General features: G+C 34.8%; 5 protein-coding genes and 1 long non-coding RNA gene across 14 annotated transcripts; 3 read left to right on the top strand and 3 right to left on the bottom strand.

Annotated features, from left to right (window-relative positions):
- Nucleotides 1-759: 759 nt before the first annotated feature.
- LOC101206080 (BRO1 domain-containing protein BROX homolog) lies at nucleotides 760-5,066 on the bottom strand. Of its 3 annotated transcripts, none has more exons than XM_031881899.1 (12): nucleotides 5,049-5,066; nucleotides 4,349-4,588; nucleotides 3,727-3,801; nucleotides 3,600-3,658; nucleotides 3,363-3,498; nucleotides 3,177-3,273; nucleotides 3,021-3,087; nucleotides 2,778-2,876; nucleotides 2,102-2,191; nucleotides 1,836-1,990; nucleotides 1,650-1,751; nucleotides 760-1,242 (listed from the first exon to the last, which is right to left on the bottom strand). In XM_031881899.1, exons 2-12 carry the CDS (start codon nucleotides 4,545-4,547, stop codon nucleotides 1,068-1,070), a joined length of 1,254 nt encoding a protein of 417 aa, XP_031737759.1. In that variant the 5' UTR covers nucleotides 4,548-4,588; nucleotides 5,049-5,066; the 3' UTR covers nucleotides 760-1,067. The 3 variants fall into 3 exon arrangements, with proteins under 3 accessions (XP_031737759.1, XP_011651514.1, XP_011651515.1); XM_011653212.2 differs by having other exon boundaries at nucleotides 4,936-5,062; XM_011653213.2 differs by lacking the exon at nucleotides 5,049-5,066 and having other exon boundaries at nucleotides 3,600-3,649; nucleotides 4,349-4,929.
- Nucleotides 5,067-13,951: 8,885 nt separating this feature from the next.
- LOC105434911 lies at nucleotides 13,952-15,593 on the bottom strand. The gene is made up of 3 exons (XR_969024.2): nucleotides 15,228-15,593; nucleotides 14,844-14,924; nucleotides 13,952-14,360 (listed from the first exon to the last, which is right to left on the bottom strand). It is a non-coding gene; the product is annotated as an uncharacterized LOC105434911 (long non-coding RNA).
- A 146-nt stretch (nucleotides 15,594-15,739) lies between these two features.
- On the top strand, nucleotides 15,740-32,801 carry LOC101206322. 6 transcript variants are annotated; one of them, XM_011653214.2, is made up of 7 exons: nucleotides 15,769-16,016; nucleotides 19,886-19,950; nucleotides 27,128-27,256; nucleotides 31,132-31,205; nucleotides 31,341-31,420; nucleotides 31,770-31,921; nucleotides 32,322-32,801. In XM_011653214.2, exons 3-7 carry the CDS (start codon nucleotides 27,151-27,153, stop codon nucleotides 32,384-32,386), a joined length of 477 nt encoding a protein of 158 aa, XP_011651516.1. In that variant the 5' UTR covers nucleotides 15,769-16,016; nucleotides 19,886-19,950; nucleotides 27,128-27,150; the 3' UTR covers nucleotides 32,387-32,801. The 6 variants fall into 6 exon arrangements, with proteins under 6 accessions (XP_004149842.1, XP_011651516.1, XP_031738372.1 ...); XM_031882512.1 differs by lacking the exon at nucleotides 15,769-16,016 and adding an exon at nucleotides 18,568-18,704; XM_004149794.3 differs by lacking the exon at nucleotides 19,886-19,950 and having other exon boundaries at nucleotides 15,740-16,016.
- Nucleotides 20,993-21,448, top strand: LOC116402447 (transcription factor Pur-alpha 1-like). Its single transcript, XM_031881694.1, has one exon. The coding sequence runs from the start codon at nucleotides 20,993-20,995 to the stop codon at nucleotides 21,446-21,448; it is 456 nt and encodes a 151-aa protein (XP_031737554.1).
- Nucleotides 32,802-43,979: 11,178 nt separating the features above from the next.
- Nucleotides 43,980-49,241, bottom strand: LOC101206558 (EID1-like F-box protein 2). 2 transcript variants are annotated; one of them, XM_011653217.2, is made up of 5 exons: nucleotides 48,733-49,241; nucleotides 48,312-48,379; nucleotides 46,815-46,947; nucleotides 45,884-46,699; nucleotides 43,980-44,227 (listed from the first exon to the last, which is right to left on the bottom strand). In XM_011653217.2, the coding sequence occupies exon 4, from the start codon at nucleotides 46,663-46,665 to the stop codon at nucleotides 45,919-45,921; it is 747 nt and encodes a 248-aa protein (XP_011651519.1). In that variant the 5' UTR covers nucleotides 46,666-46,699; nucleotides 46,815-46,947; nucleotides 48,312-48,379; nucleotides 48,733-49,241; the 3' UTR covers nucleotides 43,980-44,227; nucleotides 45,884-45,918. The 2 variants fall into 2 exon arrangements, with proteins under 2 accessions (XP_011651519.1, XP_004149843.1); XM_004149795.3 differs by having other exon boundaries at nucleotides 44,045-44,643.
- A 14,605-nt stretch (nucleotides 49,242-63,846) lies between these two features.
- LOC101206803 (probable galacturonosyltransferase 14) lies at nucleotides 63,847-70,369 on the top strand. The gene is made up of 6 exons (XM_004149796.3): nucleotides 63,847-64,567; nucleotides 65,257-65,312; nucleotides 65,442-65,597; nucleotides 68,085-68,675; nucleotides 69,055-69,357; nucleotides 69,461-70,369. Exons 1-6 carry the CDS (start codon nucleotides 64,354-64,356, stop codon nucleotides 69,743-69,745), a joined length of 1,605 nt encoding a protein of 534 aa, XP_004149844.2. The 5' UTR covers nucleotides 63,847-64,353; the 3' UTR covers nucleotides 69,746-70,369.
- The last annotated feature ends 634 nt before the right edge of the window (nucleotides 70,370-71,003 follow it).

Below are 71,003 nucleotides of genomic sequence, written 5' to 3'. Positions count from 1 at the left end.
TCATTTAATTCCTCCTAGCCTTTGCCTCGTCAACAAAACGTACTTCAAAATGTCAAATGCCTCGTTGATTACTTCCAATCTGTATTGCTTTATTATTTAGATTCTAATTGGTAACCATTTGGTTTCTCAATTTTTTAAAAATAAATTTTATAGATATTCCTTCTGGCTTCAAATTTCTTTATTTGCTGTCTTCTTTTTATAAATAGTTTAAAAAGCTTAAGCAAAATTTTATAAAAAAAATTAACTTTTAAAAACTAATTTTTATTTTTTAGAATTTGATTAAGAATTTAAAGATGCAAGTTATTGTAAAAAAAATAGTGAAGAAATAGACTTATTTTTATAAATCAATAAAATAAAATAAAATAGTTACTAAGTTGAACCTTAGTTATTTGTTTATATATATTGTGACCCAACTTATGAAAATTAGTGTCTAGAAATTGTAGTACTTGTTTATTTCTTAAGTTAAATATAATGAAATTGAAAGTTTAGAGTAAAACTGATATATCTTAACACTTGGCCTTTTTAATTTACGCTGTATAGTGTTTGGCTGAGTATTTTACACTTCGAAATTATATTTGACTTTTAAAATATATATATTTATTATGTAAACTAGAAATGAGAAGTCACATTTACTATCTCTCAAACGTTGCTACTATTGTATTTCAAATAGATACCCACCCTCAAAAAGTCACAACCACCTCAACAAAGTGCAATATGAGAATTTATGAAAAATGGAAGGATAAAAATAGACACTAAAAATTCTTCCCACATAGTCTCTTCTAATATAGCAAAGATAATTAAATGTATACAAACATTTGTAGAAAATTGCAAATATTAAAAAATTCATCATTAATAGATTTCTATTAATGACATGTTCTATCACTAATAGAATTTGAGAGTTGGATTTAAATTGTCATATTGACAATTTTTTTTGCATTATAATATATTTGTTAATACATTAGACATAATTGCTACATTTCCAACTATCTCTTTCCTTTTTTTTGGTAATTAATTTTATTTTACTCATAAACAGTGGTATTGAAATAAATTAAGAAGATTAAAAGAAGTCATTCAGATAAAGTCTCATAATCACTGTCATTAAGGTGTTCCTTTAACTTCAAGGTGTGAGTGTAGGCTTCACAATTTTGAGAGCTCCAAGCTGAATCAATTTCAGGAAGTTGATATTCCTCTGGCCTTAATGACAGTTGAAATTCTGGTAATTCAGGTAACGCCTGAAGTGCCCTGTTTGTCACATTCCATCAAACTTTCATTACTTTCACATTCAAACTTCTTTTAACCTTGGCTTAAAAGATCAAATACTATTTGTCTTATAGTATTCTTTATTTATATTCTTCCATCCCTATGCTTTCTTTAAAAAAAAATATATCAAACTTTCATTACTTCTTTTGATATACAAGGCCATTTGATAACCATTTTCGTTTTTCGGATTTCTGTTTTTGGAATTTATATGTTGGTTTCCTTCAGGTTTCTAAATTTCCTAAGCTTTGGTTTTCAGTAATTTGTGTTTAAAAAAATTGAAGCCTTGGAAATATGAATCAAACATCCCTACATCCATCCCTAAAGGCTAGAAGTGAAAAGAAAGATGAAACTAAGAAAAGGGAGAAGGAAGGTAGTTAAAGATGTCTTACTTCTCCTGTTCCAAGAGGTATCCGTACATCTGAGACTTCCGAGAAGCAACTTCTGGAATTTTTTGATGTAAATGCTTCATAGCACCCCAAAGTGGAGGAGGCCTTGCAAAAATTATAACATAATAGCTGATAGAATTAGAGCAGCAAGATCAGAAAGGCTCAGAAAGAGTATGAAAACCAACCAACCTGGTGACAGGAGATGCAAGACAAAAGCTCAAGCAGGCCTTCTTGCTTTCACCCAGAAGCTCTTCTGCAGCAAGAAAACAGCACACAGCACTGACATGGCACGATGGTTCTGAACCTTTGTCGAGGATCAGACCATGGTAGTAGTAAGCCGCAGCCTGATATAACCAATGCTCAAACTAAGATAAGGATATACAGATTCTTGAGAAATGCAGAAACACCACAGTTTCATTTTCAATAGCACGTTATGATAACAACTACTCAAAAACCTTGGATTCAAGAAATTTCCATTTAATAAATGACATGTGCTTCTTTCCATATCCTCGATCCATGTCGCATTCCGACAAACATTGGTAAGCCTGAAGAACAAAAGCCAAAGAAAGTTAGAACCAGGGAGATTAATACTGCAACAAAAGTAGCATTAGTCTTTTTAATTATTTTTTTAGTGCAACAATGGGAATTGACATTGAACCTCCAACCTCATAGAAATAGTACACACAAGTACCGTTGAACCATGCTTACTTTGACAATAAAAATATTCCCTAATTTCACTATACTTTTTTAAACATTTATTTAGTAGATATTCGTGTGTTTTGGCTAATTTGCATACACCACATCTATTTTCAATTTTTTACGAGATTTAATTTTTCCTTACTACATTGGATTTGCTAAGATAACTCATAAGATAATATTCTAAGGAGGTCCACCATGGCTTAAACTCATTCTCTTTCCTAATTCCTTTATTATTTACATAACCCTGTTGATCATAGGGTCAACCCGTAGTGATTTTGACTTTTTTGTTCAGACAAATATGTTATAATTGAGAAATAATTTTAATGATAAAATGCAGAACATGCTTAATCATAGCCAAACAGAGTCAGTCTCTCCCCACCGAAATTTGAATGGGGGAAAAGGTTGAGCAATTAAAGATAAAGCAACTCAAACCTGGCTGAAATAGATCAACTGCTCACATGCCAGTCTCCTTTTGACAGATAAGGTCGCATTTTGAGTTTCAACAGCTAAACCAAGTTGGATTTCAGTTCCCTGATTATAAACAGAGACCTCCATTCAAGTTAGATATAGATACTAAAAAGCCATAAAGCCTAGAAAGAAGTAAAATAGAGCTCATAACTTGCAGATTGAAAAACTTGAGATAGACTATATTGATAAGACGAAACAACAATGTACCTGACCCAGAGTTTGAATTGAAATGGCTTCAAGCACACCAGGTTTAAAATCATTAGGCAACCGTCTCCTAGGATACATGTATAGAGCATGTTAGACAATGATAGTTTAACACAAGAACGACTAGGAAATATTTTAAAAGGGTTGAAGCTTGCATACTTAATATCAAATGGAATGTAGACCAGAATATCCCGGATGCAGCAATCGAGATATCCCGATGCTTTAAGAAGCAAATCAATGGCATCCCTCTTGGAATCTGAAAGTTAAGCAACATTTACTTAACAGGCGAAGTGTTAAAATCGGTTTCAAGAAGAAGGTATTTAGAAGTAGGCTTGTAAATATGACCTGAAGACACTACCCTCGAACCAGAACCAGAGTGATCCTTGGGGATCATCAAGGAATCAGCTTCTGATAGAGTCAACATAGCCATTAAGTGAACAACAGACAACAATTCAAACCACAAGTTTGCTATACATGTTTCCTGCCCACCATGTTTGTTATACGTTACTCAATTAATTACATGACTGCATTTTTTGGATAAGTAAACAATATATAATGTATGAAAGTAGGCGCCAGTCTTACTTGTCGTCCATTTTCTAAATTTCTCCATTTGAACTCTATCAATCCATCATCTATGGTTTCTGCATAAAATTGGAACCATCATCCAAAGAGCAATATAGTATATAACTGTAGGATGAGATGAAGCCACCTTTCTTTGTTAGACCAATTAAAACAGAGAGATACTCTTCCAGCGCTCCCCGCAATTCCGTTATAGCAGATCCACCTGCAAGAACACGTTTCACTTCATTCCAAAACAAATATTTTGTTCCTAGTATCTGGAAGTGTCCAGACTAGCTTAAACTCCGTTCAGCTTGGAGTCAATTAATCTCACATCACATCCATCTAACTCTATAGCATTGCGTTGTAAAGTAAACTTATAGGATGTTAATAACAAAAACTACTTGAATGCCTTAAATTTCATATCTAGAACTTCGAACACCAAGTACATATCTCACTGTAGCTGAAACTATTGAAGTGCATTGTATAATTTGTCTACCCACAAAGGCACCTCTGATCTACAATTTGAATTATAATTTTTAATAATAAATTATTCTCCCTTTGCCAGAGACATAGCTAGCTCACAATTGACTGAATTTCTGTGTCGGTTCTTGTGGTTTCGCTGTATCTTTATTTGTCCATTTCATAATAAAAACAATTATCTAGGAGGTCTAAACTGACCAACAATCAAACAAGAAGAAACATCTCAACTTAGTTTTACCCAGTGACCAAACACGAATTTCGTAATAGACATAAAAGAGGGAAAATCAGACCTGTATCCTCGGCTACCAACACAATCTGATTACGAAGTGAAGACAGTCTATCGGCAACATCTTTGAGAATAAGTCCCCTGAGAGGTCTCTGAAGATCAGATTGCATTGGAATTCGCATGGAAGGAACAAACACAACCATCTCCGGTATGCTCAGTTTCTTCTTCCTCCCAACTGCGTAAACAGAAGAAGTGCAACCCATTGTTGTTCTTCTTGATGGGAAATGTCCCCAAACTTAACATCCTACACAAAAAAAAAAGAAACCCCACATCGATTTACAGCCCCATTTAAATATATTACAAGAGTTGAGCATAGTAGAAGGCATTAAACATCGAAATCAAGAGGTGGGTTTGTTGAGGAATGTAAAGTTGTGAAAGTAAACAGAAAAGGAAGGGCGTTGAATAAATAACAAAAGAGAAGAAAAAAATCGTTGGAAATAGAAGGAATGATTAACTAGACAGATTCAAAGAGAAGAAAAAATCGTTGGAAATGGAAGGAATGATTAAGGAGACAGATTCAAAAACAAGTTGGATGGAAAACAAAATTAAAAATGAAAGTGTCAGAGAAACAGAGATGAGTTAAGTGGTTACAGAGAGGAGAGAGAGCAGGAGAGAAGAGAAGGGATTAGAAAGGAGGATCTGATAAGAAAGAGAGAAAGAGAATCATGGGAATAGAAAGGTTCAGAAGCCGAGACATATCTCACATGGCGAAGACGTAGAACTCGCCCCGTTGCCCAAGGAGCTGATTTGGAAAATTTCTCTACTCTCAAAGGGCGCCAAAATTATTTATGATTCTATTATTGACTTCCAAGTTGATCATAACAAGTTAAGAGAAGATTTTTTACATTGTTTAATTTCATGACTCCCACATAACTCTTTCCATCATATGCTTCATGATCGAACACTCGTTCACTAAATACAAACTAAACGTATTTTGCCACTTGAGTGACAATTTCAAAAAGAGGTCAACAACAAAAGCATTTTACAAATTTTTTTTTTTAATTCATGAAATGGCTTTTGCAAGTGGATCATCATGAATCCTACTCATAAATTGAGTAAATACGAATTTATCACTTTAACAAAAAAAAAAAGTTCACGATATTTTTATCTTCAAAATTGATTCATACGGCTAGAATGTCCCTAAATACCATTGATATATCTTAAAAATGTGAATTGAGTAAGTTGGAAAAAAAGAAAATCACCCAGAAGAAAAAATTCCATAATATTTTGTACTCAAAATGGCTTCATACAAGTCAAACATTCCTAAATTCCAATAGAAAATTGAGAAACAAGAAACCTATTGTATTTCGTACCCTGATTTACTGAAATTGAAAAAAAGGTGATACAACGTACTTGTTGAATTAATAAAACCACAATCAAGCATACCATCGTGCTCAAAGTTTGGTAATGGTAAATCTTTTTAACTGTCCTTACTATATCACTAATTTTATTCAAGCAATCGATAGTTGGTCTGATTTCTAAATTAACAAAACAATATATAAAAAAGAAACAAGTAATTGGATGGACTTAGTATGATATTTAAGAGTTGTTGGTACAAACATGAATTTCCAAATTAATCTATGATCGAGTTGACTAGGTCGACAATTGAGTGAATTATAATGAAATGAAACAATCTATTAAGTTAGCTGGAAAGAGCTCTTACATTTCACCATTTGAGTTCTTGCAATAACTTATTATTGATAATTAAGGATTAATATGAATTAATTCAGTAGCTACTTATAATTATTAATTAATGACAATCGTGTAAATAAGTGTAATAAGGAATTGTTAAAAAATGCTCAAAATCTTATTCTAATATCTTTACTTTTTGATATTGTATAGATTATATAATTTGATTTTAATGTGAATGTTTTAGACTATTTTACCATATTTCATAATATCCAGTTACAATAAATATTAAGATTGTTTTTTCGGAATAAATATCTTATGAATAAAATCAAGAATATAATATTAAGTAAAAGTAAAATAGAGTTGTTCCAACTTGTAAAAAAACAACAATGAGCTTAACTTAGCTATTATTGACATGATCGAGGTTCAACCTTCCTTCGCTACAGTTGTTTGAACTTAAAAAAAATCCTAATTTATGTAATTATTTGTGTAAAAGTTGTTATAAAATCCATTCATTTCAAGTATTTTATATGGGATTGTTTGATTCTATGACAACCCTAGTAATGGTGGAAGATGTTAGGATTTATGTTCTAAAGTCTTGTAATCCGTTAGGTGCTTAATTTTATTGCCAAGGTTATTACTTAACATATGGGTGAATCAAGTTCAAGTAATAACTCAAAATGTCTATAGTATATAGACAAAGTTTGGTGTTTTATCTTGCTGGCACTATGAATGTGATCCACTTTGTAATAGTTACAAATCATTTTGATTCAAACTGTTTATTATGTGGAAGCATGTGAGTGGGGTATCCTACGGAAAGAGTTTGTATAAGACCAAATTACAAAATATTTAATATTTCTTTGTAAATCTTTTAATTTATTATATCAATATTTCATAAGATGATCATGTGCGACTTGATTTCAATCCTAAGTGAGTTGTGAACTTTTGTCTATGAGGCTCCTTTTATTTGCACGAGTAGGAGTGGTCTAGGTTGTAGACTTAGTAAGTCTACTATCTTGGGGATTTGAACAAATGGGAAGCTGGAAACATAACTTCACAGTACAAAATCTACTTATTCACATATAGGGTAAGTAATGAAAAGCTGATGACTTATATTTCTACAAGTTATTTTCTCTTAAAATTAGAATGTCGAAGAGTATTAGAAGGAAACAGGTGAAACTGCAAAAAGATAAAACGAACAATATTTACTATCGTTGGTGGATCAAGAAATTTTGTTGACAAAAACTTTATAGTTGAGTAAAAATAATCTGAAAAAAAAAATGTAAAAAGTGGGACAAGTGGCTCCAAAGGGGATAGAATTTAGTTTTACTAGTAGGTTAGCTTTTGTAGTTAACATTATTTTAGTTTATTTATTTACATATTATATATGGAGCATCAAGTTGATAGCTCTCAAGTCTTTCTAAATCTATACTAAATTTGTCAGTGTCTTTATTTACTATACGTTGTATATGTTGCTATGTTTAAAGATGGTTTATGAAAGTTGAATGCAAGAAAAACATGGACCATATGTAGAGGACAACGTGCGTTGAAGTATCATAAAAAGCAAACATTGTGAATTGATGTGGTACAAAATACGGGTAAGAAAAAAATACAAACAACATGTGTAACAATCCAAAAGATATTAAAAGAAAATTTATGCAATTGAGTAGGTTAAGGAACCACAATTTCAAACCATCAAAATTTTATTTTTACCCAATTTCACTACTCAAGATAATAACAAGAAAAATGTAGTGTAGAGCAAAAAAAAAAAAATCGTTTCCGAAGGACTCAAGTTCAATTCAAAGAAATCATTTTCATTCTTAACGTACATTAAGTTTATGGGCTTTAATGTTGTGACTATCAAGAACAAGGATTACATCTTTCTCAAGAAAAGATTGATTAGTTGAAATTCTAATTGGGAATTTAAGAAAGATCAATAGGAAGTGAGATGGTAAAGAACAATTAAAAAATTCTCAATCATTCTTGTTTTAAAGAATATGCTTTATGTAAACCCTAATCATCTTTCGATTAATCAAGCGAGTTATGACTAAGTAAATTTTTGTTTTTAAAGAGAAAAGATAAAGAAGAAATTTGTTTAAGTGTTGAAAGACTAGAAATCAAAAGTAGGTGGCTAAAGGAGAAATGGAAGAAGAAAAGAAAGTTCAAATTTTGGCTAAGTGTTGGATATTGGAAGGCTAGCAATTTTGGTTGATGCTAGTCGCATGTAAGGGTTTTGTGTGATACGACCAAAGATGTGTCGAAAGAACTTCTAAAAAGACAAGGTTGGGGCAGCCAACTTGTGTGATATGCGGTATGAGGCTTGTGGCGAAAGGGCTATGCGACCAAGAGACTTAGGCAAGGACTTCGTGAAATAAGTGGGCAGAATGGCATGATATGTATGTCAAGGGCTTGCGACATGATTTAGTTTAAGGGCATGCATTTTGATGTTGAATGTCATGTGACTAAGAGAAGCTTAGGCGTTTTGGTAGCACTCGATGGAGTGGATTTTAGATGTCTGGGCATGCAAAGAGTTACAAAACGGCAAGCTAGAGGTCTCTGAAGGCTATGCACAGACCAATATAAGACTATGCACTGACCAATATATAAGGCAATTTTGAGGAGAAGTTCTCCAATTCCACTCATGTATTTTGGGTGATTCTAGTTACAAAAGCTTTCAAAATGAGTCTAGTTTAAAGGATTAGACTACCGGACAAAGAGGACACAAGAAGACATTCAAACATTAAAGGAAAGCCTTAAAAGTCATTTTTCAAGTGTTGATTGTCCAAAGGTTACAGAGCTCATTACTTTGAATTTATGGTTGAGTTTTTTAAATAATATAGTTAAGAGGATACAAAACAAGTTTGTAGAAGGAAATTTCTTGATTTGAGTTCTAGAGTTTTGGTTATGAATTTCTAAAGTCAAGTATGGAATTTTCTAAGGTAAATTTGAAAAACTTTAGACCATGAGTATCAAGGTCAAACATTGAGGATAGGCAACAAGGTTAGGTGAGCTAGGCTTGTTTCACGATCATCTATGAGGTTAGTGTTGCGCTGTTTTGTGTGTTTGTGCAAAGTTAGTGGCAAGGTAGGCTCTTGGGGCACGCAAGTGTGAGGTTAGCCAGAACTGCCCAGAGCCATGCCTAGCTGCCTGTGTGTGCATGTAGCATGCCGAAGACAATGTCATGGCATGCATTGTGGCATGATGCAAAAGTTGAGTATTTGAATGTTTGGTGAATTTTAAGAGTTTTGTTGATATTTTAAGTATGAGAAAGTTTATATAGAATACTACTCATGGTAATTGCATTTTGACTACTTATAGTAATTTGATTTGGAAATTGTATTTTCCATTTTTTATCATGTGAAGATGGGTGATTCTAGGATTTGTTTTTATTGTATTTCATAGTGTTGTCTTTAAAAAAATAGATAATTAATAACTTATGGTCATTAGTATAAAAAAGATTATTAGCAATATGTAAAAAATCACACACATACTTCCAACAAACTTTTTTTTTTCCATTTAAAAATTTATTGTTCTAATCATTTACTTTACTTTGTATTTGTACTATGTCGAAAATATTTTATGAAAAAGTATATACTTTAATCAGAACGTAATGAAAAATATAATATACATATTTGAAAATATCATTAAAAATGTTTGATTTACTGTGTATATATTACAATACCTAATACGTTTATTAAACAATCAATTTACTAGCACAATTTCTATAATATTTTTAACTATAAACAACTTTATAAAAATAGAAGTAGGTTATAAATATAAAACGAAATAAGTATTATAATTTTTTTTGAAAAAAACGTATTTTAAAGATTTAATAAAACCTTGACATTTGACGTGCATAGCGTCACAATCGCAACCTTTCAAACTCGGAGCGAGCGATTGTGCAGCACTTGTTCGACCCAGTCAACAAGTCAGATAATCAAAATCTGAAAACTGTGGACAAACTCACGGTACGATGTAGGCTCCCAATACGTTCTCGAGAAAATGTATTAGAAAACATGAGAGAGAAAGAAATTCATTGAAATCATCATTACAATATGCAATGAAGATTGTCAATTTTAAGGGAAAATGTTTGCTTACAAAGAGTGCGGCAATGCTTGGACGATAATTCAACTACTATGTCTCCCCTATAGTACATTTTAAACATTTTTCAACTCTGGTAAGCTTGCATTTAAAAATGTCAAAACGTCACATAAAAAATTTAAGACTTAAAATGAAAGCGACAAGCTAAACTAAATACAAGATATAAAGATAAGATAAATTATAAGTATTTGGGCGTACGGCCATAAACAAACAATGCTCTCGACAAGTATGCCCGTGACATTCTCCCCAACTTGAATAGTTGACGTCCATGTTGACTGGCAAAGCTGGAATTCTTTGATCTTCTGCTTCCACCTTCAAGGTCTTCAACACATCTCCAACTTGTTTCTTCCACAGGAGGTTCTTCCACTTCGTTAGGAATTCATGTATCCTCCTCGTGGGTCTTTACCTTTCCTCACTCTCTCAGCAAGGACTTTTTCCACTTTCGCTAGTCCCTCGTATCTTCTCATGAGGTGGTGGTCTCTATCTTTAAAATTGAATTTGGTGAAGTTGTCTGATTTTCGAGCGATGTCTGATTTTCGCTTCCACTTTTTGGTGAAGTTGCGAGCCCGAGGACTCTTCTCTACATAGGGAGGATCAACAAGATGCATTAGTACAGGTTGCCCGCCACAAATAATCTCGAATGGGTGTCTTCAAGTTAACGAACTCATCTGAGTGTTAAAACAAAATTGGGCTACATTTAGCAACTTAACCTAATTCTTTTGTTTTATCTTACCGACATAAGTATATCCGCGTGAATACAGTCTCCAAGCCTTTAAACAGTATACCATGACAAGTGTTTCTTCTTCAAACACCATATAACTCTTTTTTGTGGTACTCAACTTTCAACTCTCAGATGCGATGGGGTGTCCACTCTGCACAAGAACACTATCCAACACATAATCAGACGCATCAGTCTAAACTTCAACATGTTGGGTCACATCAACGAACCAAAAAATTGCCCCTTCTATCAGGGCTTGCTTCAATACACGGTTGTTGACACACAATCGTAAATTTTCGTTCACTTCTCCTCGTAAAAAGACTTGGGTTTCGTACGAAGCTTTTGCACGTCTAGTGAATCATGTACTCAACAATTCATTCGACTATCTCTGAAGTTCAGCTAACTTCGATGGCGCCATACGACAAACATTTTTCATAGGCGATTTTGACTTGGACAAACTATCAAGCATCCCATCGCAATCTTCTCTACGACACACCTTGTGTCTTTGCGAATTATCTCCCCCAGGCTATATGATGGCTCAAGCGGGATGACCCTGAACGTTTTTTCATCTCGAGCGAGTCCCTCTTTCAGTTGCATGGTCGAAATTATTTTTCATCCATTAAGTTGGCGAAGGTCTATCTAAACAATGGTGGAGATAAACCCAATGATCACTAGACATTTGGCTGAAGGCTTTAGGATCACCTGATGTTTAAGGAGGAATTTCATTCCAGTACTATATCAAAGTAATCCATACCTACAACCACAAAGTCATCTTTGTTCGACACCTGATGGCCATACTAGCATGGTTAACTTAGAGGCATGACTCAACCACTTGTCACAATCGTAGCCTTTCAAACTCAGGACAAGCAATTGTGGAGTACTGGTTCGACATAGTCAACAAGTCAGCCGATCAAAATCTGAAAACCGCGAAAAAACTCACGGTACGATGTAGCCTTCAGACAGGTTCTCGAGAAAATGTTTTAGAAAACGTGAGAGAGAAAGAAATTCATTGAAATCATCGTTATAATATGCAATAAAAATTGTCCATTGCAAGGAGAAAAATTTGCTTGCAAAGAGTGCAACAATGCTTGGGTGGGGATTCAACTACTATACCTCTCATATAGTACATTTTGAACATTTTCATCTCCAATAGGTTTGCATATAAAAATATTGAAAAATCACACCCAAGCTTTATGACTTAAAATGAAAAACATCAAACTAAACTAAATACAAGACATAAAAATAAGATAAATTAGAAGTATTTGTGCATACGACCATAGACAAACAACGTCCTGGACAAGTATATTCGTGATACAACACGTGTTGTTACAAGTAGCAAAAGAAAAATAATGTCAATGGTAAAATGTATCAAATATTAAATATGATAGCAAATGAAGGATGAATGTCAATAGAAAAACTATAACAAAAACATGCTAGCAAATGAGAATTTTGAAATATCTTGGGAAATTGCCAAAAATGAGATTGTTTGGATGGGTATAGAGAGTTTTGAGATAGGATTTTAAAAAAGAAGACTTCTAGGACAAAAAAGTTGTGAAAAGTCTATATTACCCTTTAATTAAAAAACCCTAAAAATTAACTTTGTGTCATTTTCTCCTTTTCCTTCTCCCTCATGTACTCTTCGTGCGCCTTTCTCCTTCTCCCTCCTCACTTTCTCCTTCTCCCTCACTTTCTCTTCTACTAAGACAAAATGCAGCCTGACTTCAACTCTTCTCCTTTCTTAGTCGCCATTGCATCTCATTTACTTTCTCCTTCTCCCTCCTCACTTTCTCCTTCTCCCTCACTTTCTCTTCTACTAAGACAAAATGCAGCCTGACTTCAACTCTTCTCCTTTCTTAGTCGCCATTGCATCTCATTTACCGTTGCCGACCGTTCAGGCATCCGTTGGTGGTCAGTTTGTATGTGGCGTGCAAGATTCTCCGTCGGAGATGCGACGAGAAATGCGTATTGGCGGCTTATTTTCCTCCCTCTGAGTATCTCAAGTTCACCATCACATAGTATGAGAAGCATGGATCAATAATTTATTTATTTTTATTGTAAAATTGATCTTCAATGCTAGCAACATCATCAAATTGCTTATGATACGTCCTTAATCCCTAATTTTCTATTTTTCTCTTTCAAATTCCAAGTGTTATCAATTATGAATTTTGCTGTGGAAATTGAAAATTGACCTTAAAATCTTGAGGAAAAACCATCTAACTAGTTTAAAAATTCTGTTTGAGTAATTGAAATCATCTCTGACTAGAATGAAGTTACTGAAATTGATCAATTAAAATCCTTATAATCTATGAAGAATTCATGATCCTATTCTGTTTGATTAATTTTGCTGGATGAAAATTTGGAGCTATTATATTCAAGCATCATGAAAATTAGTAGAATAAAATAAAAACACCCCAACTCTTTTTAGAGTTGAATGTAGCACTTTTTAAGAGGTTGGGCAAATGTAGCACTTCTTACGAACCTTTTAGGTGGTTGAGATTTAAAAAATGTCATTTAAGCAATTTTTGGATGTTTTTGATAGCCATAAAGACATGAACTTCTTGTTCCAAAATGTTGTAAGGTAGCTAGCTCAAAATTGTTAAAGCATACATTGAGTTGGATCCAAGTTTATTTGTTTTACTCTACACATTTTGTTTTACAGTATGCTCAAATAATGTACTAAGCTTCTCACTTCTCAGTCTCCATCAAAGGTTTGTCAATGTACTAAGCTTCTCACTTCTCAGTCTCCATCAAAGGTTTGTCAGCGAGCAATAGCTATTAGCAATTTGACTGTAAAACTCAAAAGTGAAAGTTTGAAATGTGAGAGATGCGTGAGAGATAGTTGCGAGATGCGTGAGAGATAGTTGCGAGATGCGTGAGAGATAGTTGCGAGATGCATGAGAGATAGTTGCAAGATGCGTGCGAGATAAAACATAAAAGCTTAATAAACATACACAAAATCACTCTAACTTGAGTTAGAAGGGGTAGCAATTTGATTGTGAAACTCATAGTGAATGTTTGAAACGTGCGAGATAGTTGCGAGATGCGTGCAAAATAAAACATAAAGGCTTAATAAACTTAATAAACATGCACAAAATCATAAAATGACGATGATGAAACAGTTTCATGAAGAATTAGTCAATAATAATGACGATGATGAAATTATGGTATAATGTAAAATCCGCACCAAGGACTGATATACATTATAATATCAATAACAAAGTTCGTTCTACACAACATTGGCCAATTGAGATCCTTCAATATCCACTTATCTATCTATTCAACACTTGGCGATATAAACCATAATGGAACATCTAAATTCGTAAACCATTATGGTGCCAAAAACAAAAAAACAAAAAGATAGAAAACCAAAAACTTGGGAAAAATGTAGGACTAAGTAAATATATTCATCCGTACAGAACGATGATCACAACTTTTTGGTAGAACTTGAACCATTTAATTTGGGTGATGGTGTTGAAGACTCATTGAATGCAGATGAGCATAGGTCACTAATACTTCAATTTTCACATTTGGGTCTAAGGGAAATGCAAATATTTTGTCCAAATCCAACCTGTTCACATGTCAACAATGATTAAAAAATTGAAGAAAAAATCAATAAGTGGAGATGTAACCACACAACCTAAAATCCACACAACCCAACAAACTTCATATCATAGGCAGCAAAAGAGCACAAGTTACCAATTCATTAATTGCTTAAAAAAAAGGTAGAGCTGAAGCACAAAAATGAAGAACATTAACGAAAAAAACAATTGAACTTAGAGCTGAAGCCCAAAAAGAACATTAACAAAAAAAACAATTGAACTTTGTCAATTTGAAGTATACTTCAACTTTGTTAATGTAAACCCTATTGCACTCCTAGTGCTATGATAGATGCAGTAGGTTGTTTTTCCAAGGGATAAACATCCTTGAATGTATAAATATAGAAATGCACAATTATGACTAAGAATATTGTTGTGTATGGGTAAACTATATGGTACAGTATGTTTACAAGAAAATAGTGCCATCAAATTCATCCAAAAAGAACATTACATACCAGGAGAGGATTAATTGGAACCCATTCTTCTTTTGGCAGCTACAGTTCTAATCCTACCCGAGTTTCTTCCGGAGATGTTTTCTAGGAAAGAAAAAAAGAAAGCAAATTACAGCAATGACATGTTTTGGAAGCAATCACAATATGACCAGGATAATTACCACAATGAGTTGAATCTATTAGGATTTTGTTTGATCAATTTCAGTACTAATTCATTCCAACCAGACATGACATCAATTGCTCAAACAGATTTTCCAAACTAATTTGATGGTTCTTGGTCAATTTTCAATTTCCAAAACGAAATTCATAATTTATAAACCTATAAACAAGAAGATAACGCCCAAAATTTGAAGGAGAGAAGTAGAAAATTAGGGATTAAGGAAGTACCATAAGCAATTTGATGATGTTGCTAGTGCTGAAGATGCGGTGAGCAAGGTGAACTTGAGAGGCTCAGAGGGAGGAAAATAGGGGGCCAATATGCATTTCTCTACGCATCTCTGATGCAGAATCTTACATTCCAAACATGGACTGACCACCACGGAGGCTTGAACAATCGGCGACGGTGAAGGAGACGACGACGGCGACTAAGAAAGGAGAAAGTTGAAGTCCCTCCATTTTGCTCGGTAGAAGAGAGCGAGGGAGAAGGAGAACGCGAGAATGAAGGAGGAAAAGAAGAATAATAGTAAAAAATTTATTTTTAGGGTTTTTTTAACCTAAGGACAATATAGACTTTTACTAGTTAATTTGTCCTAAAAGTCATCTATTTTAAAATCCATCCCAAAAACCTTTATATCCTTCAAAATTATCACAATATATATATATCTTTTTTGATAATTTTCCAAATATCTTTTACTATCGCTAACTAGAAAATTTTAAATATTATTTACTATATATTTAGAGGTGATTAGGAATGGTCGCAACTCAGCCTTTTTAGTTTTTTTACCACTTAACTACCGGCGACGATAATACCATCCACGAACGCTTCAGCTCCAGCGAGACCCACGAATCTCCAACTCTGAATACCACGAACGGTATTGTTCCTCTCCGGTGAACAGTGTCGGTGCGATACCCACGAGTTGCAGCAGTCACCCATTCGAAATCGGATCTGATTCTGGAACTGGCGCAATTTCGGCTCTCTCAGTGGTGTTCAACGGGGGTTTCATCTCTTTTGACTAGGTTCCACACTGACCTACTTTTATTTAGCGTTATATCTAAGTCACGCACTTCTTAACAGCTCTAAATACGTAGGATTAAGCATATATGGACACGTTCTAGCAAGAATCCAAGTCTATTTAGACAGTGGTTCTGAACATTCTAAGTTGTCGTTTGGACTAGTAAGTTCGGCCACTCAAGTTTAAGATTCTTTAAATTTGTCTCCAGCGCTGGTAAACTCTTATACGTCGACTCAAAGTAGTTTCTGAACTATTTGAACACTTTTCAGTGAGGAACCAGGTCCATATGGTTTAGGCATTAGAACTCCATTTACAACTTTTTGATTTTAACTAAGGTGCTGTTTTTTAGTTTTTGGCCCTTGAATACTCTCTGGTTTGAATTTTGATCATAAACACATTTCGTTAACACACTGAACCATATCATAGAAGAGTAGAGAAAAAAACATAAATATTTATAGTGGTTGTGTATATATTATGCAAGATAAACAATTTTCTATTACCTTTGAACTTCACGAACAAAATACAACAAAAAAAAAAGGGAGAAGAAGAGAAAGACTTTAATTCTCAAGCAATCTGACACAAAACCCAGAATTTTACCCTCTGAGCGGAAGCTAAAAACGAGCCTATAAAACCCAGAAAAACCAGTCTGCATGCAGTACCCTTCAATGATCGTCCAAGTTCATTTCCCACAAACTGATGTATTGGAGGCGGGAGAAAGGTTAAAACCTAATACACAAGTTCCAATGTTTGGGCTACAATCTAGAGATATTAAGGTTGCACAAGATTTTTGGCTTTCATAAATCATAAGCCCAACCACATAAATGCTTAAACAAATGAGAAGCCCAATCCACAACTTCAAAATAAAATATGAGAGAAAATGCTGGAGTCAAAACCACGAAGCAACAGTTGTGTTTCTACGTGTTCAGATTAAGGTTTAAGGTTCCTTTGAGTAAAATTGCTCATTATAAACTCTTTTTGAGACTCTGAATAACATTTCAAACCAGGTTTTAACGTTGGAACCTTGTTTTTATTATTTCAAGAGTTTGTCTTAGTTAAGTGGAGTTCTGCCTGTTGATTTTGTTTGTTGTATGATGGTATGTTAGACGTTACATATTTTATTTATGTTATGTGTATATACGACTTGTATGATCTATTTATGAATTTATTATATGTTATTGAAAAGAAGAAGACAAACACAAGATATATGTGGAAAACCTAGTGCAGGGAGAAAAAACCATAATACAAGTTGCTCTTATTATTTTCTAATAATCCAAAAAATACAAAGGGGAAGAATATATACAGGCTTCAACAAGCCTTAACAAATAAGGAAATAGAACTAGGGTATAATAAATTACAAAAATATCCTTGAGACTAAACAATCAACTAGTCCCTTGTTTCCAACATATTCCAACGCTACTCCTCAAGTTGGAGTGTAGATGTCAATTAAACCTAACTTGCTAAAACAAAAGTCAAAGTTCTGCTTGAGTAATTCTGTAGTGAGAACATCAGCAATTTGTTGACTAAATGGAATGTACGGAATAGATACTGTCATTATCAAGTTTCTGTAAAGATACTACAGATGTATCTTTATGTATATTGAATTTCCTCAGGAAGTTACAATATAAAGTTCTTCAACAAACACAATATAAGACTCAGAACACTATTAAAATCCCAGATCACAGCAGATCATCAACTTACGTAAAAAAGAACTACCAACAAACAATAAAGACTCCATGATATCATAAACCAAAACAAGATCGAACAATAAAACCTGGACCCTTCTGCTTTCTTTCCTTGCAAGGATAAGCAACCTCCTCCTTCCAGAAATTATCTTCGATGCCTTTCTCTCTCCTTCTTCTATTTATCCTAACCAACTAGTGGGACGCACTGAGGGATGATCCTGCCCTTTTTCCTCTCCCAATGCTTCACGTGTAATTCTGTTTTTCTCTTTATTCTTTCTACTATAAGTAATAAGTATAGGAGGTCTAGCAGTTTCTCCTTTGTAAAATATGTTGTCAGTCTCCACATGTTTTGTTCTGTCAAGGGTCATTGTCGGTAGGACTTCTTCTTCGTCCAAAGTAGGTAAATCGGTTGCTTCCTGTTTTTTCTTGTCAACGATTTTCACTTCAACGCTTAGCATTTTGCTCTTTCGTGTTTGAAATTTTGGGTGTGTTATTCCCTGATTTTTTCTCAATTGTTGACGTGATTTTCTCTTTCAAATTAGGTTGCACAATCTCTAAATTGAAAATGTTTTCGTCGTTGTTATCCCCACAAGCAATTTCTTGTTCTTTGCGATTTATACTGTAATATTCCTGCTTCTTTGAGTTTATTTCTTCCTCATCTTCTTTACTCAGCTCATTTTTTTCAAATGTTGGCATGCTATTTTCATAGTATCTTCTTTGGTAAACTTGCATTCTTGGTTGTTCTTGAATAATCAGTGGCAAATTTTGGACATGTTTTGGAGGAATTTGTTGTACATTCAAATTTTGTCTTTGTTGGGGGTAGTTTGTGATTCTTGGTCATGGTAAACCCATATTGTTCTCTATTTCATCAAGTGCCAAGGACATGCGTTCAAGTGAACAAAAGATACCATCGATTGTGCTTTCAATTACGCAAGTGTCGGATCGATGCCTTCGATGTTAGGATGGTTGTTTGCTCCACCTCTTTGAAGGTTGTCATGGGGTCATTGTCGGTAGGCCCTCTTCCCTCCATTAAATCCAAGTTTCTTGATGCTCTGATACCAATTCGATGTAACTCAAATGAGAGAATTTTATTAATGTTTTGAAGTTGTGAATACAAGAAGAGAACTACTCTATTTATAGCAAAAGTAAACTAATCCTAATCCTAATCCTAATTAATAAGACAAACTTAACAAAAGTAAACTAATCCTAATTGTATGACCCGTACCTAATTTAGGAAGGCTAAAATTTGACCAAGTGTTGAAGGCGTTTTGAAAGAAAAGTTGTGATAGGATTTTAGGTGTTTAAGTATTGTTAGGCATTTGAAGTTCTTTGCAAGATGGAGTTAGGCGAGGAATATATCTAATCTTGATTTGACAAGGGTTTACGTGTAGGATTAAGAGCTAAGCATGTCTAAGATGCACATGAAGTTTACACGTGTATCACTAAGAGTAGGAGCTGGTGAATTATTAAGAGTTTAAGGATGACTAATCCATTTAAGGACTAGTATAAATAGAGGAAGATAGTAGAATGTTAAGAAGTTTATTTGTGAAGTGAAGTGTTACTTTGCTGAGTTGCTCCTAGGCAAGAAGAAGAAGAAGAAAGGAAGCTAGGTGTTTAGCAAGGAAGTTCTCAGTGAGTGATTTTCTTCTTAAAGAATTTGTTTATGTTAAAAATTTTCCTTAAAGTTCTTATTGATTTGAAATGATATTTAATATATGAATGTTTTAAAGAGATTTTGAAAGAAAGTTTATACTATGTTTTATATGAATGTAAAATGAAATTATGTTCAAACCATTAGTCTTCTTCCTGTCATTAAGCTAACTGTTATGTGCACATAAGGGATAAGACAACCATGTAGAAAAGGACTGCATGGTGGAATGAAGCTGGCCAATGCATAGAAGGTGTGTATTGTGTTAGGTGGCCTGTGCAACAAGGAGTGAATTAGGATATTTCCGGATACTGTTGATGAAAAGGACATCACAGTAGTCTAAACGCGAAGATGATGAGTCTTGGCATAGGGAATTTCATGTACTTGGTGAAAGGATTGTTTGAGACTAATGTGTGTTTATGTGATAAGATGTATTTATGCTATTTGATATGAAATGATGATATTTATTAGTGTTTTCCAAAAGGGTTTTACTTAAAACCTCACTAGGTCTTTTGACTTACGTTTTAAGACTTCACTTCCCAGGCAATAAGGCCAAAGTAAGGAAGGGTTAAGGAGCTGCTAGGTGAAGAGAAGCCACTTGGCGTTTTGTAAGTTTTTAATGTTATTATTGTATCTTGTAAAATGTTGTAAAATGCTGGTTTAAGGTTAATAAAGGAACAATTTATATTATTCTGTTGTGTTAAAGTGTTTTACTGCCTAAAGTATGAATTCAAGTTAAGTATAACGTCATCAAGCGTTTTAAGGCAAAATTTGAGGACTTAAGCTGAGCTTTTTGGCGTTTAACGCGTTAGAAATGCTCAAGTCATACTATGTAACACGATGCATTGAGGTGCTTGCGGGACAGAGTGTGACACTAACCCTAATCCTAATTAATAAAAGAAACTTAATCCTAATCCTAAATAATAAAAGAAACTAATTCTAATCCTAATAAACCAAAAAAACTAATTCTAATCTTAAGGATTTGGCCATAATATCCTATTCCTACTACATCAGGGAGTGTTGATTATTTTCTTTTTGTATTACATTTTATTGTATTGGTTGTATTATATTTGCCAGATTAATTTTTTCCTTCTTTATAATAGGTTCTTCTATTTAAGAAAATCCTTCTTTCTCTTTGAAAAATAAAAGAAATATATTATTTTGGCAGTTACTATGGTTGAGTACACCGTAAATGCTTGTGTTTATTCACTTTAGTTTTGAGTTGGTTGGTTTTGTTTCACATGATAACTTAAGAATGTTCTGTTGAGTCTAGTTAGAAAGTTTTTGTTTATTTAGTTATCATGACTGATGTGAGAGTTTATGGTCTCAGCTTTTGTGCGCTGTACAGTATGGGATCAGAAAAGTAAGAAAATACTGAATTGAGTTCGAAAATGGACGAGCAAATAGATAGTAATTGGAAATAAAAATGTCCTCTCTTGATGCTTCAACTTAAACCAAATCAAAGAATTAAAGAGAGCAAGAAAAGGATGAGAGGGAGAGAGAGAAAGAGAGTGCTCCCTTGTCGCCGTCCCTCGTGTTGATGGCCTCCGACGATTGCTTTACCCGCAACCTCCCGTCCTCACTGCTCTACCTACTTCCTCCGCTTATCTCTCCATCCTCGACTGATTTCACCCTCCCCGATAAACGACTATGGAAACATCAAAACGGATTTCGACAAAAATCGAAAATAAATCCTTCTCTTGTGAGTTTGATGCAAATAGTAGAGGAAGGGTGATCCGCCTAACCGAAGCTCACTTGAATAAGTCTTATACCCTTTTAGGAGAGGAAACTCTTTTTGGCTGGCTGGCTGAATCATTGGAGGAAGTTCTGCAGACCTCGAAGCCCCAAAAATTTTTTAGAAAGACATTCTGTAATGGAGGTTTCACCTGGATTCAAAAAACGACAAACAAGAGAGGAAGCTTTTTGGAGATTTCGAAGGTGCTGAAGTCGGGGAAAAAAGGAAACATAGTGGTCCCAGCTGGTGTTGACTTAAAAGGATGGGAAAGTTTTAGGCGATTACTGATGGACTTTTTGAATGATGAAGTCGACTCTAGGGCCCTTCATTCTGAGAAGAAATTAACCCATAAGTTTTCTCCTGGAAATTGATTGGAAATTCATAAATAGCTTCATCATCCTGCGCGAATCTCTAACCATGGAGGGTATCCAAGGGTAACTCTTAGTCAAGAGGAAGGCAGAAGCAAAGGAGAAAAAAGAGTTAGAAAGATCTGCTGGGAGGATACACTGGTGGTCACTAAGCGCGATTTCCACGATGATTGGCAGAGGATTTTGGATGTCCTTCAGAATCAAACGCAAAAAACCTTTATTATTAATCCGTTCCACGCGGACAAAGCTTTGCTCAAATGCCCTGATTAGACGATAGCTAGACTTCTCACGATGAACAAGGGCTGGGCTACCTATGGCCCTTTAACATTGAAAATGGAATGGTGGGATCCAAAAAAACATGGGAGAATGGCGTTTGTTCCATCGTATGGAGGATGGATTAAACTAAGAAATTTTCCCCTGCACCTGTGGAACGAGGAGGTGTTTAAGAGGGTTGGTGATAAGTTGGGAGGTTTCATTGAGTTTGCGGAAGAAAACTCGAGCCTCATTAACTGTTTGGAAGTGAATATCAAAGTTAGAGAGAATTACTGCGGCTTCATTCCGACGGATTTTGAGTTGATAGAAGGACCCGATTCTTATCTTGTGCAGGTGACGTCCTTCCAAGATCCCAATCTTCTTATTGATAAAGTCGCCGGAATCCATGGATCCTTCTCGCCGGAACAAGCTGAAAATTTCTTCAAAGGCCCGGGTGGTCCGGACCCGAACCCGATTGATATTTGGCGTGTGGAGAAGCCGAACTCAAGGCTGGCAGTTTTCGCTTTTCAGAATTCTGAGATGGAGAGTACGGCGACAGAAGAAGCTGAGAACATCTGTCCTTCTCTGCAAACTGACGGAGATATTACGGGAATTAATTCAAATTTACCGCCCAAGCAAACCCTAATGGATTTGACTAAAAAATTGGGCTTGACCAATGAAGTGGGCTTCATTACAGATGTGGGCTTCCCTGATTTAAAAGGAAAAGGTATAGCAATGGATGAAGTACTTACTCAACAGCCCACCAATTTTAAAAAGCAAACTTGGCTCTTTATTAGAGAAAATTCCCAAGCTACCCGAGCTAACCAACCCCTTTTACTAAAATTACCCAAGCCCACCAAAATCAAGTTTGCAGAAAAGGAAGAAATTCGACCTTTCTTTAAAAATAGTGTGATCTGCTCCACAAACCAACCTGGAGACTCTTCAAATTCAATGTTCATATCAGGCCACATTCACGGAGAAATAGATCCAACTTCAGACGTTTCTATTTCTAGCCCGGGAAGCCTCATCTCTGAAAACAATTTTGCTCCTCTTGAAGCCGAAGACGTGCAGCACATCTCAGATTTTTCCTCCGACATCCAAAGACTCTTCCACGAGGTAAGCATCACGGAAAGAGGTAGGGAAGAGGGTCTTCAGCTAATAGCTGTTGAGGATACCAGTGAGCTTCCTTTATCCAATGAAGAGTTAGTTGAAATTGAAAGCGTAACCGAGTTAGAACCAGCAGCTTCTATACAGAATCCTTTTCCATTGAGTAAGGAGGTGATAGCGGCTCTACTTGAATATGATTTATGCATTCGGGCTGTAACCAGAAAAGGGAAACAACATAGGAAGGGTGGGGCCTCTTCGAACAACAACAAAAAGCTTACTAGAGAAGTCAAAGCACTGTTAGGCAGTTGGGAAAGGGAAGCCCAAGCGGAAAAAGATAATAATAAGCCGGGCTATGAGGGTGATCCATGTTAATTATCTCTTGGAATGTAAGGGGTATTAACGCTCGCCCCAAAAGAGCGCTTGTGAAAGAATTGCTTGCGAAATTCAACCCAGACGTGGTAATTTTACAAGAAACTAAAGTAAGCAGTGTTGATCGGCAGTTGGTGAAGTCCGTTTGGAGTAGTCGGTTTGTTGGTTGGGCTTCCTTAGAGGCTTGTGGTTCGTCGGGGGGTATTCTTATTTTGTGGAAAGAGGATTCACTCACGGTTGATGACTCAATTCAAGGGGAGTTCTCTGTTTCTATTCACTGTAAACTTAAGGCTGGTTTCTGTGGATGGATAACAGGTGTTTACGGCCCCTCGGCTTATAGACGTAGAGAACAATTCTGGATGGAGCTTTCTAGCTTATATGGCTTATGCAACGATAACTGGTGCGTAGGGGGTGACTTCAATGTAGTCAGATGGTTAAATGAGAAGAGTTCTGGCACTCGCCCGACTAGAAGTATGCTTCGTTTTAACAACCTGATTGAGGAGATGGATCTGGTGGATATTCCCTTCCGAAACGGAAGGTTCTCTTGGTCCCGTTCAGGGGTTAGGCCCACTGCTTCAAAGATCGACAGATTCCTTCTATCCAAGCCTTGGATGGAGTTCTTCAGAGAAGTAAGTGTGGAAAGACTTCCTCGTACCACATCGGATCACTTTCCGATACTTTTAAAAATGGGGGCTCATTCCTGGGGTCCCACACCGTTTAGATTTGAAAATGCTTGGTTGGACCATCATCTTTTCTTTAAAAATATTGAGAACTGGTGGGGCAGTTTGGAGGCTGATGGCTGGCCTATATTCTCTTCCATGGAAAAGCTAAAAGGTCTGAAAGCCATCCTAAAAAGCTGGAATAAGGAGACTTTTGGTAATATTTTCTCCCAAAAACAGGCGCTGATTGATAAGATTAACTCTTTTGACTCACTTGAAGAGTCGAGCTGCCTCAACGAGGAAAATGTGAAGGAAAGAGAAAACAGTAGAGGGGCTCTGCTTGATCTGATTGTGAAAGAACAGAAGCTGTGGATGTAGAAGTCGAAGCTTCACTGGCTGAGAGAGGGAGAGGAAAACTCAAGCTTCTTCCACAGATGGGTTTCGGCTCGTAAAAGTAAAAGTATTTTTTCTTCCTTGGTTAGTACAAATGGGAAGACTCTTGTCACTGAGAAGGAGATTGTGGATGAGATCCTCAACTTCTTTTCAATGTTATATGGCACAAGGATTTCCTCGCCGTTTATTTGTGACGGTCTTAATTGGAGAGGCCTTAGCTTACAGGATTCGAATTCACTTGAGGCTCCCTTTACCGAAAAAGAAATTAGAGAAGCTGTCTTTGATTTGGGTTGTCTCAAATCCCCTGGCCCTGATGGCATGACTGGAGAGTTTTATAAAAAATCATGGAACATTCTGAAGCCCGATCTCGTAAGGGTGTTCCAAGATTTTTTTAAAAACGGAGTTATTAATAAAAGATGTAATGAGACTTATATCTGCCTCATCCCCAAAAAGAAAGAGGCGGGCCGTGTCAGTGACTTCAGACCAATTAGCTTATGATGAAATCATCTCCAAGGTGCTTGCTTCAAGGCTTAAAAAAGTCCTTCCATCGATAATCAATGACTCTCAAATGGCTTTTGTGGAGGGAAGGCAAATCCTTGATGCTATTTTAACTGCTTCTGAGGCTGTCGACGAATGGTCTTTAAGAGGCAGAAAAGGCTTGCTTTTGAAGCTCGACTTGGAGAAAGCTTATGATAAGGTGGATTGGTCTTTTCTTGATATGATCATGAATCTTAAAGGCTTTGGTAAGAGATGGAGGAAATGGATTTGGGGATGCTTGTCGACAACTAATTTCTCGATTATTGTCAACGGGAGGCCTAGAGGGAAGATTATTGCTAAAAGGGGCATTCGTCAAGGTGATCCTCTTGCTCCTTTTCTTTTTACGATTGTGGGAGATGCTCTAAGCTGCCTTATCCACTACTGTAATGAGAAAAGGAGTTTAAAAGGCTTTCATTTTGAGAACCTGTCAGAGGAGCTAACCCATCTTCAGTACGCAGACGACACGCTTCTTTTTTCTTCCTGGGAGGATGGAAATCTGGAGAACTAGTGGAAGTTGGTAAATATCTTCCTTATGGGAGCCGGTCTCTCCCTTAATAGAGCTAAAACCTCCCTGATCGGTATTAACCTTAGCAATGATGACTTAGCTCCTTTTAGTGCATTTATGGGATGCTCGGTTGATAATCTTCCCTTTAAATACCTGGGCTTCTCTATTGGAAGGGGTCATAATAGAAAAGAGATGTGGAACAATCTTGAAGAGAGATTCAGACACAAGCTTGATAGGTGGAGGAATGTATCCCTCTCCTAAGGGGGTAGACTAACTCTGGTGCAATCAGTTCTCAACAGCCTTCCTTGTTATCTCTTCTCCCTTGCTCAAGCTCCAGTTGGCGTTATTAATAGATTGGAACAGTTGATCAGGAAGTTTGTTTGGACAGGTGGACCTAAGAACCCAATTGCTCATCTCGTCAACTGGGAATGCACGTCCACCCCAATTTGTTATGGTGGTCTTGGGATTGGCTCTTTTAGGCAAAAGAATATTGCTCTTCTCACTAAATGGTTTTGGAGGTTTAGTAAGGAAGAAACTTCTTTATGGAGGCGTCTAATGGTGGCCATCTATGGTTTAGAGGAGAATGGGTGGTCTACCAAAGATCCAAACAGGGGAAAATCTCATAGATTATGGGCTGGTATTTTAAAGCATAAGGAGATATTCTTTAATCTTTCTGCTTTTGTTTTGGGAGAAGGAACAAAAATCAAATTTTGGAAGGATAGATGGTGTGTCGCGGAAACACTTGCAGAAAAATTCCCTAACTTATTCTCCTTGGCGCTGAATAAGGATGCTTATGTGGCAGAATGCTGGTGTACTGCTACTCATTCTTGGAAATTGGGCCTTAGAAGAAACATGCTCGACAACGAGATTGCTAATGTGGCTTCAGCTCTAGAAATTCTTCATTCTTGGGCCCCCATTGCTAGGAATGATAGTCTTAACTGGACTCCTAATATGAATGGCAACTTCACTACAAAATCTACTTTCCTTAAGAGATCCCCCAACATTGCTGTTACCTTGATTCGTCATATCTGGAAGAATAAAATTCCGAAGAAGGTGAAGTTTTTCTTATGGTCGCTTGCTTACAGAAGCCTCAACACCCATGAGAAACTTCAAAAAAAAATTCAGAACACATTGCTTAGCCCCTCGATGTGCTGCCTATGCGCTAAAGATGAGGAAACCTTGGATCATCTATTTTTACATTGTCCCTTCACAAAAAAAGCTTGGAACACTCTGTTTGGTATTTTTGACTTGGAGCTCTGCCTTCCTAGCAAGATTGATAGTTGGATGATTGAAGGTCTTAATATTAGAGGTTACAGCCCTAAAGGAAATATCTAATGGAAATGTGTGACGCGTTCCCTTTTGTGGAGCATCTGGAAAGAAAGGAATAGCAGAATTTTTTAAGATAGATTTAATTCTTTTGATTCTTTTTGGACTGTGGTTCAACACACAGCCTCTTGGTGGAGTACGAACTACACCAAACACTTTTGTAATTATAGCCTTTCTATGATTTTCAACAATTGGAAGACCATTATGTCTTAATTCCCTAGCTTCTCCCGGGGAGGGCCCGCTTGTCCCTCGCCCTTAGGATGTTCTGTTTTGCTATATGAATATACTTGTCTCTTATCAAAAAAAAAAAAAAAAATTTAGTTATCATGACTGGAATTGTGGTTGAATTGTCTATCATGTGTTTTGTTAATGGGTAGTTATCACCGTTAGCAGAGATGCTGTCAAATTTTTGGAGCACCTTCACTGTTAATATAATTCGGTAAAAGGGTAGTTTTGAATTTTGAGTAATGGTCCCTGGCCTAGTTTAGTGTGAAAATTTGGAGACGTTACCAATTGCTTTTCTTTTTTTTATAGAATCTAGAGGAGATAAGGTGGGAATGGCTATGGAAGGAGTTGCTTCTATTGCACTTCTGCCTTGCGGCTCGGTCTCTGGCCACTTCATTCAACTTCCGCATTCCATTTGCTACGGCCTCCATGGCACTGGTATGCTTCACATCCATTTCCCCAACTCTCTCTCTGCCTTTGGTTCTTTTAAATTTCTGAATGATTCTTAGAATGACCATTTTAAGTATAACTATGATTATGGTTTTGGTTTTGATATTTATGGAAACACTCTAAATCAAGTTTGATTATCTTCATGTGGAAGACTTTCTTGCATAAATTTTGGAAAATCTTTTCTCAATTGATGATAGAAAGTATTTGTATAAGGCATTACAAAAAGTAGCATTGGTGAAAAATTATCCTTCTATTCTTTCTAAATTTCACTCCTCAATTAAGGTGTGTGGATTACCGATGAAAAAATTAGGCCTCAAGCACCACCAAGTAAGATTTAACTGAGGCTTTAGGGTCTGGGTTTAAGTCGTTTTGGTGCTCATCTTTAGTATTTGTTATTGGAAGTCTTTCAGTTGATGTATAGCTATGAATTCTGGTTTGTGGGTTTGGTAGTTTATGGACATACTCTTTTACAAGGTTGAAAATTCGACTGTAGCAAACTGGTTCGGTAAACTGAAGGTCGGATGAAAGCGTTGGGTTTTGTGGATCTTGGTAAGAAAAGGGTTGCTTGTTTTGCTTTTGTTTTTGTTTTTGGTTTTTTCCCCCTGAATACTAGAGGCCAAATTCATACTTAATATTTTAGAATTCTACATATGTTGAAGGTAAGGTTTGAACTGAAGATCTCTGTTGTGTTTGTTACGTACTTGATCTGAACATTCTTTGTATGAATTTTGGTCATAAATAACATGTTTTAAGTTTGTATGGTGGCATGGTATTTTATTTTCGTGACCCTTTTTAGTCTTGAGAGAAACTTGCCCTAGAAATCTTTCTTTGCTACTCACAAATATGGCAAACTTAACAAATGATTCTAGCAAAGAGCTTCAATTTCATATTCCAGCAAAGAGCTTATAATTAGAACGTATAAATGACAATCTTAAGGAGCTAATCAATGGAGGAGATATGAGATCCTACAATATAAAATTGAAGATCTACAAGTTGAAACCAACTCAAATGAAGCTGATGTTGAAATTCAATGAAAGACCACTTGAAGTCAAATCAATCATGAGGCGATCATTATGCAACAATGACCAACGATGAAATAGAGCTAGAAGTCTTCTTGAAGGCACTAAATGATTAATTCCAAATTAAGCCTTCAAGCCAAAGTGAAGAGTTGATCAAAATCTGCCCTTTCATCCAAAAGAAACGATTCTAGATTCATTCACATTATTTATGGATTATGTACTAATTTAATTTCATGTATTTATAATTATGAGTATAAGATCCGTACTTGAATGGAAGGGGTCATTTTGGGTAAATAAGAAGTTTTTAGTTAGGAGTTTTTGATTAGGGGTTTTGAAGAAGGGAACTGACTAAACGATCGGTTTGAGGATCTAAACGATCGGTTAAAGAAGCTAAACGATCGATTAAAGGATCTAAACGATCATATAGAAAGATAAACGATCGTATAGTTAGACGATCGTGTAAGAAGTAAATGATCGTTTGAAAGATAAATGATCGTGTAAGAGGTTGAACGACGTTTAAAAGCTAAACGATTGGCCAGACATTGAAAGTTGAAAGACAATTTTGAGTTAACTATTCGGTGAGTGGATTCTAGGTGTTTAGACATGCAAAGACTCATAATTTAAGTAAGTAGTAGCTGGCAAGCTTAGAGGAGTTTAAGAGTGACTAATCCAATTTAGGATTGGTATAAATAGAGGAAGTAAGGTCTGTATAAAAAGATTAGTAAGCTGAAATTCTTAAGTATTACTTGACTGAAAAGAAAGAAGTGGTAGGCGTGAAGAAGATTGAATTAGGCATTTTGAAGTAGGGAGAAAAGAAGTATTTTGTGAGTGATTTTCTTAGGAGGAATTCCAGATTTCTAAAGCTTTCCTTCCTTAATCTCCTTTGTGATGTATTATTATGCATGTTTATGTTTATGAAAAGCATGATTTATGAAGAAAGTTTTAGTGTTGAATTTCAAAGTTAAAGTTCATGTTTTATTGATTGTGATGTCTGCTTTGATTGAGAGTAAACTATTAATCATATTCCTATCAATAAGTTAGCTATTACGTGCACATAAAGAGCAAAGGCAGCTGTGTAGTTTTCTACATGGCTGTAGTTTCCTACACGACTGCATTGTGGAGTGAAGCTGGCCAATGCATGTGTTGAGCTTAGTGGCCTGAGCAACGAGAAGTGAACCAAGGCTATTCCCATATGCTTTTGATGAAAAAGACATCACAATAGTCTAAACTCGAGATCCTGAGTCTTGGCGTAGGGAATGATTCATGTACTTGGTAGAAAGGAATATATGAGACTAATGTGTGTTTTCAAGATTTATGTTTAATGAACTGTAGCGTTGTCTGTGTTGTGAAATGAAAATGTTTTATGAATTGTATTTCCGAAAAGGTTTTAAAAAACTGTCACTCACTAAGTCATAGACTTACGTTTTAAGTTTTCCCTACCCCTAGGTTGTAAGAAACTAAGCGATCGAGTAAGAAGCTAAGCTATCATTTAAGAAATTTAAGGAGCTAAGCGATCGAGTTGAAAGGTAAACAATCGTTTAAGGAGCTGAGCAATCAGAGCTAAACGATCGGTCAAGGAGCTAAGCGATTAGACTGAAGAGCTAAGTGATTGTTGAAGGTTGAAGACTGTGAAGGCGTTTATGATTTCTTATTTAAATCTTGTACTAAGTTCTTGCTTCATGTATTGCTATAAAAAGTATGTTATTAAGTTATTAAAAATGTAGTTGTGTTGTTTTCTGCTGTGCTATGGATGTGTTATTTATCGTTTAGTAGTATTAAAGAACCTAAGCAAGTGTTTTGGCATTTCGCTTTAGAGGTGTCAGGATTGCTCAAGTCACGTTTTGTTTCGCATGGCAAGTTTAGGGGCGCGAGGCGGGGCGGGGTGTGAGAACGAGAGTAATTAAAAGAGAGTTAGATGAATTTAGACAACTAGGTGAAGGGTGTGTCCTTTCATATTGTCTTTTCATTTAGTATATATAGTGTTGTATTTCTCACATTTGGAAGAGGAGAAGAAGATTGAAAATGTAGAATCTTGGTTTTTAAACCTTAAAACCTTAAAAGCTTTTAACCTTTGTTTCTTGTGTTCTTGTGATAGAAGACATGAATATTTGGAGCATTCAAGTAAGGATTGATCTATCTTGCTTGTGGAGTGCTTTGAAGATTAAAGGTTGATGGGAGATTCAAAACAAGGTTGATGGGAGATTCAAAACTTTGTCCGATCTTTGGCTATTAGATCATCTAAGTAATCTGTTATGTACCCTTCCTTAGGGGTTGATGTAAATTTGGTTTTGGGCTCTTCAGGTTGAGTTCCTTAGGTCTTGTTTTTCAAAATGGTTCTTAGATCCGATGCCCAGAGGTTTCATATCAGAAAAAACCTTAGAAATTCATTTGCACAAACAATTTAAGTCTAAATGCAAAACAAAAAACAGGACAATGCTCAAATTGTCTTAAATGTCTATAGTAGGAGACACTAGTGATGATTTTCACATTTGACAAGCTTAAATATCATAATCTCCCAAGAGATGCAATCTGGACAGACACTATTCACAATTCTGTACACTTTCTTTTTTTGTTTTCGGTTCCCATGCAATGCCATCTTTCAAACTATATTGCTTTTCCTGCATCATCTTCATTCCATTCTCTTCTTTAGCTATGAAAGTCTCTTGAATCTTCTTTGCCATCTTGGAATAGCTCCTTCAGTTATATTCAATTGATCAATTTTGGATTCACATCAATCCTTCTTTTAGAATGCATGGTTTCTCTTTTTCCCCTGCCTAGTTTATCTTGCTGTTGCTTAATCTGTAAGTTTGTTGATAATTTTGGTGTGAAATCTTTGTCTTCCAGAATTGGAATGTGAAAGAGAGTGCAGCAGGGGTGAGGATTACCGCTTGATCAAGCTCACAATTACGAACTACAATGTGATACATTTTCCTTCTTTTGCTTCTTTCTTCTAAGTTGCTAAAATTTTGTTCTCAATCAGCAACCTTTATTAAGTTGTTTGTTGACATTCCTATCCTTTTACATCTCCATTTCCATTTGTGTTTTACTGCCAGAACAAGCAAGAACGAACTGTCGTCGTTGAATGTAGAGGCCATGATGCTGCACGGTTTCACAGCATTGTTCATGCTCATGGGTAAGTCCCAAGTAATGCAATAGTTAACTTATTTTTCAATTCATCCTTTAGTGAGTCATTCAATAATTCTAGCCTTTTGCAGCATCTTATCTCTAATTAATCTTCTTTCTGCTTCACGTTTCACCTAAAAGAGATGGAAACAAATTATCGGCTGTTCATATTCCTCACCATTTTGAATCTTTGAGCTACTTTTCAAATCAAACAGTTAACTATCACCGTTTGCTAAATTCTACTTTTAGAACCTAATATGACTTGTTATGGCTGCTCTGAATCCATTGGCTTCTTGTTTGAGTTGATTGTAACTTTGATGTGATGAACATCATTAAGTTCCTCTCATATATGTAGACAGTTGGGAAGAGGATGTAGTGAGCATGGTTGAAAAAAAACACGGAAAGAACGAGATTATGGTTTCCTTCGAGTGTCAGATGTTGAAGTCCGAAAAAGCAGCCGAAGATCACATCAGACAGTTTATGCCCAAATTAGTAGGGCAAGACGCTGTTGGTACGTGTAGCCAAAAATTTCAATATACCAACTATAGTACGAAGCTTGATTTTACAATTTCATGAAGTAAAAGAGATCCTCTTCTTTCAAGGAGTTTGAGCCTCCTTGCAATCTCTGATTGAATGTCTTATAATTCACTTGGACAAAAATAAGTTATTTAGTGATAGTTTATAAAAGTGAATAAGAATGAAGCTAGCCTTGTGTATCGCCCCAGGAGGTAAGACATGGTCAAAAGTTCAATTTTTACCTTCACATTCTTGACCTAAAATAATAATAATAATAACAGAAGTTGTAGTCTAGAACCTTGCCATCCTCGAATGATGAAAATGTGCTGAGTCTCATCATCTGTGTTCTACATACTTTGGCAATTTCGTTTATAAGTGAAGCTTTGAATGGACAGTTAACGTGGGGCCAATGAGCATCGGAGGATTGGATTTTGAAGCAGAGGAGCAGCCAGGAGAGTGATGAAACCATTTGAAGCATTTGGAGTTCAAAAGAAACACTTTTCTGATAAAGCAATGTAGTTTCTCTTTAAATCTTTGGCTTCTAGATTAAGGTCTTTAGCCGAGAATGGCTACTGAATGTTGTTTGTCTAGGAGATTTTTCTCTTGTTAGACTTCTATTATTATCTACTAGTTCCAAAAATTAGTTTAGTGAGCAAAAAGTTCAGAGGCCAAATTTAGTACTTGGCCACTAGAAATCTGTTGGTACCGAGCTTGAAGAATTTGTCTGGAGGAACACTTATCATATTTACAAACTTGTATAGATAAGATATAAGATATATAAAATAGCACCTCCAAGTTATTTGCACAATTTTAGACAATTAAAGATTCGTTTGTTAATGGTATTGTTTAACAAGAAAAAAGAACTTGTTTGATAACTATTTTTTCTTAATTTTTCATTATATTTTGTTGTGCCTTCAACTTTCTTTTTTAATTTTTTATACTGTCGATCACCATCTATGACCATCACTGATAGCCACCAATTTCAGTCACTGCCGATTGTGTGCATCATCTCTGACCACTGTTGTTAGCCACCTCCAACCATTGGTGGCCAACTATAATAGCCATCATCACTCTCACCGACCGCAATTAGTGACCTTCAACGACCACAACTATTGAACTCTAACAGTGACCACCAGACCCACTCACCACTTTTAACCGTTTTGAAATGAACACTTACTTTTTTTCGTATGGTAAATTTGATAAATATGACTCACCATTTTTAACCGTTTTGAAATGAACACTTACTTTTTTTCGTATGGTAAATTTGATAAATATGACGGTAATTAGATGCTAATCTTTTTTAAATTTTCTATTTTTGCAATTTTATTTTTTAAAATTTTCTATTTTTGCAATTTTATTTTTTATTTTTGCAATTTTGAAAGTATAAGTGACATAGGTTCTATTATCATAATTTTTTTTGCTATTTTTTCAAACTCCCTAAAAGCTAAAAATACTAAAAATTTAAAATGAGAATAATAAATAAACAAAGTTTGAAATTTAAATTCAAAAAATATTTAAATGATTAATTTTCATAAATATAACAAAACAACAAAATATTTACTTGTTTGCGTAACAAAATAAAAGTCTATGAATTCAGTGATTTTTTAAAAAATATTCTTAACTTTCCCCGACGCGGTTGAAAATGATAAATGAAACTTATTTTTGTTATATTTGTCTCTCTTATTTAATTGTCAATTAATTATTGTTCGTGTATAATTATGTATTATTGGAAAAAAATTGCTTAAAAATGACATATTTAACAATTAAAATTCATATATAAAACTGTAAACCATTTGTGGTGACGAAAATCACGTCAACAACATTTGTTTTAGATCACATTTTGAAATATGTATGTTTTAGATCACATTTTGAAATATGCTAACAGAACTTGTATTTTCATCCGAACAAATTATATGCCAACGCAATATTTTTCGTCAGTAAAATTTCATCACCAAAACTTCTATGCCGACGAAATACAATTTCATCGAGAGAACTTGTAAGCTGACGAAATTGAGTTTTGTCGGTAAAAATTGTACGATGACGCAACAATATGTGACAAACGAAAGGTACTTAAGTCGACGAAACTAGATTTTGTTGGCAAGAACTTCTTCCGACACATATACTATGATGTTTTTGCTGACACAAAAAAAGGTGCCAGCATAACTTACGATGACGTTTTTTGGTTTTTGTTTGACATTTTTTTCATAGATAAAAGTGAAAATTTTAGTGTGGCTTTAGAGGATTTAGATTTAGGGGTATAGGTCAGGTTAGTGGGCTTCTTCTTCTTGGGACTTTGCGGCAAGCTGTCCTTAGAGTCCTTGGCCTTTGAGAATTTTTCTTTCTTTGATCCTAGTTTTTGTGAATAGCGATGTCGCAGTGTGTCACAACAACATTGAGGGTAGCTCGAATCCTCTGACACATCGTTTATCATTTGCAACATCATCTTTTAAGAGTTATCTAGCTCAATAACTCGTTCTTCCATATGGACAACAGTGCCCGACGAACTGTCCTCGCGCTCGTAGGCGACGTTTCCAGTTCTTACCATTCGTGATTCTGGAGTGTTAAATCTTTTCAACAATTCTTGTCTGGGTAATCTGTTGAGACGACCAGACACCGCATCAATCACATCGGCTGTCTTGAAAATTTCACGGAGCCGCTTTTCTAAGAAACAGATGGAATCAAGAACTTCCACTAGATAGAGCATCTACTCTTCGAGTTCTACTAATCGTTCATTATAGGTCTTGCCCGTCTGTTTTGTAGCCTACATCTGTGTCTTAACAGTCAACTAACCAATTTGGCTCTAATACCACTTGTCACAATTGTAGCCTTTCAAACTGGGGATGGACAATTGTGTAGCACTTGTTCGAACTCAATGAACAAGTCAGTCGATCAAAATTCGAAAGTTGCAGACAAACTCAATGTACGATGAAACCTTCCTTCGTGTTCTTGACAAAATTGTTTATTAAATGCGAGAGAGAAAGAAATTCATTGAAATCATCGTTATAATATGCAATGAAGACTGTCAATTGCAAGGAAAAATGTTTGCTTGCAAAGAGTGCGACACTGTTTCGACGGAGATTCAACTATTATGCCTCCCCTATAGTATATTTTGAGCATTTTCAATTCTTGTAGGCTTGCATATGAAAATGTCGAAATGTCACACCCAAGTTTTATGATTTAAAATAGAAAGCAACAAGCTAAACTAAATACAAAACATAAAGATAAGATAAATTGGAGGTATTTAGACATACGACCACAAACAAGCAATATCCTGCACAAGTATGCTCGTTACACGGTGAAAGCTGATGGTGTCCAAACTCCATCTTTCACCTCCACCTGCGAAAGTTTCTCTAACGTTGAACATGCCTTTAAGTACAATTTCTTAATTGAATGCAGGAAGGGTCTTGCTCGGGGAGGATGCTTAACCCATGCTAGGATGTGTTCACCTATTATCTCGCCTATGTTCATCAGAATCTCCTCATTATGCAATAAACTATCATGATCCTTTCCATGGAGACGGTGCTATCATGGCGAGTAGGCATGATCTTCTTCACAAATACCAATCAGATGCTAGCTTTTGTGTTTAAATTATGCTGGAAGAGCTAGTACTTTCTTGTTGGCGTGATATCACACTTTGTCCTAGGCCAAGCCACTTTCTTCAATGCAATCTCTAAATCTTGAGCTCTTGGATTCTTGAAGATGTCATGTCCAATCTCATTCACCTCCAACCCGAAGAACTCATTTCCACTCCATTGATCACAACTATTCTAAGTTGTGTCTTTTTTTCCCAACTCCGACTCAAGTCCGTCGAATGGAGAATGCTCAACTACTGCATTGGACAAACTTGCTTTGCCAATAGAGGCTTGATATCTTTTTAAGGCTTCAATAAGAGAAAGGTCTCCAGACATAAAGGTTGAGAGAACTAATTATATATGAAAAAAAGGTATAAAATGGAGGAAGAAAAAGAGAAATACAACTTAAAATGGTGATGATCGAAGAAGTAGAATGCTTGCAACTCAGTGAAGAAAGTGTTTGGCTCAAAGGTTCTAAGTTAGGGTTTTTGGTGGGTTTTAATACACGTTCTTAACCATGGTTAGAGTTGGGTTACCGCATGATTAACATCACGCGTTAATAAATGTGGCATGATGGTCTAACACAGACGGTTCGTTTCTCAAGGGTGACATAATCATTACTTTTTAAATTTTGAATTTTAAAAAGAAAATGAAACGTTGTGAAATCCCCAAAACCCTAATCATTTCAAACGAAATCCTAAGCTTAATCGCATCTTGCGAGAAGATAAAAACACCTAATGTGTTTTGATGTGACTCCTTCTTGCAAGATGACTTCATCGTGTAAAACCCTTACCCAATAACTTAATGGTCTTGCAAGATAAATCGTGCTCCCTAACTAAAAAAGAATACAAAATTTAAAACTACCAAAATAATTTACGAGTATAAAAGTAATCACATGTATAAGATTTACAAGAAAGAATACGAAAATTTACGGATGCGATCTGGTAAAAGAAAATTAAGGAAAGTTTATACATTGCAGATGCATCATTGCGTCTAGGTTCTCTAGCAACGAAAGACTGCATCTGGTGTGTTGCTCCTCATAGCCAACCTATCCTTTGGCCACTGAGGAATTATTAGTGAAATTAAATATTATAGTTTTGAATCCAATAAACTAAGGTCCCGAGACTATCTTGAATAAAATTTAACTTTATGTAGAGACATAAACATGGATCAAGTTTGAGTATATAGCTTACACAATTTATAGTATATGAGGTTGAACGCCTCACTTTGGGGACACTATGGATGTGACCCACTTTGTAATTGGTACAAATGATGTGATCCTGAATCGTTCATATGAAAACATGAAAGTGGAGGCATCCTATTTAAAGAGTTTGCTTAAGAGTAGAACCATGAAATAGTTATTTTTACATTATAACATCGTTGAATATACAAAACTAACTATTTCGATTATTGACCTAGGTAACTTAATCTTAATCATAAGCTAACTATAAACTCATATAGATTATCTTTAGATTTGCATAGGTGAGAGCAACTCAACAACGTTGGCCCAAAAAGTCTCTCATTTCAGGGGTAAGATTGGGTGGATAGTTGGGGACATAGGGTGCAAGATTGAATTCAGTTCTACCGATTATAGGGTTAGTAGATAGTTTATTCCCTTAATTAAAAACTGAATAAATGTTTTCAACGAGGGGCCTTACCCTTTGTATGCTCTCATTCAGCTCTCATTTATTTACTTGTTTCTTTTAGTATCTTTTAAGTTGTGAAAAAGAAGTTGGAACACTTTTTATACTCCTTAAAGGTTGTTAGATGTTGAAAAGAAGGAAGATAAAAGCCAAAGGAAAGGTAAATATGAAGTAAAATTTAATTATAAAAAAGAAAAAGAAAAAAACAAGGATGTTTTTTTTCCACTTCTTCTTGAGCATATCAACGCCCCGTTCTCGAGTTTTCTCTTCGTCTCATCCCTCCCTTTCTCTCTTTCACACCAAAACGACGACCAACACGACACGTCAACCACCTCGCCCATCGTCCTTTGACCACCAGTCGTAGTCAATCGTTGTCAGTTGCGTCCGACAAAGGCGTCGCGAGTCACTTGGGATGCTGCTCTGCCAAGCCAAGCCGAGTTCACTCAAAGTCACCTTGCCACTCCTCAACTGCAACTTCTCGTGCTCCGTCGCGTCGTTGCTAGCTTGTTAGATCTGCTTATGTAGGCAAATTTGGTGCTTTCTAGTGAGTTTAGGGTTTTTTCTTGAAGAGTTTCGAATACCCTTTAAGTTTTGGCTTTGATTTCGCAATTACCCAATACTTTTTGTTGTTAGATTTGGAATCTTAGAAGATTTTAACTGCAGTTCAGCTTTTAGGAAGCTCGAAATTGGGGGTTTGGACATAACTTGGATAAGATTCTAAGCTTTATGGAGTTGATCTTGAGTATCCATTTAATTTTAGTGAAAAATTTGAGTAACCCATGATGGTGGTTGCTTGATTTTGAATTTAGAAGGTGGTTAGGATGTTGTCCATTGAAGTTAAGGTTACTTTACTAAGTACTCGGTAATTTTGGAGTAACTTCGTTGAGTTTTCTTAGAGTTCTCGAATGCCCATTAAGTTTAACCAATCATATAAATTTAGCCATGATATTTGGGTCCTTGAATTGAATGTTAAAGGTTGAAAATGGACTACCTATTAACTTAGGGGTTTTTTTGGGTGTTACTTCTATAAGCTTCGATACATGGAATGGTTTTAGGTACTAGATTCGAATTTAGAAAGTCGTTAATGTGTTGTCAAGGTGATTTCGACAAGCTTTCGGTAAGATTTGAAATAAATTTAGTTAGTTCTCTCATAGTTATTAAAAAAAACCACTTAGTTTTAGCATGAACTTGATTTTACCCATATTGTTTTGTATGAAAGATTGAAAATTTGGAGAACTTGGAAACATAGGTCAACACGTTTAAGTTTGGATAAGTATTTTGACTCGTTAGATTGGTATTGAGATTGTTAATGTTGGAATTTTGTCCTAAAACTCGTAGTTTGTAAATCATATTCTGTTCAATAAAGTTGTTATTTAGAAATTAAATATTATAATCTTAAATCCAATAAATCAAGTTCCAAGGCTATTTTTTGAATAAACTTGAACTTTATGTGTAAACATAAACGTGGATCAAGTTCGAGTATATAGCCTAAATAGTCTATAGTATATGAAATAAAGGTTGGGCGCCTTATTTAGAGAAACTATGGATGCGGCCCACTTTGTAGTACAAACGAGGTGATCCTAATCGTTCATGTAGAGACATGAAAGTGGGGGCATCCTATGTAAAATGTTTACATAAGACTGAACCATGAATTAGTCATTTTTACGTTATAACACCGTTTACTGTTTAAAACTGACTATCTCAATTATTGATGACCTAGGTAACTTAGTCTTAATCCTGAGTTAACTATGAACTCCTGTTCACACGAGATTATCCTTAGATCTGCATAGGTGAGGGCAGCTCATCAGCGTTGGCCCAATAAGCCTCCCATTTCAGGGGTAAGATCGGGTGGATAGCTGGGAACATAGGGTACAAGATGGAATTCACTCCTACCCGCTTTAGGGTTAGTAGATAGGTTGCTCTCTTAAGCACTGAATCCAAGTCTTGAACAAGGGGCCCCACCCTCTCATTGGCCCGAGAGGGATTAAGTTTATAGGTTGAACCTTAAACCAATTGTTCAATAGTGGATTAGTGGGACTTAAGGAGCAAGATGTAATCTTGGGGGTAAAACGGTATTTTGACCCAGCCAAGGTTACGAGCAACCTGTGAAGGATTAACTTACTGATTATGGTTTTATCAAATGGACACAAATATATCTATAGAGAGGGGAGTGCAACTACGGGACTTTAGTGGAATGACCCGTTAGTTAACGAATGTTGATTAACTCGGTTTAAAAGAGTTAAGCTAGTTATCTTTTAAACACTCTTATATCCAATATCCATACCTTAGAGGTTTAGATCCATTAACTGATAGAACTAAGTCATGCACAGCGGAAAAAGAATCGAATTTCTACCCTAATTGCCATAATTAACATCTAACCATAAACTAATCAAATTAGAGTTTTAAGAAGTATTACCTTTGAAGCTTTCAAAAGGTTTGATGTCTTCTTACCAATTCTACCCGAGACCACCACTAGTACTCAACTGCTATCCTCTAGACAAAGAACCGGGTTGTGGGACCCAATTTTGGTGTAGAAAGTAATGGAGATAAAATGAGATTGGAAGCTTTCTTTTTTCTTTTGTTGAGATTATGAAAATGATAAAAGAGGCAAAAGTCCTTCAACATTTGAAAACATCTCTATTTATAGCCTAATTACATGCAAAAATGCATGCAATTCAATTGCCAAATCTCAACACCTAATATTCCACTAACAATTAGTGGAACTTAGTGGGCTAGGTGTCTATATCTCATATAGCCACATATCCCACTAAGAGTTAGTGGGATTATCCAACAAAATGTTGGATTTTCCCACTAACTTAGTCCAAGGGTAAAATGGTCATTAGATATTTCTAGTCAAAAGTCAAACTTTGACTTTTCTTAGTCAAAAGTCAATATTTTGACTTTTTACCATTTTGTCCGTCTTGACTAATTCCAACCTCCCGAGCATGAATCCGCATTCATTTTTCCAAAATTCAAATCACATTTGAATATAAGGCCGGTCAAAGTTTGACTTTTCAAAGTCAAAAGTCAACATTTTGACTTTTTACTATTTTTGACCAATTCCGAGCTTCTTAGTATGAATCCGCATTCATACTTATAGTATGTAAAACATAAAGCTCTATTTCTAATTAGAAGACCGACGATTATATCACTGTATATGTCGGTTTTCCTTTCTTCTCCCAATTCGAACAATTCGACTTATTTCATCACACTGTTCTAAGTTTAATCCATATGAGCTAGCAGAGGAACCTAATGGACCTATAGATCATGGTTTAAGTTTGGGTGTTTGTGGTATTAGGAGTTGAAGTTAAAGTTTAAGGGTCCAAAAGTGAAATTTTAACCTAAATTAAAACATTTGAAAAATAATTGAATCTAAATCTTAGGAAGTACTCAAGGTTGTTGGTCTCTTATTGATATAATGGATATAAATCCCAAAACATCATCAATAATGGAGATAAAAGTGTATCCACATAAAAGACCCATTGAGCCTGAACTAAGTTGGATGCTCGTTGGGTTAAGTATTTAGATTTCAAGTCTAAGGGTTCGTAGGTAAAAATTCTAGTCTAATCTATGGCGAATTGAGAATTTAGGAACTTTAGAAACATAAAATAGTTTGAGTTGGCTATATGAAGTGATTTGAAGATTGTTGTGTCATCTTGCTTTGAGAAGCTAACTGATAGACCTTAATCTTTGCTTCAGTCCAAATTGTAGTGGGGAAAGCATATAATCTCGAGGGATCGAGTCATTGATAGTGAATGGTTTATTTTCAAGTATTTCATTATAAACATATATATATGTTATTATAGTATGTTATGATTGTGATAATTTCCACTATGATTGTTTTATGAACTAATATGTTAGAAAAGTTTTCAAAATATGATTTCTGGTTTCCATAAACTTTTATATTTCGAAAATATTGTTGAACCAGAACTTATTAATCATGATTTAGATGACAAATGGTTTAAAAGAATACCACTTGATCTGTTATTAAACTTGGATGGTTTGAATGGAAGGTTATTCTTAAAATATGTGTTGATTGTTAAGGACTGAAAATGACTTTATGAAAATGTGTTTCTGACCATGTTTGACTTTTAAACATGAAATGTGTGATTTTTATGAATGTTGGTGATTACCCTAAAGGCTACATGAATGTGTTTTAGTAGAACCACCTATGGTTGTCGGAGGATTTTGGGGCTAAAAGAGGTTATGACTGAAGATTCGAGAATCTAAGCCTAAGTAAGAATATGGATGGAGAATTGTGATTTGGCTTCGGGCCTAACTTATCCCATGGTGGATGACCCTATGTGCACTTAGAAGTGGATATGGAGATTGTTACTATGGTAGGTGATATATAAGTATGTGTGAGCTCAGTTTAGTTGTGTGTTTCCTTATGGATATAGATCACGTGTGAGCTATTCTCGATCGTGTATTTAGTATGTCATCTTGGTGGGATTGGATAGAGGTTGTTACTGTGATAGGTGCTAAGTATGTGTAAGCTCAGTTTGGCCGCATATTTCCTTGTGGATATAGATCACAGTAAGCTATTCTCGATCCTGTATTTAGTATTCTACCATGGTTGGATTGGATGGAGATTGTTATCGTGGCAGGTACTAAATATGTGTGAGCTAGGTTTGGCCGCACGATTTCTTGATCATGTGCGAGCTATTCTTGGCCGTATATTTAGGCGTCTTGTTGTGGTTGGACTGGGTACAAGTTTGATGGAAAACACTTGTGATATATAATAACATGTTATTATAACGTTTTAATTATGATTTCATTATTGATGTTATATTAAACATTCTTGAGAACGTGTTTTACAAACTTTACTTCTAAAAACTTGTCACTCACTGAGTTTTTAGCTCACGTTTGCAATGTTTTCTTCCCCTAGGTAGCAGTCAAGGACCAAGCGTTGGTTGAGCACCTTGTCATTGATTATAGACTCTCATTCTTTTTGTATGTATATACACAAGTTTTGTACTGCATCATGGGTGGTTAGAAGTAGCAAGAGTCACAATAAGGATTTGAGTTTTGAGAGATCTCTTATTAGACTATATTTCTTTTGTAACTAACTCGTAATTGAATATAAACTCTGGTTAGGACTTTAGACTTGTTGGATGAGTGTGTGGTGAGACACACTCGATAGTATTTTGAGTCTGAAGAATATTTGTATATAGAATTGAAAATTTTCACTCCTTTCAGGTTTGGCTAACCCATATTTTTAAGGGAGATGTTGCCCAAATTTTCGTAGAATCTTATAATACTTATTCGTTTAGTTTTAGGGTGAAAAAGTTTATTTTAGCAAGTGTTTTCATGCCACACTCTAGGTTAGAAGGAAAAACCTAGAACGGGATGTAACACCCTCTCATTGGCCCGAGAGGGATTTGGTTTATAGGTTGGACCTTAAACCAATTGTTCAATAGTAAATTAGTAGGAATTAAGGAGCAAGATATAATCTGGAGAGTAAAATGATATTTTGACCCAACTGAGGTTACGAACAACCTGGGAAAGATTAACTTACTAATCATGATTATATCATATGAACACAAATATATTTATAGTAAGGAGAGTGTAACTACGGGACTTTAGTGGAATTACCCGTTAGTTAACAAATGTTGACTAGCTCGATTTAAAAGGTTGAGCAATTAATCTCCAATCGTCGGAGTCTATGATCTATAGGTCCATTAGGTTCTGCTAGCTCATATCAAATTAACTTAGAATAATATGTTGGATTAGTTTGAATAGTTCGAATTAAGCAAGGAGAGAAATTGACAGGTATATATGATATAGCATTTGGTTATTAGTTTAAAGATAGAGCTTTATATTTAAATCATGATTTAAATATTAAAAAAATGAATGAAGATTTATATTGGAAAGCTAAAAAATGATGGAAACAATCAAAGTTGAAGTCAAATGATTGACTTTTAACTTTGAAAATTCAAACTTTGAAAAAAAATATATTCAAGTATTTAAATTTCGAAAAATAAATACAGATTCATGATCGAGAGATCGAAATTAGTCCATGATGAAAAAATAATAAATAAATTGAAATGTTACTTTTGACTTGAAAAGTCAACGTTTGACTTTGGGTTGAATGATCAAATGACCATTTTTTACCAAATTTTTGTCGATAATTTCACTAACTCTTGGCATACTATGTAGATGCTCATGATAGTGACACCAATCCCACTAAAAGAATGTCTATTTTTGCCTAATTCCATTAACTCATTAGTAGGCTATGTAGAAGCTCATAATGATAATGATAACACCAAGCCAACTAAGAGTTAATGGAATGTGAGGCGTTGGGTTTTGTTGGGCTTTGGTGAGTTTTAGATGCAATAGTTGCCCGTATTTTTTTATATTTAAAGAATGGATTTTCAATTTGTTAAATACTTTTGAAAAATTAGTTTATTTTCCTTTAAAATTAAAAATAAACTCACATAAGTTCTCCAACCCTAATCCAATTTTCATCTCTTTCTCAAATCCTTCACTCATCGAGTCCCACAACCTGGTTCTAAGTCCGTAGAATAGAATCAACACTAGTGGTGGTTTGATTCATGTTCATGTGAAGAGTATGAGCAAAAGTTTTAAAGGTATGAATTTTATCGACCCTAATTTGATGTTAGGTATGAACTTTATCTACCCTAATTTGAGGTTAATTAGGATAGTAATGCATGTTAGTTCCTAATAGGAATAGATGCAATTAGAGTAAAATTTGATCTTTATTTACACTGTGTGCTAGACCGTCTACCGTATCCATTGTTTACTACAAAGTTTAAAGGATAATATATTATTAGATAAATGACTTCGCAGCCTCCCTATCAAGTTTAATGATATTGGAGAAGATAATGAAAATTTGTATATGAGGTCAAGAAAATTTGTATACGAAAATATAGACACATGGGATAGGAAAAGAAAAAGGAAATATATAAGGATAAAGATATTGGAGAAGGAAATTCAAATAAGGGCACACCTCCGTAATCAATAGTCATTTTATTTGAACTGGTCCAATCCCTAAAAGCCGACAACATATGGTGCTTGGCAAGCCATGCAATTCAAACAAGGGGGAGATTGATGCCTTTCTATTCCCTGGACAATCAATAAGGGTACAGAAGCTTTAGCTTAGAGGTATCCATTTCAAAAGAAGATCTCTAAGAGTTAAAGAAAATATGAAGCAATCCATAGCCTTATAAGACGGGTACATAATCATTCCAACAATACCAAGTATAGAATCAGGGGTTAATTTACATGAAAATTACATGGTTCACACACAACCTTTTCAGGTAAAAAGGATGTTTTTGTTTTCTTTCCCTTTTGACAAAAATCTTGTCCTAAGACTTCACCCACAAAAAATTTATCCAGAATGCTAAGGCTGCAGAATGCAGATGAAAACGAGGTGGGATTGCTTTCTTTGATTCCATGAAACAGAAGTTGAACGCACTTGAAGCAAAGTTCATTCAATCTACGTGAGATCAAATAGTGATTTTCCAGGCGTTTTTATCAACCTGTTCAAGAACGACTTCTCAGATGCAATAGTTCCCATAAATAATTTTTTAAAAAAGAAAAAGATAGGGAATGGAAAATGCAAAAACTTCAACTCCAATTTAGTGCAAAGATACTTGTATAAACCCCATGGGCACATCCCCATCCCCCCAGCTCTCCATTTTATTGTCTTTTATTTGCAATTTCACTGGGGCAGCACTAACAACAAGCCATCTCTTGTGCATTCTCACTCACACCAAAAACCCGAAAACAGTATCACACCTTCTTAGGTACTAATTTGTTAGATACTTAAGCACCCTGGAGAACCACACCCCAAAAGTTAGCTATTGGGGTTGGAGAGCCAAGCCACTTAAAGTACCACATTGGTCATCCCATTCCAACTAATATTTTTTTTATATCCATGAGTGTCCGGACCAGCTTACGCGCACCTGCCCAATCTCACAGGACAACCTATCTAACCCTACAACATTTGGGTGTCAAGGTAACTAGTAAGAAATTAATTCCTAAGTAGGTAATCACCACGTATTGAACCCATAACGTCTTAATTAGTTATTAAGACTATATCTCCTTTTCTTACCACTAGGTCAACTCATGATGGTTTCCATTCTAACCATTATGGGACAAAGGCATCCCATACTACCTTGATTCCTAACAATACCCCCTTTTCGAAAAACTAACATCCTATAGCTACTCCAGCAACACTTCACTCGGCCACACTGATTAGAACCCTCCGCCGGTTCCACTCTAGAATGTCAACAACTAGATTTGATACTAGTGTTAGGTACTTAATCATCTTGGAGAGTCAAGCAACTTAAATGCCACATTGGTTAAAATGTGGGATAAAGGCATTTCATTACTACCTTGGTTCGTAGCATAATTCAACTCCCCTGGTACCTTTCTTCCTTCTGGTGCATGTAAAAGACACCAAAGGCTTGTAAAAGAAACCATTCCACACATCAGATAAAATTTCCAAGTTCCTCCAATGGAAAACCAATAGGAGGTACTTGGAAGTAGTTTTGCCACTACATACTCAGGTTATTGTTGGTTGGGATTCAACAAATCTAACCATATAACCATATAATTACGACACTTGCTTCAGCGTGGTTGCAGAAGGAAAAACATAACAAATATTTAAACAAAATGTATTTGACTCAAAAACTTGAGAGCAGTTTGGTTGCTCATATTTGAAATCGATTCAAGATTCTCTAGAGAAACATGCACACGTTAGATGTGTTTAGTTACCTTTTTCTGAGCTGTAAGGTTGTAGATCATAGTTATCACTCCAACTCAGATGTCTCCTCAGAATCTGACAAAGGTAACAGAGTGCAAATACCAAGCATATGTCCATTCAGGCAGACATAGTAGTCAATACAATCCTCATAAGCACCCAATCTACAGCTAGCACTTTGTGGGATCATTTTAGCTTGTAGCATGCTCCATAGCTTGGCTTTACAATAAGGGCACACCTCCGTTGGATGAAGCTCTGCTCCTCTCTTTATCAGCATTTTCCTAACCTTTGACATTGAAAATGACTTAAAAATACCCCTGAAGAAACCAATATCCCCCTCTTCCCCTTGATCGAGATGTTCACAAGGATCAGATACATATAAAATATCTGTTCTGCATTGTGGCATAAGAAAACTCTTGCCCGATGTCCTAGAAAATCGGGTTCTATAAACAAAATGACCAGGAATTTGAATGTTATTGAACAGACCACCCTTCTTACATCCTGAGCAATAAATAAGCAGTTTTCCAAGAGCTCTCCAGTTACCATCCACACTGTGACTCCCGCTAGACTGCAGATCCAGCATCATTTTTGGGGCTCGGGTCCTGCAAAACTCCTTCCATAGCACTCGCTTGGCAAGATCGTCAAACCATTTGCATGCACAGGAGAGAGTAGCAATCAACTTCGGATTCCAGTTCAAATGCTGGAATACTAGGAATATTGCATCCTCACTGAGGTGCCCCTTGGTGCACTGGCAGCTTGCTGAATGCACACACCGGTATTGCTTTGTCAGAATCATTCCTTCATGAGCATCTGAGAACTATTTAATTAATCTGGCATCGGTTGTCAATAGATTAGATACCAAATTTTATGTAATAGCCCGTATTTTCTAATACTGCTATTATAAAAAATGCAGAAAACTTAATAACTATAAGTTTTACAACTTACACAAATCAGCAGAAGCAACTTATTACAAAGACGTCCTGAGTCAAACTATCAAATCCTAACATAAACATCCTTTGATGACCTATGCCTGAATGCCAAACTTCACTTTCTTCAAAACTTTCACATGATCCTTCATCTGAAAGCATTTTGGAAAAACAAATATGAGTACAAAAATAATCTCAATAAGCAGTTCCCATATCAAGGTTTGAAATTCAACTGCTTTCAAAACTTTTGGAAATAAAAATACAAATCATTACAAAACTTTTGGTCAAGACTTTGCAACAATAGATACTTCAAAATCAAGATCTTTCAAGCAGCTAAAATGATAGGAATCAAGAAGAGAATCTTATTGAAATTAAAAAGTCAAAAAGAAGAGTACAAATCAATCTTCCTCCCGCACTAGAGAGGAAATAACACACAACGGATAAAACCAGATAACCCTCACCAAAAGTTCAAAACACTACATATACCAACTACCCGTTTTTTTGTCCCACTAGACTCTCATAACTATTTATTTTCCCTTTTTACCCCTCCTGTCATATGCGTGTATCACAAGTAGTCTATCATAAAACTTCAAAACTAAACTTTCAGTCTTTCAACAAAACCAAAACGCTCAAATAAACTTTCAGCACCTTTAATAAACAACACTTTCATACTTTTAAAAACACAAATTGTTCAAAACTTTCAAATACAAAGCTTTAAATCAGTCAATACTCTCAATCAGTTAATAGTATTATAAAGCTTTCAGTCGTTCAAAACTTTTAAGTACAAAATAAGAAAGATGCATAGTTGAAGTAGCCCAGCATAAATGTATGTCAATAACACCGGTCAGAAAGGTCAACTAACGAACGAAAATTGCAGAAACATTGACCAGAACAGAAATTACTTTAAATGTGAGGCTATGTGAGTGCATCACGCAAGAATCTTCACTCGAAAGAATGTCAAACCACAAAAACGTGTCTTCTCACAGATAAATTCAGTTGGAACAGAAATTGTCAATTCCAAATTTGGCTATAACAAAATACCAAACAATCTCTAAACACAAAAACTAGCATATCCGAATATTCCTGTCTAATCAATCAGAAATATTTGAAACAAAACATGCAGTTTCAAATAGCAATTTCAACAACAGAACTCATCAAATAAAACTATTTAAATCTTTAACAAGTTCATAGATGTAACCAAAACAAAAACAAAAAACACATTCAATTCAAAATCAATCAAAACATCTTCATGTATCATTCGAAATAGTCACTATACTTAAATAAAACAAAATCAACTAAAAATATACAAAAAACTTTCAGTCGATTCTCAAATCACATAAAACATGTTTTCAAGAAGGAAAACATTAATAACATCCAAACAAATTCAAGGGGTTTGAAATGGTACAAAGTATCTTTTCAAATATCCAGAACACTATCAGCCATTTATCCAATCACAACAGTCAAAACACATCTTTATCAAAATTTAAATTGTGAAAAGGATGTGAAAACTACTTACCTCGATCAACAATACGATAATTCTCAATTAAAAAATTGGCTTCCTTGAACGAACATCCTTTAGAAAACCTAAACAATAAACATCATGTTTAAGGATTAGAACCTACTTCGAAAACCTTAATCAACAACAAGAGGTTTTCAGACAAGAATGTTCTAATCCAAAATTCACCATAAACCTTAATTAACCACTACAAATTAGTACGATACTACAACCAACAACCTTCCACGAGTGAAAGACTGATCTAAGACACTTTATTCAAGTTCAAACTAGTCCAAAACGTGATCAACCACGCTGAACCTTAATCAACTACTCACAAAATCTACCCAAACATAACAACAAACAAGTACCAATAATTCAGAGTACTGTTCAAACACTTCAATCCAATTCAAAAAAAAAAAAAAATTAGAGCAATAATTCTTACCGAATCTTATCGAAGAGGCTCTAAACCTTGCTGGCGGGTATCCAAAAACGTGGAACTTGGCAGATCTGAACCTTAAACAATATGAGTACACCAATTTGAAGTCAATCGAAGTGTGGGTCAATACTGAAACCTGTCGAGACGGAGAGACATTGATTGGAAGGTGTACAAAGTGGGTTCCTGTCTCATGGGTGTCACATCGGCTTGGCTACACAACGACCATAAAACCCATGGAGCTTTATCGAGAATCGCGTTACCATTGCAGAAATGACTTGTGGGTTTCACCAACACGGCTCGCCAGAAGTGACGGAGAGAAGTGGGTTCGTGAGTAACACCTTGAACGTGAGGGTGTCTGCTCGTGTCAACGTGAATTCATAGGGGTCTTTGCCGTCTGAGGCTCGCCGGCCAAGAAGAATGAACAGAAAGGGGGTGGCCGGCCTATGCAAGGGGAAGAAGAAGATTATGAAGGCTAGGTTTCCCACTTTTCTATTTCTCTTTTCCTTTTCCTTTTTTTCCCACTTATTAATGACCTCATAAATAGTACCTTTATCTTTATTTTCCAACAAATCTTTTTTATATGGAAATTATAATGTGTGGCGAAACAAAATGTACTTTAGAAGTATATCTTTGGGTTCTCTGATATTGCAAATACTCTTGTTAGGACTACAATTGAGGTACGTACAAACTTTTGGTACCTTAAAATTCTCGATATTGTATCACTTATTCATTAAAATTATCATTTCAAAGCAAATAATAATTTAGACACGTCAACAAGTTCAACGTAATAAGAATGGTTTAATTCGAAGCTAAAACGAGCAAAAATAAACCAAATCAAGATCAATAGAATTTTAGTAAATTTTCAAGAAGTATGGCCTCTCCCCAGTGTCCAAAAGCAAAAGCTTGACACCGAAAGACAATAGCTGTCAAATTCTTATAGTGTTGTGGTACTACAAACTTCAACAGAACGTCAATAGGCACATGTCTTTTCCTCGACCAAATCGACCTAAAGACTTATTTAAGCCTCCTTTTGCTTGTAGTTACATAACTAGCACTTCATTTTCTAGATTTTCATCAATATATTTTAAACCCTCGATAAAATTCTTCCAATTTTTCTTCAATAAATGCACACTTCTTTTGTAATTTTCTTTTGAACTACTTTGAAGAAGATGATCAACTAAGGCACTTTTTTGGAAATGGTTGTTTTGGCACATTTTCCTTGAGAACCCATATTTTAATTATTTTTTAATTCAATCTTTTAATTGAATTTTCTTTCTTTTGAAATAATTCTTGTTTGATTTACTTGATCGATCAAAAACTGAATGAATTATCTTTAATTCCTAATGGCGTAATTCTTTGAAGCATGAATGGTATATAATTTTTTAATTAATCTTTAATATATCATATTCTATTGATATTTTTTGAATTCCCAATTAGAATTTCAACCAATGAATCTTTCTTGAGAAAAAGGCATTCTTTGCTCTTGATAGTCACAACATTGAAATCTAGAATCTTGATTCAAATTCGAAAGATTTCATTGAAACCACTAAGATGAGAATGATTTTATTGAATTTAGTATTGAATTGGACTTGTTTCTTGATTCATTACTATAGGATAATTAGTTTCTTGAACTAATTAGTGGTGGATTGAATTAATTTGTAATTTCATGATAGTAAAATTGCTAGAATGATCCATTTCCACTTTTACCATTGATTGAGATAATTAATATTCTTTTTGTTGTGTTAATTCCTTTTTAAAAAAATATACACCAAAAACATTTACTTGCTTTAATTTTTCAATTTTGCTTACCACATCAACCCCCTCCTAGTCCTCATTGCATGATCCTTGAATTGTTGAATTTCTACTACTTGAATTGTTGTTCCTAAACAATTTGAATCCCTTGGGAATGATTCCTTTGTTGCTCTATGTTACAGTTTTTGCTAATATTTTGAGCCGTGAGATTGTGTAAAAAATAATTCTTTTTTATGGTTTGAAATTGTGATTCCTTAACTCAATCAATTGCATATATTTTCTTTAAATATCTTTTGCACTATTGTATCTTTTTCTTAAATGGACCCCTATTTTAAACCACATCAAAAGTGCCACCGTTGCTGAGGAGTTGTTTGATAATAGAATTTTTAATTTTAAGTAGAAGAATAACAAAAATAGTTAGTGTGAATTTTTATACTTCCTTTGTTGCATGAACTACTCCTCCCAGGGCATTGAGCTTGATTTTTTATTAAAGAAATAACCCAAGAGCAAAAGGCGACTTCAAAGGGATAAGGGAGAAGGAAGAAATCACCAAGACTGTTTGTTGGATCAAAATCAACCAAGAAGGATGAAAGAGAACCAAGAGAGGAAAATCAAAGAAGAGAGAATTGGAGAAGTAAATGAACTTCGCTTTCAATTATTGGATCTAACTTCTCTTGTTTCTCAATTAGTAAAGGGACCAATCATCAAGTCATGCTATGTGGAGCATTTGGATTGCTTAGACATCAACCGATAAGTGCCCCGATATTACAAAAGAGGTAAATGAAATGAGAGGCTTCAACAAAAGGTATGATCCCCCATACTTACACATATAATGCGAAGCGAAGAGACCATCCTAACATGAAATGGGAAAATCAAGCCCAATATGATGAAAGGCCTTCCTACACCACCTCTTCTTCTCAAGATGTGTCTCTTGAAGATATGGTTAAGTCTTTAGCAACTAATTCTCTTAAGTTTCAACAAGACCTTCACCAACTCAAACAAGAAACCAAGTTGTTTCAACAAGAAGCAAGGACCGGTCTCACAAATATTGACAAATTACAAAATTGGCTAGAAAATAAGCAAACTTGAAAAGAAAAGAAAAAAGTAAATTGCCTACCCAACTGGAGCATGCCAATGTAACTGCAACAATTCTTAGAAGTGGGAAAACTCTACCTTCTACAATTCAAGAGCTAGTTATGAATGTTGACCATTTTCTCGAAATCTCCAATTTAAGGTAAAAGATGACAAAAAGAATGAAATTCACTCCTAATCAACTACCAAAAAGGTAACTGCAAGTCCTTTGTCTTCACTTCCTCATTATATTTCTAAAGCCTATTTTCCTTGTAGAACCTAAGAAAAATGAGACTAGCAAGGATGAGGAACTTTTGGAAGTATTAAAAAAAGGTGCAAATTAACATACCCCTCCATAGTGCAATCCAACAAATTCTAAGGTATTCTAAATTTCTCAAAGAGCTTTGCACAAACTAGAGTAAACCAAAAGACAAGGAAAATGTGTTGGTAGTGGGAACTTTTCGGCCTTATTGAAAAAAAAAACATACTGGAAAGGAGATAGAATGATTTTGCATGCTATGCTAGACATGAGGGCTTCTATATATACATATTATGTCATGTAATGTTTTTCAAGACTTTAAGCTAAATAATTTGCAAAAAAACGTATGTATGCTTACAATTGGTTGATAGATCATATGTTTCTCCTCTTGGCATAGCAGAAGACGTTTTAGTAAAAGTAGGTGAGCTAATATTTTCGACAAATCTTCATATCATGCAAATGAGTGGACAGCCCACTAGATCATCACCCACTATCTGCTAGGTAGACCTTTTTTTAAAACCACTAAAGCTATAATTAATGTTCGACCAAGGTTCACTTAGTGTAGACTTTGATAGTGATGTCATCTCTTTCAATAACTTCTATGCCACAAACTTTTCGAAGGAACATCTATCTCTTTGATCTATTAAAATGCACAATGATGCTGATGAGATTGTTACACCTCTATTGACTTCGATTTGATAATTTGAATGGTAATGGGACTACTTTTTCTCCACAGAAACGATGGATTGAGCTTAAGGTTCTCTCACCCCACTTGAAATACATGTTCTTATGAGAGAAGAATATGCTCCCTGTGATAATATCAAGAGAGCTCACTTCAAATCAAGAAGAGAATTTGACTTAAATGTTAAAGAGAACAAAAAGGCTAAATGGGCACTTTATGATATCAAAGGAGGTAGTCCCTCACTTTGTATGCACCGTATTATTTTAGAAGCTGAATACAAAGAAGACTCAACCCAACTTTGAAGGAAATAGTTATGAAAGAAGTGCTCAAACTCAATGATGACCCATTTTCCAAGGAACATAAGTAAGCTCAATCCATGTTGTACCCAAAAAAACCGAAATGACCATGATAGAGAATGACATGGGTGAAATGGTGCAAATTGGGTGGAGGATGTGTGAAACCCCAAAATTTCTTAAACATTTGGAATTTATTAAGTTAGTCAAGAACAAGAGAAAATAAAATTTATAAGAAAAGAGAATCAAATACTTGAAATTTAGGTTTAGGTTTGAGGGAAAAAAGAAAAGTTAGAAAATTTTGGCCAAGTATGAAAGCTTGGCATTTTGACTATGGATTATGGATTAGGCGTTTAGAGGTTTTATTGGGTGCCCAAGAGAAGAAGAAAACCCCTAAAGAAGTTAGTATGGGCATGTAGAATGTTTCGTAGCAGTGGCGGATCCAGAAATTTTATAGAGGGGACACCGGCACTGTATAATAAACATGCTAAAAAATATTTTAAAAATTATCACAACGTTTCACTAATGCTTTGAAACATTCATTACATTTGCAGCAATAAAGAAATACCGACAATTTTCACATGATTTTTTGTAATGCAAATATGTGAATTTAAAATTATCATCAAAAGAAAAAGAAAAAAGAAAGATTAATACCTTTTGCCTGAGATGTTGTTGAGAGAGTGGAACTTTGGATCACCGACTTTGTTTATTTTTTAAAAAAATTTGTTAGATAACAAATAAGGGCTATGAAATAAGTTAGGGTTTTATCTTAGATAATTTTTTTCCTCTTCTTAAAAAATTATCTTTCTTATAAAAAATCATTGAAATGAACGAAGAAATTTGATATTTGGGAAAAGAAAATTATTGATATTTGAGAAATTTGAGGAAAGAAAATTATTGATGTTTGAAATAAAAACTATTGATATTTAGAATAAAAACTATTTCGTAAAAATAATTGTAGCATACGAGATTTGAACTAACAACCAAATGATTGTGCAGAAGGGGCACAACCACTACAGTAGAAGCGTAAATTAAGCAAAATGAAGTTAAATTTAATATATATTGTAATCTAACACTTCAAAATTAATATTAAAATACAAAAACCGATAATGTAAAGAGGGGCACGTGCCTCCCGTGGTCCCTTAATGGATCCGCTCTTGTTTTCTAGGTGGCAAAGGAACAAAAAATAATCTTGGCATTTGGTTGGCTTGGCAAGAAGAAGTAAGAGAATGGTCATGGACAACAAGGGAAGGCTAAAGAACCTCCAAAAGAGTGTCACTATACGAGAAAACTTGTCTTTAGAGGTTATTTTGTTAAGTGTAGCGTTAGAGTGGCTATGTGTTGGGCTTAAAGTTAGGTAATTCTTGGCGTTTGGCTTGTTAAGCGAGGAAGAAAGGTGGCACACGAGGAAAGGTTGTCCATGAAGGGTTAGTCACACGAGGAAGGGTGCACGTGAGGAAGCTAGGCAACCAAGGCAAAGCTATGTAAGATGACTAAGGAGGTTAGCTATGAGATTAAGACAAGTATGTGGCATGTTTTAAGCAGGTGGTTTTAAGTTAATCCAGGTGTCCTAATCTCATTAACATGCATTTTTTGCAGTCAAGAAGGATGTGGAGGAGATGATAAGGTGTAAATAAGAGCTTAAGAGGTGGGGCTCACAACTCACTTGAGCAAAATCACTCAAATTGGTCTTAAACGTTAAAAAATTGAGTCTAGTTTGTAAGAGAGGGTTGTTGTTCAATTTAAATTCAAGAAGGTTGGCGATTGGATCAAGATTAGGCGAGAATGTCATTTTCTAGAAGAATCTGAATAAGGTGCACTTCTAGAGAGCTATAGGACTCATTACTTGAAATTTTTCTTTGAAAATCTTAAATAAGAAATTTAAGACAATTTAGAGCAACTTTGTAGAAGGAAGTTTTGTCAAAAGAGTTATGAATTTTAAGTTATGAGTTTTCAAAGTTGGGTTATGATTCTAGAATTAAAACAGTGTTCTTGGTTGTGACCAAAAGGCTTCCATGTGTAGGTGTGATGGGCGTGTGTTTTGGATTTAGAGGTTATTTTGATCAAGTTGCACACACATGACAAGGTCATGGCACAATCGAGCAATAAGACATACGCTTAGGCTATGTGCATAACCTTGCTTTCAAGGTTAGCGTAACACGCATGGTGTGCGAGGAGTACAACGCTTGCAAGGCACGCAATAGCTAGGCGCACTGGGTAGGCGACAAGGATGCCTGCGGTAACCCCATTGCGAGGTTTGCACGCAGCACGTGACCTACCTCAACAAGGTTAGCACGCGACAACTGATAACATGCAATAATCGGTTTATTATAGCTTTTTTATTAGAATAATGAGGTTAAAATGCATAAAAAGTTTACCATAACGCGTAACTTATATTGTAAATGCATAAGTATTTAGAAATACAACTTACATAATTGTCATTCTTGTTTTACGCGGTTATCATGTTTAAACGCAGGATAAGTGGAAAGAGAAGAAATGAGCAAATCATACAAGACATCTCACACAAGGGCTACACGATGGGAACTAGCTTGGTGAGTAACAACCCCAAGCAATGAACTAAGATATCACGGGAGGAAAGCTCACTAGAAACAAGGACGACAGTTGAGATGATGTGACCTCACAAGGTCAGATGATAGCACTGACACTCAGAGGAATAGAAGTTTTTCGCTGAAATGCAACCTATACAAGCACTTCGTTTTTAACAAGAGAAGGGAGACCAAACAAGCCAAAGAAGGTCTGAATAGACCTTGAGAGAGCTTGAGTGAGCTATATGGAGAATGTGTGGTTGTGATGAAGAGAAGACTATCTGTGTTAATTTCCTAACTTGTAATGTTGATCCATTTCCATTGTCATCAATTTCATTCTTTCATTTATATTTTATACTTCATATTGTACTTACTGTTATTAGGTTTATGTTCTGTGATATTTTTATGTAAACATAGATGTTTAATCTATCATTTCTCTTATTTTGCAAGTCAACGTGTTATCAATAACTTGAGTAGGTGATAGTTCATGATAAGAAGAGTCGCTTATAAGTTTTAACGTGTTAATTATACTTTTATTATTGCTTGGTCAACATAAGTTGCTAACTATCCGAGAGGAAAAGTAGCTAGAACCTAATTGTTGGCTTTTTGGCCCTTAATCTCAAATTAATTTATTTTAATTATTCAATTAATTTATGTTTTGATGATAACAAATCTGATTTTTTTTATTGACAATTTTATTAATTTGAATAGACCATATCGTAGAGCTTGGAAAAATGATTCTAACGCCTCTTGAATCACCCAAATCGAAGTTCAAATGAAGAAAATATTGCTAAAAGAAGCTTAACGAAAAAATACCCGAGATGGTGACGTGGCGACCAAGCATTCAATTTGAACCAATTAGAGAAAGCCACTTGGAGCAATGAAGGAGTAACAAATGTGGCTTTTTGTTATGTTTTATTGGCTTTTATAAAGAAAATGAATTTAAAAGAAAAATGATTTTAATAATATTATTTTTTCTTGTGTCTAACGGCTAGTTTTTTTAAAAGAGGGTAAAGTTGCTTTATTGATTTCTTTTTAAATAAAATATTTTGAAAAGACATATTATTATATTATTATTTGTATTGTGTCTAACGGCTAATTAAGTTTAAATCTCAACCATTCATTTTTCTTTTACTTATATCTAATGACCCAAATGATTTTGAATTTATCTTTCCTCTCTTTTTAAATACTTCACATTTACACAAGATCACAACATCTTTACAATAATCCTCAAGCAAAAAGCCAACATTGTTATTCTCTCTAAAGCTTCCAATTTTTATTCTTTTCATCTTATTCTTGAGAGCTTCTTATTGTATTGTGAGGATTAAATTTGTGAGCTTCAAATTGTATACTCACTCTTTTAGAGAGTTTTCTTTTGTGTGATTTAAAAATTTCAACATATTGTAACGGTTGGATCCTAACCCGTGGAAAGGATCGGGTTTGCTCTTGCAATGCCGAAAAAGGAGCAAGAATCGGTTCGGCTCAAATCCGTGGAAAGAGTCCAAAGAAGATTTTCAATCAAAATCCCAAGGGGTGCTGGCGAAAGTGGATGTAGGTTGAGTTTAACCGAACCACTATAAAATTACGGTGTCTTCTTCTCTAACTCTTTTCTAATTATTTTTTAATTTAATTTTAGTTACATATTCTTATTGGTTGAGTTTGATTGCATACTTCCATTCATATCTTTTTATCAATCTTGTTATTTAACAAAGTTTACAAAGTTCTTTATTTAAATTTTAGAAAATATCTAATTAGTTGATTTTACTTTTTATTTGTCAAAAAGTTTATTTAAACCCTATTCACCCCCCTCTAGGGTTGCCATACCGATCCAACACTAATTAGCACATGTGAAGAGGAATCATGTCTCTTCGTGAGAGTATTTCTAACATTTGGATCCCAAAAGGAGGGCAAGTGTGGACAATTGACACCGAGAGGTAGCAGTCTTTAGTCACGAAATACTATAAGATGTATAAGTGGTTTCTCCTAGATATAACTCACCTAGCCATATTTGGTCATATAGATCTCTTAAAAGCAGTCATGTGTGGTATATATGCCTTCAAGATAAGCATGTCTTAATCATAAGTATGTCTTAGCGAGTTAGATCACATCAAAGTTATTTCTCTACTTATGTGAATGGTAACACTTGGACATTCCTACCTTCATTCCCGTAACACAAGTTAGATGCGTTATTATTATCTTTCTCTTCACCTCACCTTATAGACTCTTGCTGTGTAATTAGTAAATTCTTACATTTGTTATTCTTTAATTCTTTCGACTTGCCTAAATAAAGAGTGGGTCCTATAAATAATGTCTAAAAATAATTTCATGTGTTCGACTTTGGATCACCTAGGTAAAACTACTGTTTCGCTTGCACTTGGACAAACAGTAGAAAAACTTGTACTAAACGAGGACTTATGTATCACACGATGAAGAGGTACATCGTGAGCATTTCACATACTATGATCATGTCCCTTGACCCATTGCCTAGAATGGAAATATGTGATACATAACGTCAAGGTGAGCGCAATATACGCAATGACCTGACTCTGTGACGTATTGCAATTGTATTATACAAGAAGGAAATTATTAAGTCCCAACTAATCAACAACCAGCAAGGCCTCAGGCCATGCGCGCACGACTAGCTCCATCCACCATGTCATTGGGCTTCGATGGGCTGTTTTCGAGTTATGTTATTTTTAGAAAATTTTTGGATATTTTTATGTTCAATGAATTAATTAAGGATTAAATACTAATTTTTCAAATAAAGGAAGCTTGAGAGGAATTTCATGACCAAGGCTCTATTCAAGTGACAATTAACACATTGATTTCGAAAGTATGTGTTAAACATGAATTCAATCTTTACAAGCAATAACTTGTGAAATGATTTACTAAGCATGATTTTAAGTTATGTTTTATGATAAATGTTTATGAACTAATGTTCAAGTTATACTATGTTTGAATTATTTCATGATCAAGTTCAAGAGGATGTTTCTATGTTTTCAAATGTTTTCTCTATGTCCAAATATTTCATATGACCTATTGTATACATCTAGTTAACTTCACAATGATGGTAGAGTTGGCGAACCTATATTACGGGCCATCAGGAAAGGTATATTTTATGCCTTAAAGAATGAGGGTTAACTACCCAACGACTGTTCCGTCTTTAGACAAATGGGTAAATATTGTCTGTGGCTATGGACGACATTCTTTGAAAAGCTATGCAAATGTTTCAAGTTTCATGTTATGACTGTTTACTGATAAATGTATTTAAGCTTCGATTTTATACAAAAAATTTATGAAAACCTGTTTTATAAAACCTGCTCACTAAGTCTTTCAACTTACTCTTTCAAAATATTTTTCCTTTTTCCAGGTACAGATTGGATCTCCATATTCTAAACTTACTACTGCTAGGCCAACTTAGTTTTTGTTATGCAAGGACATTGTTTTGTTTAAAATAGTATTTTTATTGTTCAAATAATTATATCTTCATGTTTTATCAACTTTTCATAATACGTTTTAAAAAGATTTCCTATGGGCTGCACTATGGATTTCAAAGTATAATTTAATTGTTTATTTCAATGAAAGACTTCCGCTATTTAAAAGTTTTACAAGTGCTCATGTCATGTGTCAATTGAAGTTGTTCGGAAGGCGAATGACTTCGGTTGGCTTCACGCCACGTCTCAGGCCAAGCAAACAGGTGCTTGAGGCAGGTGTGACATGACGTGTATTAATTATCACAAATTAAACAACGTAACTAAAAAGACTATTTCTCTATCCCCCTTTTAGATCAAATGATTGAAAGATTAGCTATAATTGAACCAAATCCCCATTATCCAAGAAAATATAAAGAAAACTACATTCACTTACGATTATGGTACACATGCCTTTAGACATATGTCATTTCGTTTATGTAATGCACCTAACACTTTTCAAAGGTGTATGATGAGCATATTTGATGACTTTGTTGAAAAATGCATAGAAGTTTTCATGGATGACTTTAATGTTTACGAAAATAGCTTTGATGAATGCTTAGGTAGTTTAGAATTAATAATGAAGAGATGCATGGAGACTAATCTTGTTTTAAATTATGAGAAGTGTCATTTCATGGGAAAATAGGACATTGTACTAGGACACTTAGTGTCATCTAAAGGAATTAGGGGTGTTCGTCCAACCTAAATAACCCAATGACCCGGACTACCCAACCCATATGGTTAGTTTAAAATATGGGTTGAGTTGAGTTTAAAATTTTAGATTGTTTTTTGTTGGATTGGGTCTCAGGTTGGGGGTTAAAAAATTCGGTTCAACCCAACCAACCCTTATTAATAATATATATATATATATATATATATATATATATATATATATATATATATTATTTATTTAATAAAAATAAAGTTAGGAGTATTTTGTTAAACGATCGTGTAGGAAGTTAAACGAGCGTATGAAAAGTTAGTTGATTGTGAAAGAAGTAAGCGATCATTTGAAGGTAGAAAGATAAGCAATCGTGTAAGAGGGTAAACGATCATTTAGAAAGCTAAACGATCGTTGGGTTGGAAATGAAAAAGAAAAAAACAATACAACCTGGCAACCCAATCTATATTTTACGGGTTGGGTTGGGTTGAGAAATTAATTTACCTTTTGCCAACCCACCCAACCCAAAAATATGGGTTGGATTGAGAATGTCTTCCAACTCAACCCGTTTACACCCCTAAAAGGAATAGATGTTGATAAAGAGAAAATTGATGTGATTTATAACATGTCATATCCCAGGTTTTTGTAGAAGCTTCATTAAGGATTTTTCTAACATAGATTTACCTCTAACCACCCTTTTGCAAAAAGATGTACCTTTCAATATGGATGACAAATCACTACAAGAAATTGAAAGTTTCTCGACGCAGGAAAATTCGTCGGGAAACATGACATCGGTAAAAGCTAGTGTTTCCGGATACAGCTTGGTGCACGCAAAGGTACTTTTTCCGACGTAGACACATTAGCGTAGGAACTGGCTGTAATGAGTTTAGGGTTCCTCCGACGCGGTGCGAGGTACGTCAGAAAATGAAACACTATTCCCAACGTGGAAAGTGTAGCATCGGAAGAGGGTGGACAATTAATTGTATCGTTTGGCCTTCCTTCGATGTGGTGCCAGGTGTGTCGAGAAATGTGCACCTATTTCCGATGTCTATAGTGTTGCGTCAGAGGAAGGGCAGATCATTAATTGTACGTTACACCTTTCTTCGACGTGGTGTCAGAAACGTCGAAAATAGGTTTAAGAATTCTCGACGTGTCACTAATTGCATCGGGAATAGGTTTAGGGATTTCCAACGTGCCACTAATCGTGTCAGGAATAGGTTTAGGGATTTCCGACGTGTTACTAATCGCGTCAGGAATAGGACGCTATTCCCGAAGTTTCGTTGTGCGTCAGGAGTTCTCCGTCTTTTTAAAGAGGGAGACTAAGAGGGAGATCAAGAAGAAGAGACATTCATCACCGTTATCGTCGTCGTCGTCATTGTCTTCATCGTTGCCGTTGTCGTCGTCGTCGATAAGTAGTTTAGTTTAGTTAACTTTTTGTTTTAGTTAATTAGTTTTAGTATTTAGATTTCAAATTAGTTTTAGATTTTAGATTTAGGTTTCAAATTAGTTTTAGTATTTAGATTTTAAATTAGTTGTAGGTTTTAGTATTGAAATTGAATTTGAAGTGTTGTTAGGATTTTGAATTAGTTGTAGGTTTTAGGAATTTTAATTTGAAGTGTTGAAGTTGAGATTGAAGTGTTGAAATTTAGATGGAAGTGTTGAAATTTAGATTGAATTTCAATTTGAATTTAGGAATTAATGGAAAGTGTTTTTTTTTTTAAAAAATATATAGGAACTCCCAACGCACTCTGCAACGGGAGTTCCTAACATGTGCGTCGGGAGTTCCGTGACATCTCCCGATGCCATATTGACAACATCCTTCCACGTTTATACAACGTCGGGAGATGTTTAGTAATTTTCGACACATTTGCCCCGACGCATATTTATGTGTCGGGAAAGGCGTTTCGGACGCATTTCATATATCTCTCGATGATTTTATGCGTCGGGAGAGCCCCATTTCTATAGTGAATGTCTTAAAGCTTTTGATTTGCTTAAAGAGATATCCTTTAACCACCTAGATGGGATCTCCCTTTTAAGATCATGAGTGATCCTAGCAACCTAGCATTGGGAGTGGTGCTCAAGCAAAGAATTGACAAAAAAAAGTGCATGCCATATATTATGGGATTAAGTACAAAAATAAGGTTGTTTTGAAAACTTATTACATAAATATTGTAGTTTTGAAACAATAAATATTGTAGTTTTGAAACTTTTTACCTAAATAATGCTATTTTAACATTTTTTTTTTTAAAAAAGGGGAGGAGTATTGAAGACTCGCCCCATTTAAAAAGGGTAAGAGAGATGGGCGATTCTTGCCCTCTCCATTTTGTTTATATGTTTTTTTTTTTTACATTTAAATAAAACTTGTTTAAATGTTTATATTTCGTTTCTATACTTTTCTTAATTATTTTCTTTTAAAAAAAATGTAAAATGTAAAATTTATTTTTAATTATTATATATATGTTTTTAAATAGTTTTTTAAAAAACTTGATTTTAAATATTTTAGAATAATTATTAATATTAATATCTTTTTCTGAACAATAAGGTCAAAAAGTGAATAAAATATCAAATTTGATCATAACCTAGTAATAACCGATAAAGATCTGTCACCATAGAAATAATATGAAGTATGTACTGACAATAAACATTCTTCAAATACACACTGCAAAATCAAAACTTGCTTGTTTGATTTAATTGTACGATATTGAAAATTGTCTCTAATGGCAATGACTTGCAAGGATTGTTTCAATAAAGTCTTCGTTGAAAACATGTCATAATTTTTTAGTTCAAAAGGGAAAGAAATCTTTGACATTTCATTATTTTTAAAAAATGTTATCGTCTGCATGTATGTCTATGAACAATGAATTGAAAGCTCTAAAATTCAAAGTAATAGACAACCGACCAACAAAATGAACAATGAGAGCAATCTATTGGTTCACATTTATGTTATTATAGATAAGTACATCTTGAAACATTCTATATAACCTAAGTAGAGGTATATATACATATTATTCATGTCAACAAAACTGCCTAACTTGGATAGAAACTATTGTGTAACTCTTGAAAAGACATATGCTCATTCACCAAAATATGTTATAATTAATATAATTGTTTGAATCGTTAAAAGACCATCATAATATACTACAATGTTGGTTATACCTAATAAGAATGAAAATAAACAAATAATATATATATATATATATATATATATATATATATCATTGACAATATATCTTGGTATATAATGATCCATTTAAATGAAAACAATTTCAGACACAGCAAAAAATTATGAAATTAACTTTCAATATATGAAAAACATTGCAAATTAGATGCAATATAATAAGTATAAATTCGACATACATTAATGAAACAAATTTACCTAAAAACAAATATGAATTAAATGAAATAAATTTAGTTCATCGAAAACTTCATCCGACATACTATACTTTACTCCATTGAAAAATATTAATAAGATAAAATAAATATGAATTAAATGAAATAAATTTAGTTCATCCAAAACTTCATCCGACATACTATGCATTACTTCATTGAAAAATATTAATAAAATAAAACAAATATGCACTCAACGAAAAATAGAAAAAAATGAAAGAAAATAAAAAAGAATGGAGAGGTGGAGGTGGAGGTGGAGGTGGAGGTGGAGGTGGATGGAAGACTTTTCCTCTAAATACAAGAAACAGGGGAGAGGAAAATATTGGAAATATTACCATAATTGAATTAAATGTATATCATATTTACATAAAATACTAATAAATGATTACAACTACATTAAATGAAAAAAAATATATATTTAAATAATTAATATATTAAATATATAAGTTTAAATATAAATAATAAATGTAGAACAAAATATTTATGGCAAAAAAAAGTATATAAATTTTCTTAATACCTAATATTTAAAATTAATAAATAATGTCAAATCAATCCATAAAGTTAATCCAATATTATTACTGAAATTAAATAATTAATTAGAATCGGATCCATTCTTGACTCAACATTTTTCTTGAAAATATGTGAAAGATGGATACGAAATGAAGATTAATTTAGTGATAACAAAAGAAAAAAAAAAGAAGAGAAAATTCAATTAATGAATGCAGTAAAAGAAAATGAATGCCCAAAATTTACCACTCAGTTATCTCCCAATCCCCTGCCCAGGTTTCCCTCTCTACCAATACACACAAAATGTGGGAGGGTCAAACTTTTATCCCCACGATTTTCTCTCTCTCTTGAAATCAACACGGTTTTAATTTGACTAAAAAGGAGAGAACTATTTATAACCATTTATTTATTTTCTAATATTTTATATTTTATTTTATATTTTTTTAATTTTAATATATTTTTTTTTGAATAGAGAAAGAAATTAGATCTGAAGCGATCCGCCAATGGGGAGTGGTTTTTACAATCTTTTGAAAGCAAAACTTACTCCAAAACCACCTTAACACCAACGAATCATTTTCTCTCTCTTCTTCTTCTTCTTTCTTTTTTTTCCTCTCTAAACTTTCAACTTTCTGATCCGCAGGACCGAAATTGTTCAGCTGCAACAATAACTCACCGTTAATTCTCCGATTTGGAATTCTTGATCGAGTTTTACCTGAAGGACGCAATTAAATTCGTTGCTGTTGTATTCCAGGACGTGGATTGGAGGGGAATCTTGTGGGATTTTTCGGATATTTTCCCCCTTGCTTTCTTTTTGTGGAGTCTTGATCTCAATCTCGAAGTCATTGTCGGTGGGGTGGTTGATGCGAGCTTAGATTACATGGTGGTATTTGGCCGCCATGGATTGTGGTAGGCACGGTGGGGAGGCTGTGCTAGGGTTGTTGTTGTTGTTGTTCAGTTGTCGTGGCCAACGATGACTACCTGAAGGAAGCTGCATAGAGGATGATGCAGCTTCACTTCTCGCCTAGCATGAGAAGCATCACGATCTCGACCAATAATGGCTTTATTGATTTCATGAAGATCAAGGTTGCAGCTCGCCATATCTCTTACCGGACCATTTTCCACACCTTCCTCCTTCTCGCATTTCTCTTGCCTTTTGTCTTTATCCTCACTGCCGTCGTTACCCTCGAAGGCGTCAATAAGTGCTCCTCGTTTGGTACTATACTTTGTATTTTGTTCTTGATCTTTTTTTTAATTCCCAAATAAATGAGTTTACGTTTTTTTGGTTTATCCGTCTGCGAATCTATGATACAGATCTTATAGATTGTTCATCGGATGGTTGTTCAAGCCTTGGTTTCTTTGTTGGACGAGAGATTTAATTTTCACATTTCGGCTGATTTATTGATAGTTCTTCCTTTTCCGTATGATTTTGTATGTGAAGGCATCAATAGAATGAAATATGATTCGATGATTTGCATGCCAAGATCAAGATTATAATATGTTTTGCTGTGTTGGGTTTGAATTATTGTCTTCAAGATGCTTCCTCTTGATTTTTAATCTTATTCTTTTTCCACGATGTAAATGTAAAACAATGAATTGAAAACTTGATCTAGTGCGAAACTCAATAGAAACTCAATTAAGCTATTCGTGGAATTTCTTTGGTTCCTTAAGAAACATCTACTTCTCTCCTTTTCCCTCCCGGTTGAAATGCTCGTTTTCTTCGTAAATCTGGTCTGCTGATGGTCTTTGTGATTATTTTCATTTTGTTTTGATAATAATGCATTCTTATAAATGCTTGGTCTATTTGAGCTTCTCTTGGCTTCTACCTGCCATCACCAGCCCTTTTTTAGTTGTTTTGTGACATCAATGGTGGATTCATATTTATGTTTTTCTTCTCTGTTTCAGATTGTTTAGGCAGGCGGTTGGGACCACGACTTCTTGGTAGGGTTGACGGTTCAGGGGTAAATAACTCTTTCCTGACATGATCAATGATCATAACAATGTTTTGAATTTTATAATATGCTTCAGTTGGTTGCATATTTTATTAACCTAAGCTCTTTCCTCTTGGTCGTGGTTAAATTTTGCTTCAGAGACTTGTCAGTGACTTTTACAAGATTCTCAATCAAGTTAAAACTGAGGAAATACCCGATGGACTAAAGCTGCCCGATTCATTCACTCAATTGGTTTCAGAAATGCAGAATAACCAATATGATGCAAAGACCTTTGCTATAATGTTGAAGGCAATGGTATGTGTTGTGCTACAAGTTCATATACGTATTGGAAAATATCTTTTGTTACTTTTTTCCTTTGCTATGTTCTTTTCCACTATTAAATTTACTTTTTTCTTAGGGAAATATAACAACATTTCTTGTTAGTTAGAGTTGGCACCAGAGTAGAATGCTATCTTCTGTTACTCAGTTTAGACCCATGGTAATACTGTTAACCTGTGCAAAATGATGCAATTGGGATTTGGGATTTCAAAAGTTGATAAGGTGTAGCTTTGGTAGCATTCAGGTTTCTTGTTTAAGGCAAAGGCTATGCCATCAATGGATATTCTTTTAAACTGAATGATTTTATTTTTGATGAATTTGTCACTTCTAGGGTCTTTTTTGTATGGCATCAACATTTATCTTATAGGGATTCGTAACAAAAGTCTTTCTAAATACATATATTAGAAAATTTGAATGTTGTATTACTATAAACTTTCTGTGATTGTGATATTTTGGCACCCTAGGTATAGGGAGAAACTGTAGCATATTGTTGACTCCTAGCCTGTTTAGACATTAGGAAAGAAATGATAATGGTGTTAACCTTTATGTAACCATAAAACATTAGGAAGGATATTTTGGAAATTGTGGTAAAATGTTTTAGTTTCTTGATGGCTCCTTTCTTTGCAATTAATTATCTTTCATTGAAAAAACTACAACTGAGAAGTGAGAATACAGGAGATGAAATTATCTCCCATTATAATTTTCATTGTATTTTCTGAAAAAAAATTAATTCCCTTTTAATTTCAACGGCTTTGTAGGTAAGAAGCATGCTCTGTGACCTGTGCTTAATAGAGGGTTGAGATTGAAATCATCTTTCATTATAATTCTCATTGTATTTTCTGAATTTTAAAAAGAATGAAATTCCTTTTAAATTACAATAGGTTGTAGGTAAGAAACATGCTCTGTGAGCTTGTATTAATTAGAGGGTTGGTGTTTGACACAAACATTCTGAGACACATGCATAACATGTGTTTGACACATAAATAAGCATTAGTGATTTTATTATTTTTTACTTTTTTGACACATTGGTAACATGCTCAGAACACAACTTTTCATAATTTTTTTTTATTGATGTAAACATTTCAAATTTTATACCCTTCGTAAAGGAGCTCTCTGGATTAAATAATAGTCCACTTGATAAATTAAATACTGAATGTAATAGGAAAAAAGGACTCAGTAGGTTAAAGAATCCACTAAGAAGCTTGAACATTTTGCAATGAGAATAGGAAAGGAGTTTGCCATCTTTATATATTCTTGACTGTTTTTCTTGCCATTTTTGTGTTGTGTTCTATTTTGATGAAAACTTAGTGAATATACTCTTTGAAGTATTGAACATTAATAGTATGTCAAGATAAACACACAAATTTGATAGAAATAACTACAATGTTTCCTATGCTTCACGCCCCAATGCTTCTTAGGTTTGTAGGTTTCCCTTCAAAGTTCAATACTAACTCTAAAGTACTTAAAGCTACAATTCGATAGGACATGGTTCTATGAATTTGTTCTTTAACGTGAATCTGGACAGTCTAAATGCTGTGATAAACATGTTAAACCTTCCATGTCAAAGCAACTTCTTTGTGGAGCAATTGCTTTTATGATGTGGTGTAGCCCTTGCCTTCTTTTTAAGTGAAAGAAATAAACTTCTTTTTTTCTCAACTCTCCTACCATGTTTAAATATTTTTTGCATAGATGTGCTCCCTCAGCAATATAGTATGTAATTCATGCCTGTAATTGGAAATTTGTGTATATTCAATGTCTTCACAAGAACTCTTGTATTTCCATTATCTCATTTCATTTGATATTATCATTTTTGTTTCATACAACTATATTCTTCTCCGCATCTAGCTGGATAAATTCAACTTTTGTAATGAATGATTAGAACTTTTGCTCAGGCTTCAGTTGCTATATTTTGTTCAGATTTGAAGTCCATATGTTTGATTCAATGTGTTATTCCTAATTCATTCCAAAAGAGAAAAATGAAAAGAAGTTCTGCTGTCTTAGAATGTTGCAAACACACCCAGCTTTGAAATTGTTTGGAAGCAAGTAACAAACTTTCCGTTTGGAAATATAGGAATGCAGAAACTCAAGTGGCCTTTCAAACATAAGGAACCAAGTAGTAAACAAAATTTTTAAAGCTGGGCGTTACTTAATTGGATGAGTTTATGAGTTACATTTTTCAAATCATACTTTTCTAATTTATCTATGATGATCTTTAGGTGCTCATTTTCTTTAGCTATTTATGATTTCTTCCCTTGATTAATGTTAATATCAGTAATTACTTTGATTTATAAAATGTTGTCCCCTTTTGGATTAGGTTCTAAATTTTCCATCAGAAGTTACCAATAAGTTGGGAATTATCTTATTTTAGGTTTTGATTATATTTCAGATTCTGATTTTCTGATTGATACTATAAACACCTACATTGTGCAGTTAATCTAATGTAACACCTTTTATCCTGCGTAGATGGAGAAATTTGAAAAGGACATTAGGGAATCTAAGTTTGCAGAGCTGATGCACAAGCACTTCGCTGCAAGTTCTATTCCAAAAGGCATCCACTGTCTATCTCTTCGTTTAACTGATGAATATTCATCTAATGCTCATGCACGCAAACAACTGCCGTCTCCAGAGTTACTTCCTTTACTCTCAGATAACACTTATCACCACTTTATTTTGTCAACCGACAACATTTTGGCCGCTTCTGTTGTAGTCAATTCTGCTGTGCAGACTTCTCTCAGACCTGAAAAGATAGTATTTCATGTCATTACTGACAAGAAGACTTATTCTGGTATGCACTCATGGTTTGCACTAAATCCTATCGCACCTGCTATTGTTGAAGTGAAAGGTGTTCATCAGTTTGACTGGTTAACAAGAGAGAACATCCCAGTGCTTGAAGCTGTAGAAAACCAGAACGGAATAAGGAGTTACTACCATGGGAATCACATTGTTGGTGCAAACCTCAGTGATACAACACCACGGATATTTGCTTCTAAACTGCAGGCGAGAAGTCCAAAATATATATCCTTACTCAACCATCTTCGCATTTATTTACCAGAGGTAATTAGACTTGTTCTGTTATACACTCAATATGTACAATTTTCAAACATAATTGACTAGAATCTTTTAGAAAATATAACTTCCTTTTGTTGATGATTGCTTCAAACACAATTTGTTAGTTCTTCAAATATTCAAGGGGCAAGAGGACTGTAATCTTGATTGCTGCATCCTCGGTTTTGTTATTTCAACTAGAATTTGTTCGAACTGACAATTATTTCTCTCTTATTTCTCCTGAACAATTGAAATCTGTAGCTGTCAACTTAAAAGAGAATGCTGAACATGTTTAGGCTGTGTTATAAAAGTATAGATAAATATTCTTGGACTGCAGTAACTATTTGATGCTTGAGGCTTAATTATTTTACATTGATGTTAATTGCAGCTCTTCCCGAACCTGGACAAGGTGGTTTTCTTGGATGATGATGTTGTGATTCAGCGTGATTTGTCTCCCCTTTGGGAGATTGATCTTGAAGGAAAGGTAAATGGAGCTGTGGAAACTTGTAAAGGGGATGACGAGTGGGTAATGTCGAAGCGGTTCCGCAACTACTTTAATTTCTCTCATCCAATCATAGCAAAGCATTTAAATCCTGATGAATGTGCTTGGGCCTATGGGATGAACATTTTTGATCTTCGTGCTTGGAGAAGGACAAATATAAGGGAAATTTACCACTCATGGCTGAGAAAGGTAATACGTTGCCTTTCTTTTAATTTTTGCTGATCCTAGTTTATGACATAGGGAAGGATGCATCGTATTCATTTGTTTTTGATGGTTGGATTTTGTATTTCAGAATCTTAGGTCAAACCTGACAATGTGGAAGCTGGGTACCTTACCCCCTGCTTTGATTGCATTTAGAGGCCAAGTTCATCCTATTGATCCTTCATGGCACATGCTTGGCTTGGGCTATCAGGAACGGACCAATGTCGAGAATGTGAAGAATGCTGCAGTTATCCACTACAATGGGCAACTAAAACCATGGTTGGAGATTGGATTTGAGCATCTTCGACCGTTCTGGATTAAGTATGTCAATTACTCCAATGATTTTATAAGAAACTGTCACATCGTGGAATCATAGGTAATTGTGAAAGAAGTGACTGAAAGGAGGATGAGCAAAAGCAGGGTCAGCTAAATTGAATTGGTTGGGCAGATGAGCACCGATTTCCTTGTCCTGATCATCCATTTGGGGATTCACATTCGTCTCGCATCAGATTCATTCTTTTTCAGTTTGTAGCCATTAGAAATTTTTGGTTTTTTTTTTTTAATATTTTTGGGTACTGTTATTCATGTTGCTGCAGGGGGTTTGAATTTAGTTCTCCTGGTTACCACTACTTACTAAGTGGAATAGAAGAGAGGTTATTAGGAAAGAAAAAAAGGTTTCACTGATGCCTATGATGCTGTCATGCCATTAGGTGCACAGAAGGTCTAGGACAGCCCTCCCTACAAAACCACATTTTTCCCGCCAGTTGCTTTTCATTTTTTATGTCCATCTTCATCTGATACCCCATATTAATATAGTCATTTTTTAGAAACTAGGTTATGGAAAAACATTTGCAACTACAGGTCCCACTCAACTGGGTTTTTTTTTTTTTTTTTTTTTCCCTCCCCTTTTTAGGCTCATATCTCTATTCGTTTTGTAATATTCACGATATACATTCGAATTCAAAACAAAATGTGCAGAAAATTCTTTTTCTCCGTCTTATACTTATATTACTTCTCTCCTTATATTTAATTTTTTTTATGTGATAATCATCATAAGAAAGATATGGGCTTGGAAGAAACTCCCACGAGAAGTAAGTATCACGCACTTGGGTCTGCTGCAGCTGAGGACTTGCTTCAGAAGGGTGACCTTGAAGTGAATAAACTCTACAAACCTCCAAATCCTGCAATTTTTTGATGGCCAAGTCTCGAACAATAGAGGTTAGATCAGATAAAACAACTCTTAATCTTATAAAGCTCACTTAACTCTTCGATATGTTGAATGGCACGCCTCGTAGACAACTTATAATATTTTGACACAGCTTCGTTCATCATGATAGTATTAAGACTCAAAAGAAAATAAAATCAAAGTAATTGAGAATTTAAAGCGGGAAGATAAAATGCAAAATGTAAAGCGTGGGAAAGTAAAATGCAACAAATAAAATGATCCTATCTTAGAGAATGGGATTTACCTAATTGTTTGATTTGAAATTTGAATTTTCTATCAATAAATTTTCATGAATTAGTCTGCTTAGCCTACTTATCGGAATTCCGGGGCAAGCACCTTAATGAATTACTTAATTTCTGTTTGGATGTGGACAAAAATATTCTACCTTTTAGATGTAGGTTATTTTAGT

The sequence above is a fragment of the Cucumis sativus genome, chromosome 3, assembly GCF_000004075.3.
Source record: "Cucumis sativus cultivar 9930 chromosome 3, Cucumber_9930_V3, whole genome shotgun sequence".
In the NCBI taxonomy this organism is placed as follows: Eukaryota; Viridiplantae; Streptophyta; class Magnoliopsida; order Cucurbitales; family Cucurbitaceae; genus Cucumis; species Cucumis sativus.
Note: the sequence above shows the minus strand (reverse complement) of the source record. Positions and strands in the feature narration are given on the sequence as shown.

Coding starts and splice junctions, on each gene's coding strand:
- LOC101206080 (XM_031881899.1), bottom strand. CDS start 4,547: ATGGGTTGCACTTCTTCTGTTTACGCAGTTGGGAGGAAGAAGAAACTG. Junction 3,499..3,599: donor ATTTAGAAAATGGACGACAA/GTAAGACTGGCG, acceptor CATGGTGGGCAG/GAAACATGTATAGCAAACTT. Junction 3,088..3,176: donor TACATTCCATTTGATATTAA/GTATGCAAGCTT, acceptor CATGTATCCTAG/GAGACGGTTGCCTAATGATT.
- LOC116402447 (XM_031881694.1), top strand. CDS start 20,993: ATGGAAACATCAAAACGGATTTCGACAAAAATCGAAAATAAATCCTTC.
- LOC101206322 (XM_004149794.3), top strand. CDS start 27,151: ATGGCTATGGAAGGAGTTGCTTCTATTGCACTTCTGCCTTGCGGCTCG. Junction 27,257..31,131: donor CTACGGCCTCCATGGCACTG/GTATGCTTCACA, acceptor TTTGTCTTCCAG/AATTGGAATGTGAAAGAGAG. Junction 31,206..31,340: donor TCACAATTACGAACTACAAT/GTGATACATTTT, acceptor TTTTACTGCCAG/AACAAGCAAGAACGAACTGT.
- LOC101206558 (XM_011653217.2), bottom strand. CDS start 46,665: ATGATTCTGACAAAGCAATACCGGTGTGTGCATTCAGCAAGCTGCCAG.
- LOC101206803 (XM_004149796.3), top strand. CDS start 64,354: ATGATGCAGCTTCACTTCTCGCCTAGCATGAGAAGCATCACGATCTCG. Junction 65,313..65,441: donor GTAGGGTTGACGGTTCAGGG/GTAAATAACTCT, acceptor ATTTTGCTTCAG/AGACTTGTCAGTGACTTTTA. Junction 69,358..69,460: donor ACCACTCATGGCTGAGAAAG/GTAATACGTTGC, acceptor TTTGTATTTCAG/AATCTTAGGTCAAACCTGAC.